The 72,089-nt window shown below is 39.9% G+C and overlaps 1 protein-coding gene across 8 annotated transcripts; it reads right to left on the bottom strand.

The window, feature by feature from the left end:
- Positions 1–25,120: 25,120 nt before the first annotated feature.
- Positions 25,121–55,319, bottom strand: ENTPD4 (ectonucleoside triphosphate diphosphohydrolase 4). Of its 8 annotated transcripts, none has more exons than XM_058287855.2 (13): positions 55,096–55,319; positions 48,646–48,738; positions 47,006–47,203; positions 46,269–46,474; positions 41,629–41,779; positions 40,925–41,028; positions 39,305–39,364; positions 38,892–39,022; positions 36,937–37,103; positions 30,350–30,674; positions 28,571–28,656; positions 27,621–27,782; positions 25,121–26,483 (listed from the first exon to the last, which is right to left on the bottom strand). In XM_058287855.2, exons 2-13 carry the CDS (start codon positions 48,651–48,653, stop codon positions 26,255–26,257), a joined length of 1,827 nt encoding a protein of 608 aa, XP_058143838.1. In that variant the 5' UTR covers positions 48,654–48,738; positions 55,096–55,319; the 3' UTR covers positions 25,121–26,254. The 8 variants fall into 8 exon arrangements, with proteins under 8 accessions (XP_058143838.1, XP_058143837.1, XP_058143839.1 ...); XM_058287854.1 differs by having other exon boundaries at positions 38,868–39,022; positions 55,096–55,312; XM_058287856.1 differs by having other exon boundaries at positions 38,868–39,022; positions 41,629–41,707; positions 55,096–55,290.
- Positions 55,320–72,089: the final 16,770 nt, after the last annotated feature.

Here is a 72,089-nt window from a genome sequence, read left to right as displayed (position 1 = left end):
TATATTTGGAGACCACCATCAAGTCTTCTTCCCATATTCTATCCCTGCCTGTGACTTTCCTTCATCAAGCTGAACACTCCTAACTCCTAAGGAGCATATTTCACTGTTAATGCTGCTCCATGTGCATATTTGTCTGTGTTTGTTCCTACAATTTCCTTTACTCTTTAAGCCAGGACTCAAACTAAGTCAAAACTAATTTGTTTTTTAAACATTCTTTAGAATGGAAATTCATATAAAAACTCCTACCCATTATTCATTCTTTCAGTCAGCAAACACTTCTACATACATCTTGTTGCCAGAAATGCAAAAATGAAAACATGCAACCCCCTGACTTCAAGTACCTTATGGTCCAGTAAAGAGGAAGATGCGTGAACATAGGAAGCAGTGTAAGAGAGGTGTGCATGGTGCAGTGGTGACAGAAAGAAAATGATTAGAGTTGAACTTGGGAATCAGGCAATAGTTGCACAGAGGAAATGGCTCAAACAGGACCTTGAAGAAAGAAGAGGAATTCACAAGAAGAGGGGAAAGGCACCCCGCACAAAAGACAGCCTGAACTCAAATACATGGAAGAGCAATAGGCTACCCAACCTTGGAGAAGTGGGAGTAGTTTGGGATGGCCAGAGAGTAGGCTGCAAGAGAAGGAATGGTGAGCTGAGAAACTCTTCCTAAGGCTCAGGACCTTACCCTTACTAGGAATTGATACCACCTTCTACCACCACCAGCAATTACAGAAGCCATTTATTCAGTTGATGGTCATAAGCCAAATAAAGAGTAAGAGGCTGTTTCAACTGATGGGTGATAATTTTTAATTTGGGGCTCAAGTGAATGTGATACCATTCCATTGTCCCCAAATGCCCCCATGTTCCACCTATTCTTCCCTCTCCCCCAGAACCTCTGGATACCATTGATTTTATATTAGTGTTACAAGTTCTTCCATTACTAGAATAATAAGTCTACTTTAGTCAATAATTGCATTCCTCCTGTATGTTTGTTCATTCCTCAGTCTTTGGATTTGGGAATGGTTATGCCCACTCTGCTTCCATATAACAGGGTATTTAGATCCCATGAGGAATACTAATTATTTTAACAGTACCCAAAATAGCCTGTTCATAATATAGTGCATTCTCCTACCAGCAATGACATTTGTAGATTTTTTTCCCCTTTCTTTAAGAAGGTTCCAAATAATCCCCTTGTTCTCTCTGAGGGCGACCTCTCTTAGAATGGAATAGGTAAGGTCCCTGGAATCAATTCAGGTGACTTTTCTCAGAATGGGAGGCATAGGTACATTGGAGTGTCCCCTTAAAGTAGGGGGTCTTAACCAAGGGTCCAAGATTTCAAGGGGTCTGTGAGCTTGAATTGAAAAAATTCAACTTCTTTATTTTCTCTAACCTATAACTGAAATCTAGCATTTCCTTCACTTATGAATGCATGCAATAAATAAATTATGGTAGTATTCATTTCTTAACCAAGGGTCCAAGATTTCAAGGGGTCTGTGAGCTTGAATTGAAAAAATTCAACTTCTTTATTTTCTCTAACCTATAACTGAAATCTAGCATTTCCTTCACTTATGAATGCATGCAATAAATAAATTATGGTAGTATTCATTTCACCTGACTGGCAGAGGGGTCCGTGGAACAAAAAAAGGCTAAGAACCCCTGCCTTGAAGGTGAGTAAGGATGACCCCCTCCCCTCAGAAGACTGATCTAGGGCCCTGGGAGCCAACGAGAGAAACTTTCCTAGAAGATGGCAGGAAAGTAGCCAGTAGGTGCAGAAAACGCGGGTGCAGTCAGACTTTTTTTTTTTTTTTTTTTGAGAATTTTGAGAATGGAAGAGGAAAAGTTCCTGGCTCTCTCATGGTTTCTGGTCAGTGAGGTAGTAGCATCTGAAGCATGGCTGGGCCTGCGAACCAAAAGAGCTGCAAATTTGGGGCACCTTCTTCTGCGCTGAGCCCTGAAGTATGGGACTGTTCTTGGAAGAAACATGCAGGCTCTGGCAAGAATTTGGGTCCACAATGAGCCTGCATCGCAAGTCAGGTTGTTCGGGATCAGTTTTCAAAAGCGACACCTTGTGGCAGCAAGAAACAAGCAGCAAGCATCTCTTGCTCCGTTCTAGGATGATTTAGAATAAAATGCTGGAAAAGGCAAAGGGAAGCTTGAGAAATTGTAAGAATAACATGAGATGTGGTCCAAGTACATTCCAGTTTTATCCAGTTACAATTCAGTGTAAAAATGGTGTCCTTATGATATAAATCCAAAATGGACAAAATAAATCATAGTTGTAAGTACAGAAGAAGAAACAAGTGCTGACTTTACAGTGGAGAATGCTGGAACAAAACTCAAATTCAAGGTATTCAGAATGAAAACTTTGGAATTAGCTTTACATTGTTGGTAAATCTAAACATGCAGAATTGGTCAATATATATGTAAATATATTGCATTTTTAAAAGTTTTAACATTAATGTTTTCTTTTAAGTGCTGATCTTTTTATTCCATTCTCTACTCAATAATGACACCAATAAATGTGTTTATAAATCCCTTTTTTAAAAAAAGGAATACTTTCACCTTTCTAGATGTTATTTGTTGTTGTATTTAGAAATGTTTTTCCTGTTTTGTCTGACTTCTTAACCTTTGCATTAGTTGGAAAATCTAAGGGTGGTGGTATTGTGGGCTTGTCCCTTGTTTTGTACCTGTGGCAAAGATACTGTGCAAATATTGTTTACATAACAGAGCTCATGAGCTACAAAGTAGAGATCAAGACCCTGCATCCTTTTACTTTCTTTGCACGGAGAGATCATAGAAGCATCAGGAATTCTGGAGAATTTTTGAAATGCAAACTAACCTGTTCTTCAGTCTGTGACTAACACGATCCTTTAGTAGCAGGTTCTTTTTCTTCTCAGCTCCTTCCTCTCCAGCTGTAGCCACTGAGTCAGCAACCACTTGGTATTTACTTTTTCTTTTTTCCTTTTTTTTTTTTTTTTTTTGAGGTACAAAGGCCTGGGATTGAACCCAGGGCCTCATATGTGTGAATCTGGAGCTCAACCACTGAGCTACACTGGCTCCCCAAAGTTGGGTTTTTCATTTGTTTGCTTGTTTGTGTTTTTGTGAACATGCTTGTACTTCAGACCATTCATCTCAGACATTCTAACTTAAGGACTGAGCTCAACTCTAAGAGTTCATCCTGGCTGAGTTCAAGAGCTGCATTAAAGTAAATACCAGGGTAGCAGACTTGGCCCAGTGGTTAGGGCATCTGTCTACCACATGGGAGGTCCGTGGTTCAAACCCTGGGCCTCCTTGACCTGTGTGCAGCTGGCCCACGCACAGTGCTGATGTGCACAAGGAGTGCTGTGCCACGCAGGGGTGCCCCGCGTGTAGGGGAGCCCCACACGCAAGGAGTGCGCCCCATAAGGAGAGCCGGCCAGCACGAAAGAAAGTGCAGCCTGCCCAAGAATGGCGCCGCACACATGGAGAGCTGACACGACAAGATGACGCAACAAAAAGAAACATAGATTCCTGTGCTGCTGACAACAACAGAAGCAGACAAAGAAGAACACACAGCGAATGGACACAGAGAACAGACAACTGGGGTGGAGAGGGAAGAGGAGAGAAATAAAATAAATCTTAAAAAAAAAAAAAAGTAAATACCAGGGAAGCTGACTTGGCCCAGTGGTTAGGGCATCTGTCTACCACATGGGAGGTCCGCGGTTCAAACCCTGGGCCTCCTTGACCAGTGTGCATCTGGCCCATGCGCAGTGCTGATGCATGCGAGGAGTGCCGTGACACGCAGTGGTGTCCCTGCCTAGGGGAGCCCCACTCGCAAGGAGTGTGCCCTGTAAGGAGAGCTGCCCAGCGGGAAGGAAAGTGCAGCCTGCCCAGGAATGGCGCCGCACACAAGGAGAGCTGACACAACAAGATGACGCAACAAAAAAACACAGATTCCCGTGCTGCTGACAACAACAGAAGCGGACAAAGAACACACAGCAAATAGACACAGAAAACAGACAACCGGGGGAGGGGGAAGGGAGAGAAATAAATAAATAAATCTTTTTTTAAAAAAAAAGTAAATACCAGAGAACAAATGTGACTCGAGCAGTTGAGTGCCACCTCCCACATGTTAGGCCTCAGGTTTGGTTCCCGGTGCCTCCTGAAAAAAACAAACAACTAGCAAAACAAACTAACTTGCTTTCTCTGTGTATGGGCTTCAATCTCAGGCTGCTTCCCTCATGGTGGTGAAATGGCTGTGGCAGCCATTCTTGGATTCACATCTGCACGCCACAAGACTAGAGCATATTAAAGGACAATCACGTAAACCTTCCTAGAGATGGTAATATTTGAGCCCAGTCCTTAATGATCAGTAGTATTTCCATAGGCAAGAAATGTAGGGCATAGGGAGACATTCCAGAGGAGAAAGGATAAAACACATTTGGGAGCCAGGAAGTAGCTGAGTCTAACTGTAGCTAAAAGAATGCCTAAAAGGTTTCCACAGGGTGTTAGGATGGAAACAGCTTGTTGGAGACTTTAAATCAGGTCAAAATGTTCGAACTTAGTGAAGTTTTGAGCAGGAGAATGGCTTATCAGAGATGTGCTTTGGGAAGCTGGGAAGACTGGATGCAGAGAGACCAGTTGAGGCTCTTAGATTAGATTAGATTAGATACAGTAAGGATTTGAACAAGGGTCATGGCAGATGCAATGGAAAGGAAGAGATGGCTTAGGAGATTTGAAGGAAGTCTCAATCAGAATTTTCAATAGATTAGATGGGGGGATGTGGGAGAGCTTGAGGGGGCAAATACAACCAGGAAATTTTGCACCTAAGAGAAAGGAGATCTTGTAAACTGAAAAAAGAAATAAATGAGAGAAAAGCGTTTATCTCTTAGGGGAAAGCCATATTTCAATATTGGGGATTATGTTTCTAGTGTTTAATCCAGGTGCAAAATCTAATAGAACATAGAAATGTGGAAATCAAGCCCTAGAAAGGGTTGGGACTGGAGGTCTGTATTTGGTAATCAGCTGCATGAAATTGATTGTCAGATGTCTGGGAGGGAATGTTATTGAGAAGGAGTAGAGGGATGGTGATGCTATAACATAACCTCATAAAAAGGTCACATTTAGGGAACAGAAGAATAAAGAGGAGCCAGGAAAAGGGACAGAAAAGGATTTATAGGAGAAGAAAATAGTACAGTACCATGAAAACCAAGGGAAGAAAGTTTGTTAAGGAGATTGTTAGCTGCTCCTGAGAGGTCAAGGAAAATTAGGTTGAGGAGGGGGTCATTGGATTTGGCTTCTGAGGCTATTCATTGGTAACTGTGATATTCAGCCACTAAGATGGCCCCTGGTGACCTCACATCCTGGTACTCATGCCTCTGTGGAGTGTCCTTCTGTACTTTTAATCGGGGCTGGTCTCTGAGCAAGGAGATTGCTACAGAGGCCATTGTGTGTGACAGCTGAGGCTAGGCTATAACCGGCCATTGAGGCTTTATCTTAGTCACCTAGATCACCTGCGGAGGAGCATACCAGCCTCCCTGTGTGCTGAAGCCAAGCAGCTCTGTGGAAGGGCCCACGTGCAGAGTTGCTGAGGCCTCACCAATGGCCAGCATCAACTTGCCGTCCAGGTGGTGAACACCTTGGAAGCAGATCCTCCAACCCCAGTTAGGATGACCCAAGCTCCAGCTGACACCTGGCTGAACTTCATGTGAAACCCTGAGCCACAACCAGCTAACCTGGTTGTGCCACACCCTCCTTCCTGCCCAGAGACTGAGGGATAATAAACACTTACTGTTTGTTGTTTTACACCAAGAAGTTGGGATAATTTGTTTTATAACAATAGATTACTAAGTGGCGGTGGAGAGATCTGTTTCTGGACAATTACAGGAGAACACATATCATAAAAAGTTAATCAGGGAAACGGACTTTGGCCCAGTGGTTAGGGCGTCCGTCTACCACATGGGAGGTCCGCGGTTCAAGCCCCAGGCCTCCTTGACCCGTGTGGAGCTGGCCCATGCGCAGTGCTGATGCGCGCAAGGAGTGCCCTGCTACACAGCGGTGTCCCCCGCGTAGGGGAGCCCCACGCGCAAGGAATGCACCCATAAGGAGAGCGGCCCAGCGCGAAGGAGGGAGCAGCCTGCCAAGGAATGGCGCTGCCCACACTTCCCGTGCCGCTGACGACAACAGAAGCGGACAAAGAAACAAGACGCAGCAAAAAGACACAGAAAACAGACAACCGGTGGAGGGGAGGGGAATTAAATAAATAAAAAAATAAATCTTTAAAAAAAAAAAAAGTTAATCAGGCGGCAGACTTGGCCCAGTGGTTAGGGCGTCCAACTACCACATGGGAGGTGCGCGGTTCAAACACCGAGCCTCCTTGACCCGTGTGCAGCTGGCCCACGTGCAGTGCTGATGCTCGCAAGGAGTGCCGTGACACACAGGGGTTCCCCCGCATAGGGGAGCCCCACGTGCAAGGAGTGTGCCCTGTAAGGAGAGCTGCCCAGAGAGAAAGAAATTTCAGCCTGCCCAAGAATGGCGCCGCATACACAGAGAGCTGACACAACAAGATGACGCAACAAAAAGAAACATAGATTCCCCTGCCACTGAAAACAACAGAATCGGACAAAGAAGACGCAGTGAATAGACACAGACAACAGACAACAGGGGACGGGGAGGAGGGGAGAGAAATAAATAAATCTTTTTTTTTTAAAAGTTAATCAGTGAGAGAGGGCTGAGAAGATGAAGGCGGAAACTGGAGACCACTCCTTTGAGACAATTTATTTTGGAAAGGAAGAAGAAATATCAGCCATCTTCAGCCTTTCATGTGAATTTTGTCTCATCAATTGTCCCTCTTGTATCAGTCCTTTACTGAATTCTTTTTCTGTGACTACAAACATGTTCAAGGTATTCCTACCTTACAAACAATTTTCCTTTGTGGCAGAACTTTGAACAAATACTTGTGTACTTATATCTGGTAAAATCATTATATGTCCATGGGATATATTATGTGGTTATTAAAATGATTTTAAATTATTTATACTGAATTGGGAAAATGCTCATGTTGTAATATGAAGTGAAAAGAGCACAAGTTATGCTTCCAATTGTATCATGCTGCACTCTCATTCACTTAAAACATATTCCCTTAAACCATTGACTGTTGATTACAAAACCATCTATCAAAATTTTGGTCAATTCAAATGTATTTTTATTCTCTTTACTAAGGATCACCATGTGAGTAAAATTCCTTAATGTCTTTTAAGCTCCTCTAGCTTTATAGTATTTTTTCATCTGATTTACAAATTTATTTTCCTGGGGAAAAAAATCTTACAAAGATATAAAAATAAAGTAGCATTTGATTGATATTTAACAAAATGTATATAAAATTTGGACTATCCTTGGAAAATCCAAAACATATACTCACAGTGGAGTCATAACACATTTTCATTCATTCATTCATTCATTCAGTCAGTCAGTCATTCAATAATCACTTCTTTAACAAATATTTACTGAACACTAGTGATTGCCATTGCCAGATGTGGAGGACATAAAGACTGTGTGACATTGCCCCTGATCTCAACAAGCTGATGGTATGGAATGGGAGTGTGATGTACTGGGAGAGAGTGTAAACTACAATGTAAACTATAATCCATGCTGTGTAGCAGTGCTCCAAAATGTATTCATCAATTTCAATCAATGTACCACCCTAATGAAAGAAGTTGTTGATATGGGGGAAAGTGGGGGGTGGGGGTAGTGGGGCATATGAGAATCCCCTACATTTTATTTTTAATGTAACACTCTGTGTGATCTATGTATCTTTTAAAAATAGATAAAATATATTTTTAAAAATTGTATGAGAAGAACTGTGATAAAAAGTGAACACAGGGTGCTTTGGAAACTCAGGGCAGCAGCATCTAGCCACCTTGGAGGGGTGATTGCTATCCTGTCTAGCTTAATAACATGTTTGAAGATCATGTTGTCTCTACTGCAATTCTTGGTAACAGCCTTTGGCTAAAAGGAATGCAATTCTGATCCTGTAACATTCTAGTTAATGCTTATGAACCCTACTAATTTATTGTCTAATTATCTGGAGGAGTAAAGGAAACCAAGGTTTTCACCAGAATCTGAAAGCTGTCTGCCTGAAGAATGGCGTCTGTGCCTCCAGGACCCTTGCAGAAATAGACTGAATGACCCCATCACTCAGCCTACTTATGACCAAACTGGTTCTGTTTTTGGAGGCATTTTTAGGTAAAGGATTTTTCATCTTCTTCCTTTGTGAACAAACATCTGAATAAAGTTGGGACAGAGTCTCGTCTTTTAGAATTTCTACTTTGAATCTGGAAGAGTAGTTTGCAGTTTGAGGAAAAAAGCCTGGTCTTTGGCAAAACACGAAAGCCTTCTTAGTTTGGTTTATTTAAGGGTTTCCCATGCTGACCTAGAGTAGAGATTGATTCCCATTATTTTTCAAATATCTCAAACATGTAGCAGGGGATAAATTTTCTTAGGGATCTAAGCCCAGGACAGGGTATTTTGGTTGGAGAGAGTGGAGTTAAGCAAACATGTGGTAGTCAGGACTTTCTCTGAATGTGAAAAGGGAAATTGGCTCAATGATGACTCAGTATGTGTTTGACACACTTGAATGCTCACAGATGGGGGGCGGGGGAGGAATAACTTCTTGGTGACCCCCCCTTTCCCTCCTCCCCTAACTTCCAATCCCTTTTTACATCAACAGAAGCAGAATCTCTTACTCTCTAAATGTAGCAGCCTGTTCCCAATGTCCCTTCTTCATCTCTAGCATCTCCTGTGGTCAGTCACCCACTGCTGCTTCATCCATTCTACCTGTACTTGTGTCTTGCTCAGCACCCACATTTTCCACCCCTGCTTTTCTGACAGTTTCTTTATATACATTTTGGATCATGCCATTCTATCTATGTCACCCAACCCCTGTTTAGAAGTCTATAAGATAAATTCCAAATTCCTCAGAGTGTCATTCAAGACATTTCTGCCTCGCTCCAACCTGCCTTTTCCAGTCTTTTCCTGCCCTGTAGCCTCGTATGGGTCCCCTGCTTTAGTCAGCCTGCTGGGAAGGAAAGAGTTACTATGAAGTGCCAGGCTTTGTGCTCAGCGCTTTGCATACATCATATCATGGAATCCTCCCAGTAACCCCATAAAGTGACTTCTGTCTTTTTACATAGAAAGATATGAAATTGGGAGGAATTACTCAACTTTTCCAATGTCACCCAGCTTATAAATAGAGAGCTAGAATTTAAAACCTGTGCTCTCTTCTCTGCAACCTACTGCTTCTTACTCCTGGGATATTCTGAAACTTTGTTCACTATATAGTCCCTGGGGCAAATAACCCTTCCTTCTTTTCACTTCCCTAAATCTTACCTGTCTTTTAAAGTGTAGGTCAAATTCTACCCTTTCAAGTAGAAACAACTGGGCAGTGCAAACTTGATGAATTTTGAAGTTAGATAAAGCCTGGCTCTGCCACTTATTAGCTGTGTATCCTTGGGCTCATCAGTAATCCTCTCTGAACCTCAGTTTTCTCATCTATAAAATGGGGAATATTACATTGATTCATAGGTTTTTTAAATCAAGGGCTTAGGACAGTCACAGTGCCTGGCACATTGCTAACATTTGGTGACTGTTAGAGCTTATCACCCTCCTATTTGCTTAGAAATGTATTCAAGGCTACCAGTTACTGTTTGTTTTAACCCCACAGTATCCACTAATGTCTCAACATTTTGCTCTGCTTTCTTCGGTAGGGCTGGGAGCCCCTCTGGTTCAGCTCTGATGCCTCACATAGTTGTTTTTAAGCATTCATTGCAAGAGAAAATCATGGAAATTGTGATAATAAATGGCTGGAAATATGACAGCTGCAAATTAAGTATCCTAATCCAGGAGGTAAGGGTCTTATAAAATGAAGAAGGTAGCAAAGTGGGTAGTGGCCTTCTCTCCAGAAGGATTTTGGAGTTTGCCTGTTTATCTTGCTGCTTATTCCCCAGGAGTTTCCGGGGTCTGGATATACTCATAGGAGGAGCTATGGCATACAAGCCATAATGGGGTAGGGGAGAGGGACAGGTTGCTACAGAGGAGTGGGACACCCAGGTGAAGTTTCCACTGGAAGGCAACTGACAGTAAATGCTGAGACTGGAATCCTCAAAGAACCCTTAGTTTTACAAAAATTTGAATCAAATTGTAACATTTTCATTAATATCTCCATCATTTTTGCCAGTGATATGAAGTCTCATACAATCACGTTTTTGTTTTTTTTTAGATACTTAGATTACATAAATGTCAAATAAAAAATATGGGGGATTCCCATATGCCCCACTCCCTACCCCTCCCACATTTTCCCACATTAACTACATCATTAGTGTGGTATATGTGTTATAATTGAGGACACATATTGGAGCATTGCCACTAAATGTGGATTATAGTTTACATTATAGTTTAAACTCTCTCCCACACAGTTTTGTAAGTTATGACAAGATATATAATGGCCTTTATCCATCACTGCAACATTATTCATGACAATTCCAATGTCCCAAAAATGCCACCATATTACACCTATTTTTTTTTTTAAAGATACTTAGGTTACATAAATGTTACATAAAAAGTAAAGGGAATTCCCTTGTGCTCTGCTCCTTACTCTTTCCACATTTTCCCACATTAACAACATCCTTCATTAGTGTGGTACATTCATTACAATTGATGAACACATTTTGGAGCATTGCCACTAAGCATGGATTAAAGTTTACACTCTCTCCCACCCAATTCTAAAGGTTATGGCAAGATATATAATGGCCTGTATCTGTTGTTGCAATGTCATTCAGGACAATTCCCACGTCCCAAAAATGCCCCCCTTTTTCACCTGTTTTTCCCTTTCCCTGCCCTCAGAACCTCCAGTGGCCACTGCTTCCACATCAATGACACAATTTCTTCCATTGCTAGAATCACTAAAAGTTTATAGTAGAATACCAGTAAGTCTACTTTAGTCCATAGTTCATTCCCCAGCCCTAGGATTCTAGGATGGTGATGTCCACTCTCTCTCTAATTGAGAGGTCTTTATTTCTTGAACAATCTTGTTAAAGATTTTATTTTATCATCTTTTCAAAGGGAACCAACTTTCAGTTTTGCCAGTCCTCTATTTCTATGCTAATTATTATTTGCTTTTTACTACTTTTTTGTGCTTGTTTACACTGTTGTTCTTTTTCTGCTTAGCACTTTAATTTTTTAATCTTTCGAGCCACATTGGCTCCCCCAAGTTGGCCCCTTTGTTTGCTTGTTGCTTGTTTTTAGGAGGAACCAGGGAGCTATCTTGGGACCTCTCATGTGGGAAGCAGGCGCTCAACTGCTTGAGCCACTTCTGTCCCCCCAACTTCTATTTTTTTTTAAGATTTATTTTATTTATTCCCTCCCCATCTTTGTTTGTGCTCACTGTCTGCTCACTGTCTGATCTCTGTGTCCATACATATTTGCTGTGTGCTTTCTGTCTGCTCATCTTCTCTTTAGCAGATACCAGAAATCAAACCTGGGACCTCCCATATGGGAGAGAGACACTCAATCATTTGAGCCACCTCAGCTCCCTGCTTTGTTGCATCTCTCATTGTCCTTCCTCTTTGTGTCTCCTTGTTACATCATCTTGTAGCATCAGCTCAACGTGCCTGCCTGTTGCACCAGCTTGCTGTCTTGCTCATCTTCTATAGGAGGCACTGGGAACCAAACCTGGGACCTCCTATGTGGTAGGCGGGAGCTCAATCACTTGAAACACATCTGCTCCCCCCCACTCCTAAATTTTTATATGGTTTCTTCTTTGACATGAGTTACTTAGAAATGTCTTAAAATTTCCAAATATTTTGAGTATTTTAAGTTATCTTTTTTTTTAAAGATTTATTTATTTATTTAATTCCCCCCCTCCCCCGGTTGTCTGTTCTCTGTGTCTATTTGCTGCGTCTTGTTTCTTTGTCCACTTCTGTTGTCATCAGTGGCATGGGAAGTGTGGGCGGCGCCATTCCTGGGCAGGCTGCACTTTCTTTCGCGCTGGGCGGCTCTCCTTACAGGGTGCACTCCTTGCGTGTGGGGCTCCCCTACGTGGGGGACACCCCTGAATGGCAGGGCACTGCACATGGGCCAGCTCCACATGGTCAAGGAGGCCTGGGGTTTGAACCACGGACCTCCCATCGACACCCTAACCACTGGGCCAAGTCCGTTTCCCTTTAAGTTATCTTTTGTTATTGATTTTTCTTTTTTCTCCTTTTTTTTTTTTTTAAAGATTTATTTATTTATTTAATCCCCCCCCCCCCCGGTTGTCTGTTCTCTGTGTCTATTTGCTGCGTCTTGTTTCTTTTTCCGCTTCTGTTGTCGTCAGCAGCACGGGAAGTGTGGGCGGCACCATTCCTGGGCAGGCTGCACTTTCTTTCACGCTGGGCTGCTCTCCTTACGGGGCGCACTCCTTGCGCGTGGGGCTCCCCTACGCGGCACGGCACTCCTTGCGCACATCAGCACTGTGCATGGGCCAGCTCCACACGGGTCAAGGAAGCCCGGGGTTTGAACCGCGGACCTCCCGTGTGGTAGACGGATGCCCTAACCACTGGGCCAAGTCCGTTTCCCTGTTATTGATTTTTTAACCTAATGATATTGTGTGGTCAGAAATGTGAACCTAAATGCTTGAGATTTGTTAAGCTCAAAATTTGCAAATGTTCTACATGAGCTTAAAAATATGTGTTCCATATATGTCTATTACATTAAAGCTTGCTTGTTAGGTTATTCAAATGTAGTAGATGAACAAATTTTTTGCTGCTTGATTTGTCAGTAACTGAAAGAAGTATGTTAAATTCTCCTACTCTGATATTGAATTTGTCAATTTCTTACACTAGTTACCTTATATTTGTGAGGGGGATTCCAATAATATACCAGTTAACCATTCTGTCACAAGAATCATTTCTTCTTAGAAGATGATCAATAAAAAAAAAAACCTATTAATTCAATTTATCAATTTGAAGTGAATTTCTCTGCAGCCAACCACTAGCATGTCATAGTCATGGTTAAGACCCATTTGTGTGAGAGTGAGGGATAGGTCTGTCATGATAAACCATTCTGGGAAACACATGCCTTTTTTCCTACCTCAGTTCTCTAGATCTTAAGCCAAACTCTGTTTTTTTTTGTACATAAAGCATTGAAAACAGCCAGGGGAAGGGCCTTGGGAGGCAGACTCAGCTGTTTTATCCAGGGGAAGTAGTTGTCCATATGATCACATATCTCTAGCTCTTCCCTAGTTCAATTGAAGAGAGGGGCAGTGGAAAGCTTTGCATTTGCTACCTCTGTGACTTTGTAAATTCATGTATCATCTCTGTACGTCCACAATAAAATGACTCCTTTCATCGTTTTAGCTGGTGATACACTACAGAGGATATGGTGCCTCTTCAGAGAAGTTGTTTCTTTGGGGGCTGGGGGTGGGGGGGTGAGGCGGCAGGGAGAGAGAAGGGAACAAGCCACTAGGTGGCAGTTTATCTTTCTGTAGCAGTACAGCAGGCTGACCTCCAGCCCCTAGATGTTGCACTTGGGCCCTGGGTCGTGCTCTAAAAGGAAACTATCCAGATATGACGACTGAGGCTGCATCCTGGGCCTTATATCCAAGAAAAATAGATTAGAAAATTTAATTCTGGATTGGGGAAGAATGAATATAACAACGATCTTACTTGTACAACTGTTTATGCCAAAAGCCATAAAGAGCTTTCCTCACACACATTAGCTTATTTGCACTTCTCCAACCTCTCTGTGAGGGAGATATGACAGGAATTTTTATTCTCATTATATGTGAGAATGCTGAAGTCCAGTAAAATGGCTTATTGAAGGCCACACTTAAAATGAGCTAGGGCTCAAACCAAGCCTTCTGACTGAACCAAGCCAGGGCTTTCTGAACAGAAAGCTTCTTTCACTAAAAACTTGCTACAGGGAAGTGGACTTAGCCCAGTGGATAGGGCATCCGCCTACCACATGGGAGGTCCGCAGTTCGAACCCCAGGCCTCCTTGACCCGTGTGGAGCTGTCCCATGTGCAGTGCTGATGCGCACAAGGAGTGCCGTGACACGCAGGGCTGTCCCCCACATAGGGGAGTCCCACGTGCAAGGAGTGTGCCCCATAAGGAGAGCCGCCCAGCATGAAAGAAAGTGCAGCCTGCCCAAGAATGGTGCCACACACACGGAGAACTGACACGGCAAGATGACGCAACAAAAAGAAACACAGATTCCCAGTGCTGTTGATAAGGATAGAAGTGGTCACAGAAGAACACACAGTGAATGGACACAGAGAGCAGACAATTGGGCGGGCGGGGGGAGAGGGAAGGGGAGAGAAATAAATAAAAAATAAATCTTGAAAAAAAACTTGCTACAAATGATGCGTTATGCTAGGTTGTAGGGACACAGGAATAAAGATAACATGTGGTCCCTGATCTTGAAGAGATTATATTCTGGGAATGGGGCAGAGGATGAGGGTGGTGTTAGGCACATCAACAGATGCTGATAATGATAAATACTATGAAAAGATGCCATGGAGCAGAAAGAAAAGTCTGAGCATAGTTAAGGAAGTCTTCCCACAAACAGGTAACACTTGAGCTAAATAGTGAAGTCTGAGTATCTTTATGTGTGGACCATACAAGAAAAACATTCTAGCCAGAGGTAATAGCAAAAGTAAAGGTCCTATAACATGAAAATGCATAGCTCATTCAGGAAGCTAAGTAATTTGGCACAGCTGAACAAAGTTGAGGGAGGATGTGGTTTGGGAGGCAGGTAGGGGACAAGACCACAAAGGGCCAGTGTAAGGTGTTTGGATTTGTCCTGAAGTCCCAGTAGGGACTTAAGTCTTTTACAAAACTCACTCTGGTGGCAGATTAGAAGGAGCTGAAATGGACAGTGTTTGAGAGACGAGTAAGGAAGCTAATGAAACAACGCAGGTGAAAGATAAAACAGATATTAATTTAGTGAAGGAGACAAAGAGATAGGCTTGAGAGAGATTTAGGTGGTAGATCCAATACCAAATAGCAACTGATTAGATGAAGAGCAAGGGGTAATAAAAGAGAAATTATTTAGAATGACTGCCAGGTTTCTGGATGGACTTACCAACTGGCATATAGAGAAAGGAGGTATGGGGGATGAGGAGTTCAAATTTGGATATGATTTTCAGGATCCTATGGGACATCTAGGTGACACCTGGTAGAAAATAGAAATAAAGGTCTAGAACACTGAAGAGGAATATGTAAGGAAATGAAAGGCAAGGGATGCTGTTTTAGATGAAGTTGGGCCAAGCATATTGTAGTGGTCTCGTGTAAGATTATACAAACTACTGCCTGTCAGCCAAATGTGGCCCACCATTTTATTTTTTTTGGAACATACCATACCCATTTATTTACATATTGTCTATGGCTCATTTTGTACTACAAGAACAGCTAAGAACTTGCAGGTAGAAACCATATAGCCCAAAAGAAGAAAGATCTCATCAATAACCTAATTCACACTTGGAGAAACTAGAAAACTAAGAGCAAACTAAATACAAAGTGAGCATATAAGGAAAGAAATAATAAGGATTAAAGTGGAGATAAATGAAATAAAGAACAGAAAAACAATAGAATCAATGCAAACAAAAGTTGGTTCTTTGAAAAGATTAATCATCAAAAACCTTCCAACAAGAAAAGTCCAGAACCAGATGGCTTCACTCATGAATTTTACCAAACTTCAAAGAAGAATTAGTACCCACTTTCTCAAACTACAAACTATAAACTTCAACTTCAAAAAACTGAAGAGAGGGAACTATTCCTAACTCATTCTATGAAGCCAGTGTCACCCTAATACCAAAGCCAGAAAAAGATATCACAAGAAAAGAAGATTACAGACCCAAATCCTTTATGTGTATAGATGTAAAAATCCTCAACAAAATACTAGGAAACCAAATTTAAAAGCACACTGAGCCAGTCCCGCAGCAGCTGAAAAGGACTCTCTTGTAGTCCAGGGCAAGATCCTGAGATGGCCTACTATGAGGAGGTACATGTGTCCATCTTCAAAGAGTTCAACAGGCCATGGAGCAACACAGTGACAAGACAATTTTCACCTACTTTACAGGTTCTAAGGATGCTGGAGGGAAAAACTGGTGCCTGGACGGTGAGCAGGCTGAACCAGTCGTATGAGAGAGCAAGATGATGCAACAAAAAGAAATGCAGTTTCTCAGAGCTGCTGGATAATGCAAGTGGATGCAGAAGAACACACAGCAAATGGACACAGAGAGCAGACAATGGAAGGGGGAAGAGGAGAGAAATAAATAAAAATAAAAAATAAAAAATAAATCTAGGAATAAATTTAACCAAGGATGGAAAGGACTTGTACATGGAAAACTATAAAACATTACTGAAAGAAATGAAGGGAGACTTAAATAAATGGAGACAATTTCTGTGCTCATGGGTTGGAAGGCTTAATATCTTTATAATGTCAATACTACTCAAAGCGATCTACAGATTCAATGCAATCCCAATCAAAATTCGAACAGCCTTTTTGCAGAAATGGAAAAGCCAATCATCAAATTCATATGGAAAGGCAAAAGTCCCCAAATAGGAAAACCATCTTGAAAGAGAAAAGTAAGAGGACTCAACACTTTTCAATTTCAAAACTTACTTTGTAGCTACAGTGATCAAAACATCATGGTACTGGCACAAGGACAGACATATAGGCCAGTGGAATCAAATAGAGAGTTCAGAAATAAATCCTCACATGAAGGTGAACTGATTTTTTTTTTTTAAGATTTACTTTATTTTTATTTATTTATCCCTTCCCTCTCCCAGATGGTTCTCTCATCTGTTTGCTCATTGTTTGCATGCCTTCTCCAGGAACTGAACACGGGACCTCCCACATGAGAGGGGAGTGCCAACGGCCTGAGCCACATCCACTCCCCATGGGCTGCAGCATCTGCTGGCTTGTGGCACCAACTCATTGCGGCATGAGGTGGCATCTAGCTCGGCTCTTTTTACTTATTTATTTTTTTGTCTTTATTCATTTTTTTAATATTACATTCAAAAAACATGAGGTCTACACATACCCCCCACCCCCACCCCCACCTCCTACTACTACCCCCACAGCAACACTCTCCTCCATCATCCTGAGACATCCACTGCACCTGGTGAATACATCTCTGAGCATCACTGCACCCCATGGTCAATGGTCCACACCATAGCCCACACTCTCCCACGTTCCATTCAGTGGGCCATGGGAGGACACACAATGTCTGGCAACCGTCCCTGCAGCACCACCCAGGACAACTCCAAGTCCCGAAAACGCCTCCACTTCTCATCTCTTTCTCCCATTCCCCGCACCCAGCAGCCACCATGGCCACTTTCTCCACATCAATGCCACATTTTTTTTGATTACTAATCACAATAGTTCATGAATAGAATATTCAGTAAGTCCACTCAAATCCATATTCTATTCCTCCATCCTGTGGACCTTGGATTGGTTGTGTCCATTCCACATCTATATCAAGAGGGGGCTTAGATTCCACATGGATGCTGGATGCAATCCTCCTGCTTTCAGTTGTATGCACTCTTGGCTCCATGGTGTGGTGGTTGACATTCTTCAACTCCATGTTAGCTGAGTGGGGTAAGTCCAATAAACCAGAGTGTAGGAGCTGAAGTCTGTTGAGGCTCAGGGCCTGGCTATCATATGGTCAGTCCAGAGATTCAGATCCCCTGGGTATATATTAAACCCCAGCACCAACTGCAATTCTGGTAAAGTAACAGGAAAGGCTTGTGAAAAGAGATCACATCTGAATGCAGCTCCATCACACAGAAACACCAACTCAAAAGAAGGGCCAACTGATATGGCACTGAACTCCATCTGTAGCTTGGCTCTTTTTAGGAGGCACTGGGACCTGAACCCAGGACCTCACATGTGGTAGGTACATGCCCAACTGGTTGAGCTACATCCACATCCCTCAATTGATTTTTGACAAGGGTGCCAAGTACCCCCAATGGGTACTTGAATAGTTTCTTTAACAAATGGTGCTAGGAAACCTGGATAGCCACATGCAAGATAATAAAGTTGGACTCTTACCTCACAGCATATGAAAAAATTAACTCAAAATGAATTAAATATAAGGCCTAAAATAAGAGCTAAACTCTTATAAGAAAACTCTTAGAAGAAAATGTAGGGAAATATTTTCAGTACCATGTATTAGGCAATGGATCTTTAACTTTACACCAAGAACATGAGCAATAAAAGAAAAAATAGATATACTGTAGTTCATCAAATTTAAAAAGCTTTTTGGCATCAAAGGACATTATCGAGAAAGTGAAAAAACAACCAACTGAATCAGAGAAAATATTTGGAAACCACATATCTGATATGGGTTTAATATCCAGAATATATACAGAACCCCTACAACTCAACAACAAAGCAGCCCAATTTAAAAATGGGCAAAAGAGTTGAATAAATATTTCTGTAAAGAAGATATACAAATGGCCAGTGCCTCTCTATTTTAATTTGCACTTCTCTGGCTCCCTTAGTTATCTCTTCTTGTTAATGATTTGGGCTTCCTCTTCTATGAATTACCTATTAATATCCATAGTCCATTTTTCTTTTGGGTTTCCCTTTCTTGCTGATTTGCAAGAAACCTTGAATAATATATATTAACCCCTTTTCAATTTATCATTGACGATACCGTCTCAGCCTGCCATCTGTTGGCTTTGACAAGGATGTCTGTTGAGTAGAAACCCTTACTTTCAAATGTAATAGAAAATTTGAAGCAATGATTAGAATAAGATAAACATACCGGAGTTATTTTCTCTAAGCTGGGCTTCAGAAAATAAAAGTCTTTCTTTGTCTCTGCTTATCACCACCTAGTTCTGGGACTTCTTTTTCCTCTTTTTCAATCCTCAGCAGGTTAAGAAAAAAAAGGAAACCACTTGAAGTAAATTTTGTTTTCTTAAGTTTTTCTAAATAGTTTTAAAATGCAACAATCCCTTAACAAACTTTATGGTATAAAGGAAAAACTGGACAGATGACTGAAAGTGAGAGGCCTGAAAGTCCATTTCACTCATCACACTGTACGTGGTTTTGACATTTTTAAAGCTGTAAAAAATCTCTGCAATCTAGAAAGAATAGAGAAAATAGAGAATAAAAGATTTTCTTAAAGACTTAACAAACTCTGGAAATCTTAAGAGGTAAACTAGGAAACCAGATTTGCACTAGATTTTTTTAATTTTTGGTTTTTTGTTTGTTTGTTTCTCTCCCCTTCTCCTCCCCCACCCCAGTTGTCTGCTCTCTGTGTCCATTCGCTGTGTGTTCTTCTGCGACAGCTTCTATCCTTATCAGCGGCACTGGGAATCTGTGCTTCTTTTTGTTGCGTCATCTTGTTGTGTCAGCTCTCCGTGTGTGCGGCGCCGTTCTTGGGCAGGCTGCACTTTCTTTCGCGCTGGGCGGCTCTCCTTATGGGGCGCACTCCTTGTACATGGGACTCCCCTACGTGGGGTACACCCCTGTGTGGCACAGCACTCCTTGCGTGCATCAGCGCAGTGCATGCGCCAGCTCCACACGGGTCAAGGAGGCCCGGGGTTTGAACCGTGGACTTCCCATGTGGTAGACGGACGCCCTAACCACTGGGCCAAGTCTGTTTCCCTGCACTAGATTTTGATTGCACTACAAATATGTATGGAATATTTATTATATGCTCCAAGGTGCCTTATTGGGTAGGTATAGATCTACTGAAACTAAACACAGGGCCCACTGTGACCCATGTTCAAGGAGGTTCAGGGATGAAACAGGTACATTGATGGATAACAGGATCATGGGAAGGTGGAAATAAATTTTAAAAATATAATTAGCCATTATGAATGGCCAGGAACTTGCAGAAAACACTCTTGTTCTGCTCGTGACCAGAATAAAGGGCTTTACAAGGTAGAACCAATTAAGCATTTAGGTGCCTCAGTCTTTTTGAATCTAAAATCTAGGTAAAGCTTGTGCCAGGTGGAGAAGATGAACTCTTAGGAGAAAGTGGTAGGTCCTTTCCAAAATTGCCTAATTCAAACTGTCATAAAGGCAAAAAAGGGTGAAAGGTGGTATTAAATCTACCAACTATAAACCTGAGAGGAACAGCAATAGTAGCCAGTATGAGTACTTTCTAGAAATAATACAATGAAAGAGTAAGTCTCACACTGGGAGTTAGGCACTCCTTTGTCTTTTCATGACCTTGCCCTTTCTGTCAAACTGGTGACTCACTGAAATCCCAATCCCCAACGAAACAACACAAAGTGCCTGAGATATTTATCTGATGATTGAACAAGCGAGAAAAAAATCTCCTTTTCCTCTAGTTGGTTTATGCATTTAAACAAGGAGCCTGTCTTCTGTGCCCATGACCCTTACGCTTTAATATTCTTCTCAGGGCAGGAATCCTTCTTAAGGCCTGGCTTTCTCGTTTGGGTCTTTTACACACAAGAGTCAGGCTATTGACAGAAATGTTTAAGTGGCCATGAAGTCTGGAGCCAAGGTGCAATTCACCTGCCAAACTGGATGGAGGGTGAAGGGCAAAGATCTAAGGCCAAAGTGCTTCGCTTCCCCTGCGACAGGCCTCAGTTAACCCTAATGGATTCATTAATAGAAGGAGGCAAACTGCATGGGGGTGGGGAGAACTAACCTTGTTAAAACATTGAAAACATCAACAGAAAAACTCCCCTTTTGTTAGGAGGAGGTGGGCTAACAGCCTGGGGCCATCAGGGCTGGCTCGGATGGGGCTGGGTAAGGCCCTTAAAGGGAGAGTGTTTCTTCTGTTACTGAGGCTCCAGGCCAGTGGACAGATCTGCCAAGGTGTGCTTTGGGATTAGAACAGCACTCCTTTGTTTTCTGTTGACTGACCCGACCCGCGGGACAGTCGAACCAGGACCTGAAAGAGGGACTGGGAATTGGAGGGACAAGAGACGAGAAGAATGGAGACAAGACAGGATTCTGATCAAGTCTCGTTTATTGAGGGTTGAACATCAGACTTTATACTGAGGGTAGAATACGTGGCAGGGTATGATTGGCGTGCAAGGCAGGTTTCCATAAAAGGCGATGAAAAGTCGCTAGGCTGCTTGTCATAGGTTGTACATCTTCCGCCGATTGTGGCCCTGGAGTAGTACTACGCAGGCGCGACGCTTTTTGCCCGGGAGATTATAGTGGAAGAAGAACAAGGAAGAGGAAGAAGAGAGGGACGGTCGCCATGTTGACAGGCATGGTCTCTCCGTTAATAAGGCGGGCGGTTTGCCTCGCGCACGCTCGCTGAAATCCCCTGTGGTCCATTACCATGGCTCCCCACAGTTGACCTTGCCAGGAGAAGACAGCCAGACTCCGACAGAGGTCTCCCTCCCAGACCACTATGAGCACCACAAATCCTACTGCACAAACCGGTAGCATTTGAGGATCTTTAAAAAAAGACCCACATTGTACATCCCAAATTTATGAGACACATTGAAATAGATTTTAAAATAACCAAAAAATAGAACCACTGCCTTTCAGATCTGTTAACATGATTAGCTGTTAGAAATAGGCACTTCTCTTCAGTGGAATAAAAATTTAGACATTTTACAGACGGCTTACACACTTTTATGTTTTACCTTTAAGCATTAAGACCTATATTTATTTTACACCTCAAAAATTACTTAAGCAAGTTCTAGTTTCACATCATTATTTTCTTCCTGCTGTCAATGGCTTGAACACTGCATTTTTGTGCCTACTTGCTCTCTGCCTTACCTCCGCTCCTTTTCATGTGTTATTTCTTAGGCTGAAACTCTTCCCTTTGCATCTCTATCACCTATTCTCAGGTTATGGCTCAGGCCCACTTTCCTCCTTCAGGAAAACCTCTATTTACATGTTCTTGAATGGTTGAAAAGAAACCTCTGTTATAATTCTCTAGCACTTATTATTAATATTGATAATGAGACTCATCATTCATTGGAAATAAGCCAAAGGCTTAAGCTCAGATACACTTGCAAAATGGTGAAATACAAATTCAGCATTTGCTTTTACTATGTATATGAGTAAAAACATAAAAGGTGGTTTTCTTTTTCCTATCTATATTTAATATAGTACTATATTAAACAGGTACTTTAAAATGATAACCCTATAAGGAGCTGTCTTAAGGCATTTTGCTTAATGTTACACTTTGGTCACTTTTTCTCCTGGTGGAACATTTGCAGTGTATGCTGGAGTGTGTGGCTTCTGTGCGGCAGGGTGCGTAGATTCCTCTCTCCACAACCCAAAGAGTGCACCATAGCTACATCAAACACCATGGATGCACATGGGACGCGTAGTGGTCAGACAGAAATTTGTTTTACTGAATTTTGATTCACACTCAACAAACCATTCTAACCAGTAATAAGATTCAAACACCAGAGGAAAATTTATTTAAATCACAAGAAAGCAATGTACCCTATGAACAATCTTATAATTTTCATTTTATTGTCTCAACACTCATCCATATACGAGATGGCAACACAAGGATGTGGAAATATAGAAAGTTACATGACACTACAACAGTATCCCAAGATAGTTATTCTTACTTTGGAAAACATTACTTAAAAAAAAAATTAAAGATGTTCCCTTAGTTTGTTTTTTTTAATAATTTCTAATTCTAAAATATAATTTTAGTAACAGAACAAAGAATTGTCCTTGCTTGGTCACATTATTCATTACTGAAAGGGAAATCAATATCACACGAGACAAAACACTGAAATAACTAACTACAAAATTCACTTAAAGGTAGTTTTGCTACATTGCACAGTACCACATAAAATTCTAAAGCTGAGGTAAGAGCTTGGAAAATACATTGCCTTTTTAGTTTCTTGCTAAATGATTCATGCTCCTTATAACAAAAACTATTTTTTGTAGGCCTGAGTTTAAAATTTAGACATTTGTTAATGGAGAGGGTGCCAATCCAAGTGCACAAGTGTGGACAATGGTGAGAGGTCAGTCCCCTGGGAGCCTGCAGGTACTACCAGCAGCCTCTTCAGGATGACCCCAAGTTGGCAAGCGCTGCCTCAGCAGCAGTGTGAGGGAGAATGTATGCAAAAAGCACTGATAGAGATCAATGTGTCCATACCTTCAGGAGGTCTGAAAAGGAGAAACACACATATGGCTATAAAACATAAGCATTTACGTAGGAGTATTTCTATCAAAATTTAACACAAAACTTTTGTTTTTTTGACAAGGCATTTAGCATGTTCCAGATCTGATTTTTTTTTTTTCTTTCTATTACAAGTGTACAGGGTTTACCCCCTTTTTTGGAGGGTTCTTAACTGTCATTAATCCTCCTCCTCCTGAATTAAGCTCCTCCCTTATCTGCCTCTCACCCCAGCCCTGCACTATTTGGAACAAAAGCCTGTCTTCTCTTCTTTGGTCTAGTGGTATAGAATGGTGAGAAATTACATGAGATCTTCACTGGAACACAATTTGTTGTGGCTGCAGATATTTCAACATAACATTATGGTCCCTCCTAAAGAGCATTTTGCGGGGGGCGGGGGGGATGGGGGGTGTTGGCATGTTTCTTGTTTTGTTGGAAAACTGGTCTTGAAAATAATCTAGAAAAAAGATAAGTGAAATTCCAAAGCATAAATAAAAATTAAGATTGAAGTTTGATCACTTCTCTTGGTCATCTTTTTAGGCCTATGCATGACAACTGCCTTCCTGAATTAGAAATATGATAATCTGTATAATTATAACCTTTCTTGAATAGGATTGTTCTCACAGAGGTCAGCAAACTTTTTCTACAAAGGGCCAGATAGTAAATATTTTAGTCTTTCCAAGACACATACAGTCTCTGCTGCATAATTTTTTTTCTTACAAACCTTTAAAAATGTAGAATAGTCTTATGTTTAAAAAACAAACAAAACAAACATAACAAAAACCCAGGCCATAAGCCAGATTTGGCCTACTGGCAATAGTTTGCCAAACCCTGCTCCAGAGAATTTTGTCTGGGAAACACGGACACTTACCTGTACCAAGCATAAGGTTGTTCGGGTCTTGGAACCCTAGTTTGGGGATTTGTTTAGGAGAGTGAAGGCTGCAGGGAGCCTTACACTAGGCTTAAAGAAGACCTCCTCTGTGTTTGTCTCTACTCTGCCCCTGAAAATTACAGAGCTGGACCAAATTGACATCCTTTGTTTAAAAGGTGTAGGAAGTTTTGAGGCTTAATTAAATCTACCTATGCTGGCTTGTCCTCTTTTTGATTTTAAAGGCAAAATTACAGAGTTGAGGCATTTAAAATTTTTCATTCTACAGGGTAGGGATTTACCACCCAAATGGCTGATGGTAGAAAAGCTAAAGTGTTAACCAATAATACTACCCACAACCTACAGGGGCAAACCCTACTAAGAATTCAAGGAGAAGCATGCCAGCTCACTCCATTTCTGGAGTTATCTATGACCCAGCTCGTATATGGCTGGATCTTGATAAGGAGGAGTGTTTGCAAGGGACCAAGGATTTAAACAGCTGGACACAGAGAGCAGACAACTGGGGGGAAGGGGAGAGAAATAAATAAAAAAACTGAAAAAAATTAAATAAAAATAATCTTTAAATAGCTGGAGACCAGTAAATCAGAAGATGGTTTCTAAGCCCAAGAGGACATATATTTCCATGCTTTCTGGAACAAGACTCTATACATTAAATGTTGTAACACCATTCAGTTCCTCCAACCTTCACGATGTCTGAGATGCAATCATTCTGCCAATATTTTTTCATTGCTAAAATATTCATTTTGAAGAGAATAACATAATTTGCATGTTTCATAAGTTTGCAACATTTACGTCAATAGTATATATTATGTCATGTTATTAAGCAAATAAGATAAATCCCAACATTTTTTTTCCCCTGAGTTAAGGGTTTTGGACTGAATTCTTTCTCTAGTTAATGATTTTTTTTAAAAAGCTGCTGATGGGTTTCAGAATACACATTTGTTACCACTGACATGAATTTATTCTGGAATTTAAAAAGTAACACACACACACACGAACAAAAAGAACTTCACCTTAAAACTAAATGAGAATTCCTAAAGCCTCTAAACTAAAATAATATGTGAAAAACAACCATCATCACATGTCAATCCAGTTGTCTTTAGGTTTTTGATTAAAACGTCAAATTTGTTTTCTTCAAATTGTGAGTTTATTTCTTATATTCAATTCAGATCCCTTAGTCTGGATTTAACAGTGGCATTATCAACACAGCCTCAACTACAGCAGTAATACCATTTTTCAAGCTATGTGTGGGTTTACAGAATAAAAATGCTGAGACTACTTTTAATTAAGGGGGGAAATACCAACTTGAAATTGGATGAAACTGGCGCACAAACAAGCAAAAACATACTCTCAAGAATTACTGAAGTGCCTGTAAATGGGTCCCAGATCTAGTTTTATTAACACTGAACATTTATGAATTTTCTAATTCATTAAAAAATAAAAGGTTCTAAAGCTGATGAAATGTGGAATAAAGAAAGGAAATCTGTAGTCACAAGAAGATAATGTAATTGGGGATTATTTTAAATAAAATGCAATGAGACAGTAAGGTCTAAAGAGTATGTTTTTAAAAGAGCACTGCATTCCCTCCTCCTGTTTCGTTAGCATTTTTTCACATGCACATACACAAAGCTCTAGTCAATATTTCACTTCTTTTACAGGTCTCTTTATGATCAGTTTTAAAAATGGTTACCTCCTGGGACTTACGGCTATCTATTTTGGATATAAATGGTTTTGAAGTTTTAAATCTCCCATGAAAACACATACAGAGGCAGACTTGAACAATAAATAAATTCTTTTTTAAACATTACCCTCTTTTAGGATAGAATTTTCAAAATGAAGAAAAAGAAGATTATAATTACAGTCAATATGGTTTTTTTGGTTCCATTAAAGTATCACTCCTACATCCTATCTCTACTGGTAGAAAGTGTCTTTTCCATTTTCCTCCAATATCAAAGTGCATTTGATTAAAAGCTAACAGACCTTAAAGAAAAAAACAAAACCTGAGAATTTGGGGCAGACAGCCTATGCAGCAAAAATGAAGTGAATTTCCCTTTTCTCTACTCTTCAATTTAAAGCTGTATCCAAAATGGCTAAATGCAATAATTTTAGGACAGCAGGGCTTAAAACCAATGGATTTTGGTTTTGTTTTAAGGAACCAAAAGGGAAAGGAAAAATATATGATAATAAAGAGGAGGAACCCTGAGGCAAAAATGGCTTTTCCTTTAGAAAGTCTTCCTGGAGCTCTCCAGCCCCTGGGTTCATAAGGTGCCAGCAATCTTCTGGGCTGGAAGCCCTTCCTCCATCCAGAGTGTGGCGGCCAGGCCTGGCCGGAGTGTTCGTTGATGAATGTGCCGGAGCCGCAGCAGGTAGAGAAGGATGGACAGCAGGACCACCAGGAAGCAGCCAGAGAACAGGTAGTGATTGTAGACAAAGGAAAAGCCCCGCCAGTGAGTGTGGCTGGCCCGGAAAATCTCCTGCTGGATATCTCTGTCCACATAGAAACAAAAAACAAACAAAAGAGATACAAGAAAACAGATCGGAGAACAAATCAGACAAGGAGTGTGCTGTTAGAACAGTGCACAGGACCCAGATTAGAGGACCTGGTTTAGGACTCCACTCTGCAGACAAGGCTGTAACTTTAGTTTCTGTGTCTCAGTTTCCTTTCCCTAACCTTGAAAATGTAGGATAACATGGCTTCTAAATGTAGGGTAGTTTTAAGTATTACACGAGACAACGTGAAAGTGTACCCAAGAGTCTGTAGCTGTTAGCATCATTTTCATTTGGGTAACAAAACCAGAGAAATTTTAGAACTGTGAGTAAGGTTTTCACCAATGCACTGAAGCTAGTGTGAAATCAAACCACATATTTGTGATCAGTAATATCCACTGCTCACAATCTTTGCAACTAACCAAGCTTAAAGTATTGCTGGGAGATGTCCAATTAAATGGGGGGAAAATGAAAGTGAGTATCTCATTTGCCAGTTAACTAGGGCTCTTAACATAGGGTCAAGAGATGTTAAGCTGGGTCTGTGAATGTAAACGAGGAAAAATTTACATCTTTATTTTCACCAATCTGACTGAAATTTAGTATTTCCTTCAACCATGGAGGTAGGCAACAAACCACCGTGGTATTATTAGCAGGACCTGTGGCTTTGTTCTAGTGAATCACAGGTATCTGATGTCACTTCAGTGTTGCAGAGGTCTCAAAATATCATTGGCACTCATCACTACATTGAAATTATAGAAATTACTAGCTTTGCTGTCAGACACTGTTAATGTGTTAACAAAGAAGCACATATATTACTACATTACAAATATATTTCCTGTAATATTTTAAATAAATGCATTTCAATATAATGGTTTCTCCTATAATCCTATGCAGCTAGATTATGCATTTAAAAAGAGTATTCTGAGGAGAGGTCCAAGGCCATAAAGGTTTAAAAAAACCCACAACAACCCCTTTGCAAGGGGTTAATAATAAAACAGCACAGCGACATGAAAGTGCTGTGTATTATGGGATCTCCAGGCCACAGGAGGCTGACCTATGTGGAATACTGTCTCCATGACACATGATAGCCACAGAAGAGCCTCTTCTGGATTCTTGTTACCAAGTTCACAGTCATACCTTAAGGGTAAAAAGCGGGTCCTGTACAGGATTGCTCCTAGGGTCCACTGAACTTCCTTGTCATAAACTTGCAAGGCAGTCTTTAAATTTTTATAATTGACAGGAAATGAAAAGCCCCTATGAAACACCTCAAACATCCAGGCAGATTTGAAGCACTGATACCTACAAATACAAGGCACAAGCATAAATCAGAATGATTCCCTTGCTGTAAAGAGATGGTCTTTCACGCTCTAACCATCATTGAAGCAAAAGCTTCATCGGGCCAGCTCTCTCATCAGCCAAGCCAATTTTATGTATTTCAAGTTGATTTACTGAGCTTATGCCACTTGCCCTATACCATGAAACAGTTCAACTGTCAAAATCAATTAGCTCATGAAACTCAGTCTCTGTATAATTTAATACACTCCACAACAAGTTTCTCCTTATTATGCATTTCTTCATTTACTTACTGAATAAATACTGAGCAAGTTCCAACCTCTGTGACCTGAGTTTCTTGATTTATAAAATGATTTATAAGGTCATTTTCCACTCTAGTATTCTAAGACTATATATTTATTAGAGGCTTAAACAGCATATGAGAAATGCCATTAGAGTGGCATAATTTGTGCTAGAGAAATTCAAAGAGAGAGGATGGCTGGTTGAGTAGACACAGAAGACTTGAAGTGTCAGCACCTGACCTGACTTTGAAGTCTGGGGACAACTTTAACAAGCAAAGGTATGAACAGGGGAATTTCAGGTAGAAGGAAGAACAAAACTGAGTAAGGCAAGATAGCATCTGTTTGCAAACAAGTATTTGTCCAGTTTGAAAGGATCCCCAGGGTATATGAAAAGGAGTAGAGATTAACAAGGATAAAAAGGCAGATTAGGGTCTGGGTGAGGCAAGTCAACAAGTCCAATACTGAACCAATGCTTTAAAAACACCCTGGCTTGACCAATCACCCACTACTTACTTTAGCCGATGGAGGTCAGCGTGAGAGGCATAGAGTCGTCGGTCAAAGCGTTCTTGTAAGATCGACCACTTTGTTCCACAATAATCCTGAAAAAAATTTTACCCAAAATAAAACATGAGTAAAGGTTTATTCAAACTAGTTTTAGTTTTTAAAATCTTTTACCAAATTCATATTCATGACAAGCATATCCTTCCAATTAGGAAACACAAGCTTAAAGTATATGTGTGTGCAATGAATGCAAGATACACAAACACTCAGTAAATACTTACTGATGAACAAATACAATAGTTGTTCTCTGTCTTAAAATTATGCCACATCTATTGTTAAAAAGAACTTCACTGCCCACAACCAACCTCTCTGTGATTACATGTTACAGGCACAAAATTTTGGGAAAGTGAAGCAAATGTTTTAGTTAGTTCAAATTGAGAATTTCAGCCTGTGCCAGACACAACACAAGGTACTGGGAATACAAAGATGATCACAAAAGGCTTTGTCCGTAAGAGACATGAAAGAGGTACCACCTTTTATTGAAGTTACTTATCTGTAATATTAATAGCTAACATTTCTTAAGCCTGTGCCAGAACCCGTGTTAAATGCTTTTTCTGAACTCAGTACTTAAAACAATTTCTCGATATAGTACAATTAAAACCCCTACTTAAAGGATGAAGACCTTGAGGCCCAGAGAGGTGATGAAATTTGCCTGGAGTATGCAGTAGGGAGCACAAGGGAAAAGCCCGGGGCCTGGGGTGAGAGGGAGAGGACAGAGGCACTTCAGGCAGAAGAACCATCATGACAAGGACCAAATGAGAATAGCCTGGAGCATGGAAGGTAGCAGTTGTTTGATGTGATTGAAGTATAAGTGTTAGGGGGCAGAAGAGGCTACAGAGGTGGGTATGACATGCTAAGGCATTTGAAATTTATTCCAGATAGGGGAGATCCATCAGGAGGCTCCTGCAAGACTACAGGTGGCAGACAAAAGGCCTGGACCAGGAAAATGACAGTGGAAAGAAAGTAGGAATGGGTTTGAGAAGTATTTATGGAATAAAATATGATGCTTAATGAATGATTATATGAGGGTATACAGGGAGGGAGGACTGAGTGATATGAAGAAATCTAACTTCTGGGATTCAGGGAGGAGGCAAGTTGGTGATGCCATTAATCAAGATAGGTCAGCAGGAAAGGAAACAGAATGGGGAGGAAATGGTAGATTTTATTTGAGTTGTGAAATCTAACAAGCACCTGGACAGAGATGAGGATTGGAGCCTCTTTGTGAGAGGCAGCAGGAAACAAGGAGCATGAAGGAAACCATCCAAGAACCTGAAGGTCAGAGAGCCAAGGGTGGAACTCTGGGTCAAAGGATCTGAAGAGGGGAAACCCCGGAAAGAAACTGAGAAGAGAATTTAAGAAAGGCAGGGGAGAACCAAGGACTAGGCGTCTTCTGGCTGCTAAGGGAATAGGAAGCCTGGAAGGAGTATTGTCAGATGTAGCAGAAAAGAGACAAGAGAAAAGATTATAATTTGGAGGTCAATGATGACCAGAGTAGGTAACAGTGTAGCGGGCGGAAGTCGGCTTACAGTGCCCTTCTGCCTTCTGCTATGACTATTTCCCTATCACAACCAAAAGGAACAGGATTTCCAACACACTGCACTTAAACCTTCCATACTCCATCTTTCTCTTCTCTTGACACAGGCCTCCAAATGTGAAGAGAGGACATAAACTGTCATTGTTCACAGCAGTCTCTCAAAAGCATGCAGGAAGTGATGGTTTTTCGAAGGTTACCTTTGCAGCTTTAGTAAATTTAGCAGCATTGTAGTCTCCCCCCATTCGTAATACATCCTCAGTGCAATAGTAGAATTCAGAAAAGCCATAGAATTCACTGTTCTGGAAGTGAATTGGGGGCTGGTAGACACCATTTAGGGAAGTCTGTGTCTCATTTGTTCTATTCATGAAAGGTTGGATAGTCTCTCGACACAGGTCAAAGTCTCCTGTTCCCCGCAGGTACATGGTCTGTCCATTTTGTTGGATTTCATCTTTAATGTCTAGGGGTAAGCAGGGGTCCAGGTATGGAGTATCAGGAGTCAAACCAGTCTGTTTATCCAGGAGTCTACGGGACAAAAAGAAACTTTATAATAGAACCTAGAGAAATTTGTATTTTAGAGAAGAAGCCATAGGTCAATGTTTCTCAAAATATGCTCTGTGTAACATGAGTCTGGAAGTTAGGAAATTCATACTTGATTCCCTCTTGGAGATTCATGATACCCATCAATACACAGCATACTCTTTAACAGAGTCCAGTTAAAACAACTCATCAGCTTACCAAATGCTTCCCATTCCTTTGTAACACACACTGACGCTCACAGCATGAATGCTCACAGTCAGCTCCTCTCTAGGCCATTCACTATAGCTGAATGCATACCAAATGTGTTGTTTGTAAACTCATTTTGTCACTGTGCTTATTTTAATTATGTATAAACAGATGAATTGTGATTGTGAAAAGAAGGTAATTGGTTCTGTGAAAACTAGGTTGGGTGCTTTAGAAAAATATGATAAAGGAAAGTTACCAGAAAACAGTTGTCAAATTAGAGGTGGTAGATTACACACTTTGGATGGAATAGCCAGAAACACCAACTATGTGCACTGGGGAGCATACAGAGATCGTGAGGTGAGGAATTTTCTTGTTGAAATAATTTCTTTTATTATTCTTATTGAATTAATGAAAATGCTCTAATAATGACTAAAGTGATGAATGTACCACTATGTGACTATACATAATACCACTGATTGCACACTTTGAAAAAAAATTAGACATGGGCAAGATTTTTTTAAAAAAGCAAAACTGGTAAAAATTAGAAGGATTTGATATTAGATTGCTTTACAAATGTTTTTAAGTTTCTAGTATTCTTTAAAGAAACCTTAAAGTATTTTAAAGAAACTTTAGTATTCTTTAAACAAGCAGACATTGAGAGAAGTGCATACAATGCATGTAGGAGAAATAATGGAAAACTCCAATCAGTGAAAGTATCCTAAGAAGAGACTTTAGTTTGGAGCAAAACATAGGCAAATTTGTGTATAACTATAGGTCAGAATAAAAATGTTTAAGATTGAGTCTATTTGTATGATTCTGTTTTAGTTCTTCAGTTGTATTTTGGTAAATTAATCAAATATTGGTCCCAACTGCAGCAGAAAACAGAGTTTCTATTGTACTACAGGCTCTGAGGAGTACTATAAAAAGAAATCTTAACTTCATTTAATATGTGTTTCACAAGTGAAATGCACTGGGCTTACTACTTCCCAACTAAATTTCTGGGTGTTAAGATCTGTTGCCATTATATGAATTCACAAATAAGCAAATGAGAAACAGAGAAGAGCTTATGGAAACTAAAATTATGTTGGTGTTTGATACCATAAAATCACATGGACCAAAAAGGTGTTTAACTATTAGATGAGTACCTGAGTTCAACTTTCAGTCATAGACAGTAATGCAGGTTTTACTTTCCATTCAGTTGAAAAGTTGGGTATTCCTAACATCAGGCAACTGAAAAGCACTTAAATGTAATAAATTAAAGTCTCTGCCATTAAAAATATTAAATTAATTTCTCAAAATATCAACTGCCACTACATCCATTTCAAGGCTCAAGACATATAAGAAAAATTATAAGTAACATTCACAATTCATATAAAAGTCCAAGTCAAGTCAAATGTATACCTCATACAACTATCTTTAGACACTTACATCTAAATTAAGAAGTACCATTAAAATTGTTTATTATATCAAAGTTCTTGAAATTAAAACCAATTTTACTAAAAATTAGGGTTCCAGAAGAAAGTATTCAGTGATTCTGCAAAAAACGTGGTTCAGATGTCATTTATAAAATATTTCTATCTTAAGACTATTATAAATACATATATACCACAATGAGCATGCTATGTAACAATCTTTTTACAAAATGATGGGACGACCAATCTCTTAACACTATCCAATTAACTTCTGAAGTAGATACAGGAAAAGTAATCCTACGTAGATATAAGAATTTCTGGTAAATGTGGTAGTGACTAGTTCTTACTTGACCTTTTTAAAATTTAGGGCTTCATACATTTGTTATGATTGATCAAAAGGCATGCTACTATTCATCTCTATAAATTATTTTTTTCCTCTCAAAATTATTCTATCAAAACAAACAAGCTGTAAATACTTACATTAAAAAAGAAGAAAAGATCTCAAATCAGTAACCTAACCTTATCTCTGGAAGAAACAGAAAAAGAAGAGCAAACTAAACCCAATGTGAGTAGAATGAAGGAAATAATAAGGATTAGAGTGGAGACAAATGAAATAAAGAAGAGAAAAACGAGAGAATCAAAGGAACCAAAAACTGTTTCTTTGAAAATTTCAATAAAATTGACCATCTTTTAGCTAGACTGACAAAGAAAAAAGACAGAGAACTCAAATAACAAAAATCAGAAATGAAAGGGAGGACATTACTACATACCTTACAGAAACAAAAACGAGTAAAGAGGATACTATGAACAACTGTACACCAACAAATTAGATAACCTAGATGAAAGGGACAAATTCTAAGAAACACACAAATGACTTAAACAGAGTAAAGAAGAAATAGAAGATCTCAATAAACTAATAACAAGAGACTGAATCAGTAATTAAAAACCTCCCAAAAAAGAAAAGCCCAGGACCAGATGACTTCACTGGTGAGTTTTACCAAATATTCAAGAAGAATTAACACTAATCCTTCCCACTCCAAAAAAACTGAAGAGAAGAGAATACTTCCTCATTCTATGAGGCCAGCATTACCCTAAAAAAAAGCCAGAAAGACACCATAAGAAGAAAAAATTACATACCAATAGCCTTTATGAATATAACTGCAAAAATCCTCAACAAAATATTAGTAAACCAAATCCAACAGTGTATTAAGAGGATCATACATCATAATCAAATGGGATTCAAATCAGAAATGCAGTGGTAGTTCAACATAAGAAAAATCAGGTAATGTAATATAATACAGTAGTAGAATGAAGTAAAAAAAGTCACATGATCATCTTAATTGATGCTGAAAAAAGCACTGGGAAACATGTACCGCTCCTTGCTAAAAACACTCAGAAAACTAGGAATAGACAGGAACTTCCTCAATCTGATGAAAAGCATGTATGAAAAACCCAAAGATAACATACTCAGTGAATGAAAGCTTTCCCCCTAAGATCAGGAACAAGACAAGGATGCCAGCTCTTACTACTGCTATTCAACAATGTACTAGCAGTTCTAGTCCAAGTAATTAGACAAGAAAAAGAAAGACATCCAAATTAGATAGGGGGAAGTAAAACTATCCTTATTTACAGATGACATGATCCTACATATAGAAAATCCTGAAGAATCTCCAAGAAAGCCACTAAAGTTAGTAAATGAATTCAGCAAAGTGGCAGGTACAAGAGCAACACACAAAATCAGTGGTGTTTCTATATGCCAGTAATGAACCATGCAAAAAGAAAACCCCAAAAATAATTCCATTTACAATTCTTACTGTATACTTAGGAATATATATAACCAAGGATATAAAGGATTCGTATACAGAAAACTACAAAAAATGCTGAAAGAAATTAAAGAAGGCCTAAATAAATAGGACGAGATCCCATGTTCATGGATTGGGAGACTTAACAATGTTAAGATATCAATACTATCCAAAGCAATTTACAGATTCAGCACAATCCCAATTAAAATTCCAACAGCCTTATTGTAGAAATGGAAAAGCCAATCATCAAATTCATATGGAGGAGAACAGATGTGGCTCAACCCATTGAGAACCTGTGAGGTCCTGGGTTCATTCCCTGGCCCCTGGTACCTAAAAAAAATAAAAAATAAAAAAATTCATATGGAGGGGCAAAGGGCCCTGACTAGCCAAACCATCTTGGAAAAGAAGAATGATGGAGGACTCATACTTCCTGGTTTCAAAACTTATTACAAAGCTACAGTAATCCAAACAGAGTGATACTGGAACGAGGACAGATATATAGACTAAAGGAATCAAACTGAGAGTTCAGAAATAAACCTTCATATGTATTGGCCAACTGATTGTTGACATGGGTGCAAAGTCCACTTAAATGGGGAAAGAAAAGTATCTTAAACAAATGATGCTGGGAAAACTGGATATACACATGCAAGATAATGAAGCTGAACCCCTACCTCACATCATATACAAAAATTAACTCAAAATGTACCAAAGACCTAAATGTAAGAACTAAAACTGTAACACTCTTAGAAGAAATCACTGGGGAAAACCTTCACGATTTTGTATTAGGCAATGGATTTTTAGACTTTATACAAAAAGCAAAAGCAACAAAAGAAAAAATAGGTAAGTTGTACTTTATGAAAATTAAACGCTTTTGTGCATCGAAGGGCATTATCAAGAAAGTGGAAAGACAACCCACAGAACAGAAGAAAATATTTGGAAGCCATACATCCAATAAGAGTTTAATGTCCAAAATATATGAAGAATTCCTACAAATGAATAAAAATGGACAGAGGACTTGAAATAGGCATATTGCCTAAGAAGTTTCACAAATGGCCAAGAAGCACATGAAAAGATGTTCTATATCATTAGACATTAGGGAAATGCAAGTCAAAACCACAATGAGATACCACCTTACACCCAGTAGAATGGCTATTATTTAAAAAACAGAAAGTACCATGTGTTGACAAGGATATGGAAAATAGTAGCCCTCTACCACGTTGGTAGAAATGTATAGTAGTGCAGTCACTGTGTAAAACAGTTTGGTGGCTCCTCAAAAAGTTAAAGAATTACCATATGATTCGGCAATTCCACTTCTCAGTATATACCCCAAAGAAGTGAAAGCAGGGACTTAAACAGTTATTTGTGCACCAATTTCATAGTAGCCTTATTTGCACAGCCAAAAAATAGAATGTCCATCAAAATAATGTGGTATATACATACAATGGGACACTATTCAGCCATAAAAAGGAATGAAATTCTGATACATCCCAATATGGATGAACCTTGAAGACATCATTTTAAGTGAAATAAACCAGACACAACAGACATAAAAGGACAAATACTGTTTGATTTCACTTATAAGAAATGCAGAAAATATGCAAATATATAGAGACAGAAAGCAGATTACAGGTTACCAGCAGCAGTAGCAGGTGCAGGAATGAATGGGGGGGTGTAATGTTTAATGGGTACAATTCCTGTTTGGGTTAACACAAAAATTTTGGTAATGGATGGTGATAATAGCACAACTTTGTGAATATAATTACTACTACTGAATTGGATACTTACTCATTAAAATGATTAATTTTATGTTGTACGCATTACAATAAAAATCTAAAACAGGCTCTTTCCGCCTAGAGGAGCCCACACCAAATCTTGGTGTGTATTTTCGCCCTTCTCTCCCATTTCTCAGCAATAAATTATTTTTAATGGTCTAATTTTTAAAATCTAAAACAAAAAACCAACAAAACACAGAAATTAATACAATATTTTACTCCAGATATCAGATTTTTCTATTTACCTAAATAGCCTTTCTATTCCTATGAACTAATTTAAAATAAATAATTGCCATATTCTTAAACTCACAAAATAAATTTAAGCCTGACTGGGCTCCCATCTACCATATGGGAGGACCTGGGTTCACTTTCCAGGGCCTCCTTGTGAAGGTTAGCTGGCCTGCATCTGCTGAAAGTGGATGGCCCATGCCTGGGGAGAGCTGACAGCTCGCACCTGTGGAGAGCTGGTGCAGCAAGATTATGCAACAAAGGGAGACAAGCAGACACAGAAGAATGTGCAGTGAATGGATACAGAGAGCAGACAGGGAGTAAGCAGCAAGGGGGGATAAATAAATAAATGTTAAAAAAAAAAAAAAGCAATGATAGGAAGTGTATGTGGCTCAAGCAATTCAGCTCCCCACTACCACAGGGGAGATCCCACGTTCTGTTCCCAGTGCCTCCTAAAGAAGACGAGCACGACAGTGAGCTAACACAATGGGCAGGCATGGCAAGCTGATGCAAAAACATGACACAACAAGAGACACAAGGAAAACATAATGAAAAACACAACAAAGCAGGGAGTGGAGGTGGTGCAAGCGATTAGGTGCCTCCCTCCCAGTTGGAGGTCCTGGGTTTGGTTACCTGTGCCTCCTAAAAAGAAAACCAGCACCCAACAGAGCAAGTGGAAACAATGAGGGGGTGGGGAGAAATAAATAAATTAAATAAATCTTAAAAAAAAAAAAGCTAACAGTGCTAATATACTTTTGTCAATTTGAGTTCTCCATATTTGCTTGTATTATGTTTTATGAGTGGTCTAGGTTTGAAAATGACTGCTGAGTAGTGGAAAGAGCTTTACCTGTTCTTTTGAACTGTGCTGGCAAATATTCTGTCTTCATATCTCTGTCGAGCAGCATTGCCACCAAACCCAAGAAATGTGGCCACATAGACTCTGTATACATGCTCAGTTTGGTGAACATCACATCCCAAGTTAAATTCGGCTAACAAATTTTTAGCTACTTCCTCCTGCAGACATAGAGATGACAAATTTTTAATATTTAAGTAATAAAAAACAACTACCTCCTAAAAAATGCAATCCTTTAAAAAGGATCTAAAAATATTCTCATCTGAGAGAGGCAAAAAATCTGCTTTTGCTTTCCCCAAATTCCTTCTAAGCATCCTTCACAATTCGACAATTCTGTCTCAAGAAATTTCAGATGCTTCGCACATTTGTGATATTATTAGGATTCTTTATAAAAGAAAGCTTAGCAATATAGTTCATACCCTCATACCTAGTAAATCTGTTTATGGAACTCTATTCTTTGGAAATAATCCTAAACATAGGAAAGTTTCTATACACAAAGGTACCCACTACAGTTCTATGATAGAACAAGCTGGGTACCATTCAGATATATAACATCAAGGAAGGGTTTAGTAATTATGGCATATCAGTAGTTTATGGTACTTAAAGAGTATTACAAAAACTATATAATAAAAGAAAATATGTAATTTTAAATAAAGGACATGAAACTATAAACAGTATGACTATAACAATGGCATTTTAAAAAAACTATAAATCTAAAAAGAAAAAGTGAACAGAAAATACCAAAATGCTAATAATGATTTTTTTTTTTTGCTTTTTTCCTGAATGATGAGTCCATGGAAAATTTTTAATCTTGATTTTTCAATATTTTCCAAGCTTTCTTTATACACATTTTATTTTACATTGAGGGAAAAAAAATAAAAACATGGTTTTTAAAAAAATACTATGACTGCTTCTAGGGGCATGTCTGGAATACAAAGTAGAAAAGACAAATTGTAATAATTGAATATTCACAAAGCATTTTTCCAAGAAGCTCAAACATTTATAGACCACATTAAAAAAATATATTAGCTGACATTTACTGAGACATACTAGGTGCCTATAATAGGTGCATTATGCCATTTAATCCTTAAATATGCTGTTGGTGCTTTTACAGATAAAGAAACCAGTTCAGAGAAGTTAAGGCACTCCATAAGGTCACATAACTAGTAAGGAACAGGCTGTTGATGAAACCTAGGCATGTCCACGTCTACAGCCTTCACTTTTAACCACACACTATGCTGCATCCCTCCCTTCTGGTGGAAAATGTAGGAAACCAGGCTTTGGTATTAATTTACAGTTATGTAGAAACAGAATAATAAAGACATGTAAAAATTCAGCAACACAACTGGAAACCCAAAGGCTGGCTTCATTCTGGTGTTCCCTATACAAGGCCATCTAGCCTACTGAGAAATTTATAGGCAGTGACTGACAGACAGCACTAAAGGGTAATGGAGAAAAGATAGAGTAAACCGTAAGTTCAGAAATATGGACATACTGGACACAAACCTGCAGCCTTTCCTGAAAAGTTCAAAAGCTGTCTGAGCCATGAAGAAAAAAAAAAGCTTTTTCCCCCAATTACAACCTAAGAAATCTGATGCTAGTATTTAAACAAATCCTGTGAGAAAGAAAGCCATTGAGTGAAAATAAAAGAAAAACAAAAACTCAAGTGTATAACTGACATATATACCAAAAAGAACTCTTAAGGAAGTTCAGAAAACAAACCAGGTGATTTCAATGAACAAATACACTCGTCTTAGCAGAGTTTGCCTTGTTTTCCTCCTGTCTCCTTTCTCCTGGGTTGAGAAGGTGGTGCCTCAGCAAACACACTAAAGATGTTTTCAGACTCAGAAAACAAAACAAAAATGGATGGAGACATGTTAAATGAAAACCAAAGCAAACAGAAGGAAATTTGTACAGATAATAACCTGCTGTGAGGAGGCAAAGCTTACAGTTTTGGGGACTTCATATGCTATCTGAGTTGACACGCCTCCCATGTCGAGAATACCCGCTGTTCTTTTACGGGTAATGGCTTCGCTGCTTTCACTACCAGGAACGTTAACTTCCACAACTGCCTCATCATCTGGAAAGAACAAAAAACATTCATCGAAACAGAACAAATCCAGAGAACTTTGTCTTTTCAAGCTAGTCATCTTGTTTTCGTGGTAAATTTCAAGCATATTTAGGCAAACCCAGCCTACTCTTCTCAACTAAAATGCAGTATAATTGTGTTAAACAGCAGCTTCTCTGATTACTCCTACATGCTTTGCTGTGCCACAAAATTTAACTCCTTTTTTATTCTTTGAATTAAACAGAAAAACTATAATTTTCAGTTACATTCATTACTTGGAAACATGATACTTACCATCTTCAATATGCTCAAATCGTCCAAGGACAAAATTAATGCCAATCCAAGCATACACACCTATATACATTTCACGGAGTAAAGATAAGAAGAAATAAAGTTTTAAAACGTCTTGTGTAACTCTTACGAATGCAGTCAATGCAAACATTTCATTTACTTCATTCCCTGATTAACTGTGAAAACATCATATGAAGTAACACATTTCTATTATTTACATTTTCCTAATAGTTTTCCAAGAACTTTCAGCTTTAATACTTAGTTTTATATATATTTATGTATGTTGAAAATACAATTCGCCAAGGTGCTAGTATTCCTTTGAAGTTTTTGGGTTCTTTCAAAATAATGGAGTTTTTCTTTTTATGATATTTAACCAATCAACTCCAAGGTTTTAAAAACTCAAGTCATCTTTTATTTTCCCTCCTGTTTTACCCCTCACATTCATTCAGTTGCCAAGTCTGACTGATCCTACCTTTACATTTCCTATACCCAACCTCTACCCATCTTCACTGTCACCTTTATTTAAGCTGTTACAGAGAGAGGACCATTTAATCAATCTACCCTACTCTTCCTCTCCAGCCCATTCTGCACTCTGCTGCTGGACTGATTTATAGAATGAAGTCCAAATTCCTTAGCTTGATAATTCAAGATCTTCATGATCTGACCATAACCTACCTGTCCAACATTTAACATTACCACTACTTCTTGAAAGGGCCATAATCCATTCAAACTAAAAAAAAAGGTTTTTTTGTTCCTCCACCCAGAATGCATCTTCTTTACTTACGTTTCTTACTCAAATCATTTCTTCTGCCTGGTATTTACATTCTATGCCTTCCTTAGAGTCCTACCTTTACCATGTTCTAGTATTTTCTATTTATAACTTCCCTTGAGGCACAGCTCAGATGTGATGTTCTCCATGATGCTCTCACTGGAAGAAAAACTTTTCCCTCTTTTGAGTTCCCATGATACTTATCTTATTCAAGACACCTAAAACTCCCTCATATAGCCATTAAGTGTATACCTCACACGTGTGTAAGCAGCTCAATGGCAATAGCTGAATTTCATCCAATTTTCTTTTTTCTACAGTGCCTTTCACATAGGAGGTATTTGCAGAAATGATTTTTAAAATAAATGCTCTTTGAACTTCATTTCTAGGAAGCTATTCCCAATAATTTCACTGATTTGTCATTTCACTCTCAAGTAAGATCATTTCTTTGAAAATAGAACAAATATGTTCTCAGTGTTTCCAAGTCAAGAATTTTCCCTTCCTACTAAATAAATCAGTAGAAGGATCCAGGAGATCAATAATTATAATTCCAGAAAATAGAAAAGGTTTGTATTCCTTGCTAAGTTATATAATTTAGCAAGGATTACAAACCTTTTCTATCAAATGGAGTACAAAAGATGTTCCTTAATTGTAGAAAAGACAAATTAAGTTATTTTTTAAGTGGCTCCATTTTTGGGTAATAAAGACCATTCATGGAAGAAACTTAATTGGTCATTTAAAAAGTTTAATATTTCAAGGCTACAGTTTCCCAAATTTTAAGATATTAAGAGTATTTTAAAAGTAGTTCACTGGGAAGACAGCTTCCCAAATTTTAAGTTACAGACCAACATACCAACCTTCTTGCTTCCCTGAAATTACTTCTGCATGAGAGTCAGAAAAGAGAAAGTCAAAGTGCACAGGGATATCTGTCAGAAGGTCTTCCAGGATGGCTTTCTGCTGGCTATAAGGCAAACCAAACATTTACCTATCAAAATATTACAACCTGAATTTTTCTGTTTTGAAAAGGAAACAAAACAAACAAAACAAAATTCTTGCTCAGGGATTTCCATATCAAAGAGTTAATTTGAAAATCAAAGCAGTCTGTTGAAAAGACTATATTTTAGGAAAGAATTTTCAAAAGGATCAAGCTTTTTGAATTAGTGATTCCTAGATGTGAAACCATAAAGGCAAATGTTTCTTAAACTAATGAAATAGATCAGTCTTTTTAAATGACAACTTTATAGTTCACTATGTGTAGTCATAAATGAATACATTAAAAGACATCTGTGGGGAGTGGGGCATATAGGAATTCCCTGTATAGTCTCTGTAACATTTATGTAATCAAAGCATCTTTTAAAAAATAAAAAAAGTGGGAAAAAAAAAAAAAGGTATCTGGTGGGTTCTGGCTAAGGTAACAGTTCTGGTTCCATTCCCCAAATTTGAAGAAAGAATGTTAAATGTCTTCCTTTTCAAATAAAGGAGGAGGACGACGATGACGATGACAACTACAACGATGACAACAACAACAACAACATAGGCCTGCCCTCACGTGGAGGATCACCTTTCAGGAAGAATTCTCATCCCAGCTGTACAGAGAATGTAGAGAGGGGTCTCTTTGTGCTTTGCTCGTGGTACATGCTCTGCAGCAAAGTTCAAAAGTGGAAAAATGTAATCACTGACTTTCTCTGGAGAGGTAGCAAATTCTGAAATGCCTAAGAAAAAAGGATACTTCAGTTAACAAGGAGCAATTTTAGCTCACAAGGCATATTTCTTCATGTTGCTAATCTGAGAGAAATACAAGTTATATACCATACTCCCTTAGTGTGTTTCCCTGTCCCTCTGGCAACTATTTCTATAATCTCTTCCTTAAATGTTGATGGTACTATAACCAAGGGTTAAGTATTAACAAATAGTTATGATTACAAAATTATATAGATGCCTATATGTTATAAAATAGTAAAAGGTTAATATCTGAAAATGCGGAAACTGGCTGAAGTTAGCCTAGACCTGCTATTGTGATGGTCATTTTAAACAGGACTCACCCGTTTATGGTTACTCTAGACTTAGGCTCACCCTTGTGTACACTTACTATTGTGATGATAACCACACCACCCTCCTGTTTAATATTCATATGAAAAACCTTGTGACTGACCCCTACTTTGTACTTTCCTATCCAAAAACCTTGATCTCTGATGTTTCTAACTTTGCAACTCGCCCTGGCTTGGGGCTCATCCCCATCCTGTTCAGTCCCTTAATGTTCATTAATGAAGGAACCTGTGTCCAGCTCCACACCCCAATTATTCATTAGCACACCAATGTTTTAAAATATTAGAATTTCTGCAGATCTGGGAGGCATTTTGGGCCATTAGGCCACTGAGCTCCTTGTTTGCACAATCAATAAAACTTTCTCTCTTTCAAACCCCAGTGTCTCAAGAATTGGCTATTAAGGCACATCAGGAGAAAAGAATTTGTTTTTGCTTGGTATCAGTACTAAGTATTCAGTCCTATGCCCTCTTCTTCTCAGACATCAAAAAGCTCAGAACTGACTAAGCATCTAAAGGGACAGGAACTTGGGATCGACTGCAAATAAGGTCACGCCCCCCCCCACACACACAGGAAGCAGACTTGGCTCAACAGAGTGTCTGGCTACCACATGGGAGGTCCACAGTTCAAACCCAGGACCTCCTTGACCCATGCGGAGCTGGTCCATGCGCAGTGCTGATGCACGCAGTGCCATGCAGAGGTGCCCCCCACATAGGGGAGCCCCACGCACAAGGAGTGCGCCTCGTAAGGAGAGCCACCCAGCGGGAAAGAAAGTCCAGTCTGCCCAGGAGTGGCGCCGCACACACGGAGAGCTGATGCAGCAAGATGATGCAACAAAAGGAGACATAGATTCCTGTGCCGCTGACAAGAATAGAAGTGGACACAGAAGAACACACAGCGAATGGACAAAGAGAGCAGACAACTGGGGGAGGGGGCTGGGAAGGGGAGAGAAATAAAAAAATTAAAAAAAAAAAAAGATCACCCCCGACCTCATGAAACATAGTTCCACTTCCTTTAGACAAGTTCACTCACTTCCACAGCTGCCATCACCACGTATATGTATATGCTCTCGAAATCTTACAAGGAACCACCCAGATCTCTTTCCCAACTTCCATATCAGTACGTGGTTAACTGTCACCTGCCATGTGGTTGTTCTCACAGGCACCCCAAACTCAACATACTTAAATCTGAACTCAACTTCCACTAGCAACTTGCTCTTACTCGGTACCTACTTAAGTAACCACCATCATTAGCCCCCGATTGCCCACATGAGTATCCTCGATAAAAATTCCTCTCCCTCACACAGAGAAGTTCTGGGTTGCAAAGATTACCTTTTCTTGGTTCACTTGTCATCCCTACTGGATACCACCATCTTCTGCCAGACTTCTGCAACACCTCCCAGCCTCCAATTACGGTCATCCCCTACTCTTCCTACCTAATGGCATCTCTTCCCAGTTTAAAATCCTTTGGTGGCTCTTCAAGGCCTTCTGGAGAAAGTTCAACTCTAGATTAGTAGACCTTGCTGCACACCCACCTCAATCTAATCTCTTCCCATGCTCCTCCCATCCAGTCTTAGGCTATACTGAACTAACATTCCTGTACTGCATTTCTAACTGCCTTAGGACCTTTGCACCTCTGCCAGGAATCATTTTCTCTTTGTCTACCTCCCTATCCAATCTCAGCCCCTTTCACTTGGCTCATTCCTGTTCATCTTTTGGGCTACTTCCTCCATAGAAATCTTCTCTAATGGAACCATGAAGATGATTTAAGTACTTCTCGTAAGTGTTCATCACATTCCATGCATACCTCTACCCTCTAGTTTTAACACTCATTATATCACATCTAAATTACCTATTCAACTTGACTGTTGAATTGCATCTGGAAGTTTCTGGAAGGCACAAACTGCATCTTTTTCAGATTTATATTTCCAGCACCTAACAGTGTCTAAAAACAGTAGTGCTTAATAAATATTTGTTGAATGAATATATAATGAGTGAATACTTCCAGCTATCACTTAGCTTAGCAAGACATATAATATCAAAAACAAAGGGGGCTTTAGAAGTTAAAAATTGGGAAGCGGACTTAGCCCAGTGGTTGGGGCGTCCGTCCATCACATGGGAGGTCCGCGGTTTGAACATGGGGCCTCCTTGACCTGTGTGGAGCTGGCCCATGCGCGGTGCTGATGAGCGCAAGTGCCCTGCCACCCACGTAAGGGAACCCCATGCGCGGGGAGTGCGCCCTGTGGGGAGAGCCACCCAGTGGGAGAGAAGGTGCAGCCTGCCTAAGAATGGTGCCGCCCACACGGAGGGCTGACACAACAAGATGACGCAACAGAAAAGAGACACAGATTCCCGGTGCCACTGATAAGGATAGAAGCGGTCACAGAAGAACATACAGCAAATGGACACAAAGAGCAGACAACTGGGGGGGTGGGGAGGTGAGAGAAATAAATAAAAAATAAATCTTAAAAAAAAAAAAAAAAGTAAAAAATTCCTTATTTCATTGATTAGGAAATTGTGACCCAGAAAGATAAAGTGATTTGTCAAAGAAATCACCAGAAAATGGACTAAAATTCAGGTCTTTTGACTTCACATACAGTGCTATTTCAGTGGATACAATGGCCTAAGCTAGCTAATACCTGTTCAGTAGGGAAATTCCTGGAGCCTTCCTGTAATGCCCTACAACAGAGTCCATCGTTCAGAACAGAAAATGCTATAAAAAAGGTCTTTTTTATTTCCATTTCAAACACTTCATGTAGAGTCAGAGAGACCCATGTGTCCCACTATGTTAAGTCTGATTTTAATGAGATTTTGGTATATGCAGTGGGATAATGCTGTGGCTGTGCTTTGTTTTTAAAAGTACAACTCTGAGACATCTGGTAGTGAAACCACAGCACATGAAATACAAAGGTCCAGAATTTTCTGAATGCTTTAGAGTGCTCTTTAGTTTCATTTTTTAGTATTTTGGTAATTTATTTGATAAAAATTACTTTAAAATTTAAAATGTTTGTAGGTTAGAGATACATAAAAATACTTAAAAATTAAAGGGGTAGGAAAATAACTAAAAATCAAAAGTCATTCACTAAGACATAAAAAACCAATTTTCATCTATGGAAATAAATTCTACTATCAAAATAATGTTTGTACAAAGACTTAGATTAGATTCCCTCTCTTTAATCTGAAAAATGAGCTAGAGATTTTGATATTCCTGAGTAATATGTTGCACAAACATCAAAGAATAATCAACTTGCTGATTAAGGAATCAGGGCTTTAATCATTCAATGAGGAATGAGTAAGACTCTAATGGTGGGATGTTGTTAGGAACGCTTTTATGAGCAAAGGTATTTTAACATGTTAAAACTGAATATCTTTCTTACTTACATTTTTGAAATGGGGATAATAAAAGTGCTATATCTCTATGAAGATCTATAATCCACTGTTATAAATCAGTGAGTATCAATTATTAAGACATACAGGGCCTGTTTCAAGGTACTTCTGACATTTTACATTCCTAATGCTCCTGAAAGGAGCAAGCTGCCCATGGAAAGAGTGCAGACACAGAAAAAGACTGAGAACCACTGTCTAATGTGGAAGGCAAATTCCAATTTTTACATATTACATGGCTTACAAACTGTGGTATCTTTAAAACCTGGACATAATTATACCAGCTCTTCTAGTTCTATAGTCACCCTTAATAAATAACTTAGATGATTAGAAATATATTTGAGCAGCAATTTTTAAAAATGACAACCATATCAATGTAATAGAGTATAGATTTTCAAGAATTATTGGAAATTACTTTGTCATTAAGAATAGAGACCAATGGCTACCAAATAGGAAAACAAAACAAAACAAAACAAAAAACCTTCATAATTAATGGCAAATCCAAGTGGATATCATAAGTAAGGCACTTTGATTAAATGCTGTAGGAGGCAAAAAGAAAGACAATAGTTTTTGGATGTTTTATGAAGGTTTTAGTAATCTTGTGGAAGATGGGCAGACAAGGGAAAAAGAAAGTGAAGCAAGGAGACCCATTAGGTCCTAGGATAAGCTTTGGGTTGGGGTGATGGCGTGAGAAGAAAAAATGAAATATGTGAAAGATATCAGAGAATAAAAGCACAGAATGTGGCTACCAAACAGATAGCTATCATTCACATACCAGGTTTTATTTTCATAACCACTGGCTTTCGGTTTTTATCCCTCATTTGTCTAATATCCAACAAATCATGAGGATTGCCATTATGCCTTGGCCAGCAATAGACAAATATTCGAGACCCACTGCTACCACAGTCCACCACAATACCGTAGTTCACACTGGGATTATTGGTGTCCGTGGCTTCTATGTCAGTAACTCGTGCCAAGTACCTTGTTTAGAAAAACAAACACTTTTATTTAGACAGAATATATCCTAAACTAACAGAGAATATATAATAAACAAACACCATGTCAGTGATTTCTAAGCTGTGCAATAACATCCACTATAACATTTTTACAATTGTCAAATAGAGTCAGAAAACAAAACAAGCCATGATAAATTCTAAATCAGATACACACTAATTATTTCTCTAAAAAAGTTGAAACAAGTTCTGAAAAGCAAAACTCTGTATGTATTTCCAAACTAACAATATTAACTCAAAAATCAGTTTAAAAGGAATTACAGGAGAAACTATGTTTAAATAATTATTTCAGGGTCTTTCATGATGTGGATTTGGTGGTTGGCAGTTAGCCAGTTTTAGAGTTTAATTTTGCATGCCACACTGCACTCAGTACAGAACAGTAGAACACATCTCCTACATCAACATGCTCCTTAAATTCAACCCTAACCCCAAATGTCTTGAAGCCATTAAATGGAGGTGTACATCCCTTCTGGAAAACATTTTTTTTTTTACCTCTTACCTTTGAAATTTCTTGTCTCTGGATAACCACCCATATTTATTTCGGATTATAATAACAGAAAAGTACAAAAGTGAAACAGTGGTAGCCAGGATGCTGATGACAATAATTTGGCGTAGATTGGTATTCAGAATTCGAGGACACCCCAATGGAGAGATGCTAAAATGCCAGGAAGCAGGAAAAAGACAGGAGAGGCTGATCCTGAAATGCCAAAAAAGAGAGATTTTAAAGCAATCTGCTCCAAAGAAGTCCCTCACCTAAAGTGACCCCATAGTAAGATATTCTGCTTGAGCTACCATTTTTTTCCCTGCCTATAGGTATCTGTATACCAGCGTCTTCCACATTTCTATTTTGCTACAGGAGCAATTATTATAAAGTTCTATGAATGAGAATCGAGTCCCGATGGTTTAGAACACATATGTGTTTTCCCTTTTTGTGAGAGCACTATGTAGATTTTTTTCATGTGATAAAACTTTTTTTTAAAAAGAGAATTCATACAGCCATCGATTATATCGAATCACTTCAGTATGCTTTTCTTTCTGCTTAAACTGGAATACACCATGATGAGGATGATAATGCCAAATAAGATTGTTGGCTCATCATTGAGGGTACAGATATATATGAAACCATTCGACAGTTTACTGAATGCAAAGCAAGATAAAGCGTCTTTGCCTTCATTGCACAAAATGAAGCAGAAGCCCATGGAGGTGCAGATTTTTATTTGTACCCTTCTTTGTTCCAAAAATGATTAGAGATAGTTTACAAGAGTACATTCAATAAGGTAAGTATATAACTCCATAACGCAATCAAGTTTAAGTATGATGAAACCAAAAGGAAATTTAGTGCATTATCCTGCAAATCTGGCTAAGTTTCCTTGTGGCCAAAATTCTTTAGATTAGAACCAGATTAATAATTCAGGAAGAGTAAGATTTTCTTAACACTCACTTCCAAAGCTAATTTCTCCCAGATGACCATTCCAAATAATGGGAGAAAACAGGATCTTCTACAATATCTCCAAATCAAAGTCAATTAATGAACTTTGTACATCCAGGGTTTTAGAAATAATTCTATGATACATTTTTGAAAGTAAACAGGAACTTTTCTTCTCAATTTTTGTGAGGAATGAAAGCCTCATTCTGGAACTATTAGGTTTAAGTAAGCTTCACTGCATATAGATTGGATCACATTATTTTACAGTTAATTTCGAAACTCCGCCCTTTCAAGAAAGACTAAAATACCTCATTGAAGGGGGAGGTATCCTACTGTCCCAACAGAAATTTCCAATTATAGTTTCTAGTCTCCTTTTGGGTTTCTGGACCACTCTATGGAATTCAGCATCCCCTGCCCCACACCTCCAAGGTTTACAGACAGTTACCATGTGCTTACTCAAACCCCCTCTCAGACCTCTGCATACATGCTCTTTACCATAAACTCCATGAATCCCTGTAAAATCCACCTTGCATTACCACTTTCTGCAACAGGAGCCCCATTGGGCCCTGGAAGAATAAAACAGTTAAACAGTGTGGCACAACTTTTAAAACTTTTTCCTTGGGATTTAGACTGTTTTTTTATTCTCAAAGCCTGTTTCTACAGTGCCAAAATCTCAGGTTTTACAGTGCCAGGGATTGTGCACCGTCACTCACCTTCCCATACTGACAGGTCAGTAAATGTTCTGGAAGTCAGTTCTTCTCACACAATTACAGAAACAATGAGGTCCTCATAGAGTTAGAGCCCTCCTATTCCAGGAAGTGAGAAAAATAAAAAACATGACACAATCAAAGAAAACTACGTTCTTGTTCAAATGCTTACTTAAATCCAACAACACATAATCAGGCATATGATCCTGGCACTGAAACTGTTGGGTTTACAGTGAGTAACATACTCCAAAGTTAATTTCATGCTATTAGAGATAAAGGACTAAAGCAAAAGAGATGGTAATAGTCTGGCACTAGTTAATGCTCACTACCTTAAAATATCTCAGTGACCCCAAAATATCAGGTCATCAAAAAAGTCTTAAATATGTTATGGTACTGAATGTTAAGGAAGATGTGAGATGGCCATGGGAAACAGGCAGAATGACTAAGTGAATGGGAACTTAAAATATCCATTCATTTGATAAATATCTACTGGACTTCCCTTTTGCAAACAAAGTACCTTGCAAGGGACTATGTCCCTAGTTATTTGTCTGTTGCTTTTACCATTATTGTCCTCCTCCAGCCCACAGATCTCAAATCTCAGAGAAGACCCGGGTTATGGGGGCTGGATGAGGGGTAGGGCTATAGTCAGGCCTTCCTTCCAATCTGCTAGATTCAAAGGACGTCTTTTAGCCTTTATCTTTCTTGATCTCCTGGTACTTCTTCACCTCTTCCAGGCTTCTAAAGGCAGCTGTTGTCTTGGCTAGTCTGCTTCTTAGCTCTTAAACAACAGCTTCTCAGAATCCTTCAAGTCTCATTCTTCTCTGCCGAACACTTCTATATTTATCTTCCCCAGGGTTTTTTCTGTCTTGGTTCCATTCTCTTTAACTCTACTCACTCTTCTTGATCAATCTCTTTTACTGCTTCAATGATCAGATAATTTTCTTTTTCCACCATAGGCTTTACTTCTGAGATATTGATACATTATCTTCAATTGCCTACTAGTTATCTCCATCTGAACATCTCACAGAACCACACAAAATTTTCTAAAACTGAACTCTTAAACTGCATCTCTTACTTCTTTTTCTCGCTAGTAGTCCCTATCTCTATTCCACCACTCTGCTGGAGCCAGAAACCAGGGTAATAGGCCTGGTCCTTATCTCCTCTATCAGCTTCCATCTCTAATCTCTTACCCATTCCTTCTAACTCTTTGTCCTTAACTGATCTAAAATTCCATCTCTTCTTTATCACTTCTGCCTGGGAACAGGTTCTTATCTCTTGCTTAGTCTGTCAGAACAGAAGTCAAACTGGTATCCTCCTGCAATTTCAATCCAGTGGCTCTCCAATTCTTCACCCACCACACTTAGGCACAGATTCATTTTCTGTCAAGAATCACAGGACATATTTGAAGTTGCTATATTGTCCCTTCCCCCCAGTCCTGGGTCCAAGGCCATGTCACTCTTGTACTCAAAACATCCCAATGGCTCCCATCTCCCTTAAAGCAAAGATCAAACTCCTTTCTATGACCTAGGAAGTCCTACAGAATCTGGTCACCAGTTTCCACTCAGACCTCACCCTCTATTACTCTCCTCTTTTTCACTCCATTCCAGCCACACTGGTAGCCTGTCTTCAAACTTGCCAGACACTTTCTAGTGCTTGCTCCCTCTGCTTGGAAATAATCTGAATGGCTTACTTTCTCATTTCCTTCAGGTCTTTACTGCAATGTCACCTCAGCAAGCCCTTTCCTGGCCACCAATCTATAATTACAAGCGCTCTCCACTACCCATCTCCCTTCCCTGATATGTTTTCTTAGCATCTATTCATTTAATAAATACTTATATACAAGCACTTTACAAATATTCATCTATTTCTCATAAAAACCTATGAGGTAGATCCTATTACCATACCATTTTAGAGATGAGGCAGAGAGGTTAAATAACTTGCCCAAGGTCACACAGCTAAGAAAACACAGAGCTGGGATTCAAAACTACAGTCCAGCTTCAGAATCCACATTCTTAGTCATGATGCTATGCTGCCCTTGTCCTCTAACATATTGTGTGCATGTGCTTGCATTTCCCTTATTATTTGTCTCCTCCCCAGAATGCAAACCCCACCAGCAGCTTAAGTGTATCTCTTTAGCTGGCTGTCGCAGGCCCAGTGGCACAGCACCAGAACAGTGTCTGGCAAGAAGTCATGTTCCAGAGTTCTGAACCCCCCAAAAAATCTCTACATTAGGGGGATCTTTCCAAAACAAACAGGAATCATGACTCCACCCTCACCCCCACTCTCAACTTTTCTCTCTCACTCAGGATACAGGAGTTCCCTCGTGATGTAGTCCTGTACTGTTAATAGGGTGGCTACTTGCCACTTGTGACAATTTAAAATTACTTAAAATGAAATAAAAAATTCCATTCCTCAGCTGCACTAGCCATATTTCAAGTGATTTAAAGGTCTAAAACACTGACATATATATACTATAAAACGTACAATGCACTTCAAGATATGAAACATTGATATCATGGCAGAAAGTTCCTTTTGGGCAGCACTGATCTAGTCCCTGGTCTCTCTGTCTGGTCTCACCCTCTGACAGAACTCTGCGTTCCCTGGGTTCCAGCCACACTAAACACAAGCTGCAGAACACTGACACGCCCCATGTTCCTCTGTATGTTTCTAATGAACTCTCTCTTGTGTGTCCCTCTGTGGGCATTCTTACATGTTCTTCAAGGCACAAGTCAAACATGATTCTTCTATAAGGACTTCCTTAATTGTCCTATCCCCAGAATATCTGCTCATCATAGTGGTGGGCTATACTCTTCACAATCAAGAAATCCATCCCTTGGGAATATTAAAGTAAATTTCCTAAAAAATGTAAAAGGATATTCATCATAGTATTATTTATAAATAGTAAGACACTGTTGCCAAACTAAATGTCCATTATAGGGGGTGGGTTAAATTAAATATGATACATTCATGCAATGGAATACAATGTAACTGATGATGCAGATCTGCATTTACAGACATGGAAAGATATCCAAGATATATTAAGGAAAAAATTTCACATGCATTGGGGAAAAAAAGATGGAAAGATACCAAACGTTAACAGTGATTAGTTTTCTTTGGGAAGTTAGATTATGGATAATATTTATTTTCTTCACTAGGTTCGCCCATATTTTTCAAAGGGTATATATTAATTTTATCATCAGAACAAACAACAGAACTATTTTTAACAAGCTACCTTTGAGGATAGCTTGTTTCCAGTACCAAAACCTCTTCTTGATACACTGACAAAGCCTATCTTAAAAACTCATGACATAGGAATCCCGATCTGAACATTTAAAAAAAAAACAATGATAATTATGTGATAGCTGACCAAGAATAAAGAGAAATGAAAGTTTTACTTAATAGCTTACAGTCACAGTTAAAGGTAAATTATATCCTTAGTGGAAGAAAAGTCCTTAATGATTCAATGATCAGTACTATGCAAGGTGATATGAGGGTTACAGGAAGAGTAAGAACACCTGACTCCATATTTCAAAGACTTTGCAGTTTGCTGGAGGGAAAATACTAATATCCAGGAAGTAATCAAGAAGGTCAGAAAGACCATATATATAAATAATGTTTATTTAATCTGGTGTTTGTCTTAGGACTTTTCTCTTTGAGATATGTGAGGACTTCTATAAAAATAGATATCTTAGTAAGTTATAAAATTTGTGTTTAAAAGCAGAGAGAAAGAACAGCTTAAAAACTGCTGAAGTAATTGCTTTCATTTAGGACAAAAGTATGGCCGATTATTGCCCAGCAGTCAACAATATGGTAATTTGATCTCAAATATAAACTCCAATTACACCGCTAAGAATCTTGGCACTAGCACTTAGGAAGGCAAACTCTTGGTACTACTATAAAATCACAACTGATCAGACTCAAAGAGCTAGAACTTTGATTAAGAAAAAGTTAGATGACATGAAAGGTGCTTCAAAAGTGAATGATAGGAATATCAAAGGATTACAAGAGGACCTTGAAAAGTTTAAGAAGCCCACTAACATTTAGGCAAAATTTGTAAAAAGTAATTCCTTTTATGAGAGTGAGTCCAACGTGAAGTGAAGGATTCTCTGTGGCAGTATCACTCAGCTGTGAAAACAAGTTATTTTAAAACATACCTGAGTCATTCTTGTTTTAAGAATGCATTGAGTTGCATTTATGATCTCTCTTTTCTTCAGTATTTACTTTTAAATTCTACTTTTTTTTTTTTGAGGTACCAGGGTAGAGGATTGAACCCCAGATTTTGTATGTGAGAAGCCAGTGCTCAACCACTGAGCCATATGGGCTCCCAAGTTAGGTTTTCATTTGTTTCCTTGATGTTTTTTGTTTGTTTGTTTTTAGCAGGCACCAGGGACCAAAGCTAGGACGTCACATGTGAGAAGCCGGAACTCAATTGCTTGAGCCACATCTGCTCCCAAATTTTACTTTTCAATATCAAGTTCTAATCAAATCTCTTCTTACCTCTTGCTATTCATTTGCAAAATTCTGGTTACCATTTTAAGTAGTCTTTTTTTTTGGTTACATATTTCCTACATCACTTCTGCCATCTCCCAAATCTGTCTGTGACTCTGACCTTAGCCTTTCCTCAAGGTCCAGCTCCACCTCCTGCACTTACTGAAACCCTGTCACTGCAAATTCAAGATCTAAATCTGGGGTCATGATCTTTTAACTCATTTATCACTATCCAAATTCTCCACATCTAAGAAAGGTATCACCATTGGTCAGGTTTGTCTCATTCTCAACTTTGAGCCCCACTTTCCTTTCCCTTCCCACATTCTATCACTCACCAAGTCCTGTCAATTCTTCCAAAATCTAAGAGTGACTGCAGCAGCCATCACCTCAAGACAGATGTCTCGGTAGGTATTCCACCTTCTGTCTTCATTAGGGTCAACACCAACTTCCCTGCGTGGTACCTGAAACTTTCCCTCATTGGTCCCACCTTATCTCACCAGCCTGTTCTCTCACCACTCCTAGACAACGTCCAGCCTGCTCTAAAGAAGCAGGTCTCCCTCCCTCCCACACAAGCTGTTCTCACTCGTGCTTTGTTTAATCTTTACTGATGCCACTTCCTCCTAAACTAAAAATATCCTGCTCTCAATATTGTACTTCTTTCCAGGTAAAGGTCAATATTTTTCTTTGCCAAGACTTAACTTAGTCTACATCTTAATGTTTTCCCACACTCTGAATTTTCTCCTTATCTGTGTGCAGTGTCTTCTAAATAAACACAATGAATAAATATGTGGAGAATATAAATCCTTAGATCAACTTTCAGTTTTTTTCCTTTTTTCTATATATTCAAGGGCAGAGATCATACATTTCCTGTTAGGGACAGAAAATGAAGTCACTGATTCAATATGCAACAAAGGGTGTAAATCACTGTTTAAGTAAACACAGAAATAAACTACGTATACAAATTAGTATGCCATTTATAATTCTGATAAAGTGTCAAGAGGATTAACAAACCTGATATAAAGACAAGGTCGTATCATATATATGATAACCCAAAGAATCTGATTCTTTTAGCCCTCTCCAAGGCTGGACAATTAGGTATTTCATTATACAAAGTAGAACACACTAAAGACTGCAATGTGAAATTAAACTGGGGATTTGCAACTTTAAGAATTATTTAATTATCTCCAGTTCACCTTGTAGCATATTAGTTCCTGAGTTAAAAAGCAGGTCTTTTCTTTCCTAGACAGTGACAAATGTCATTCTCGGAAAATGCTCTGCACCAGGTTCATCTAACTGGGGCTTGGGAACCTCTGCTGCTCTGGAACATGTTCTCGAGAATGAAAGAACTGTTCCTTTAAAAGGAATCCATACATAATTCAAGTTTGAGAAACACTTCTTTGCGCTGTCACGTTATTGCACAATTTGCTTCACTTTTCCAGGGAGAAATCTAAGGTAAGCAACTTGGTAAAATCAGACCAAAGTAAACATGACGCTGAACGTGTATAAATGATGAGAGAGCAGGCGAGACTCACTGGGTCCTCGGTGCAGCATCCCCTCTCCCTTGCCAGGTCCCCTTCCTAGTATACCACACTTGTGAGTGGTCACCAAAGGGCCACAGCATGACTGCCAAGGTTTCTCCTGCAGCGGGCTGGGGGAGAGCACCTGCCAGGCCGGGTCACTGTGGCTGACTGCGGGGGCGCCCGGACTTGCCCGCGCCACTGCAGCCAACTCCTGCGGTCGGGGTGGTGAGCCGGGCGCAGCGGCGCGGCACGACCACGCGGGAACGCCGCCCCAGACTCGGGGAAGGGTTCCCGGGTGAATCCTCGGCGCCCAGAGCCGAGGGGGCTCGTCCCACGGCCGGCTCCTCGCCCCGCCGCGCCCCCAGCCCACAACTCCAACCGTCCCCGCCGAGGCCGGCCGTTTCGGCAGCTCGCCCCTCCCCTCCTTGGCGCCGGGGGCCAGCCTCACCTGCTCGGCTGCGCCCCGCTCGGCGGCCGAGGCTCCAGGGAGCTGAGGCCCGCGTACCGGGGGCATCCCGGCCCCCGCGGCTGGGCAGCGGAGGCGGCGGCGCGGGCCGAGCTTCCGGACTCTCGACTCCTTTCCGAGAGCCGCACCTCCGCCCGGCCCCCGCGGCTGTCGCGTCACCGTCCGCGCCCGGAGCGCGCACGCTGCCCGGCGGGAGGGTGCACGTTGGCACGGGGCGGGGCCTGGGCCGCGTAGATAGGCGTGCCTAGCGCGGGGCTTGGGCGCGTAGCCTCCCCCCACCCCCGCTCTCTGGACCGCTCTGGGCTGGGAATGTGGAATGTAAAAAGAGGTTCCCCGGGAGTACTTCTTAAGGTGGTGTGGTTACCGCCCATCGCCCATCTACCCTGTCTGGTGGTTGGCCTGATGTTGGTAACTGTACTCAATCTGCCTTTGACACCGCAGTTTATCGTGCCTTTGTGCTTCTAAGAATTATGGAAACAGCCCTGGAACATTTTTGCTCAAATCTTGAAATTTGACAATTTTATTTTACAATTTTGTCCGTAGCTGTCCGTGTTTCCCCGATGGGGAAGCTAAGGCTCAAATTCATTCAGTGATTCTCAAGAGCCACACAGTGTACCTAAGTAAAAGGTAGAGCCAGGATTTAGTCCTTGCCAAAATTTGCATCTATTAAAGCTTATTGTGAGAAGATATTTCCCCCCACCCTCAATATATCAACGCTTATGAGAAGAAATAGTAATAGCTGAAGAGTACACTCCTTGGGATTGACCCCATGACCTAAGTGTGGCTCAAGGCCGACCTCTAGATTAGCAATAAACTGCTTTGAAGACAGAGCTTTAGCCTGTGAGAGCTGGGAAAGACCTTGGGAATTGGATTTCATTCTTTTTTCCTTCTTACACTATGGTCCAGAGATAGGAAGTGATTAGCCAACCTAGCCACCTTAGAACGTTTTTAAAAATGAAAGCCTTTAGGAGGAAATTTCAATTTATAATAGTAACTGAAACAATCAAAATTTAAGAATAAACCTAACCAAGGACGTAAAAGATCAGTAATCAGAAAACTATAAAACATTACTAAAGGAAATTAGAAAACATGTATTTTAATGGAAAGACATTCCATGTTCACAGATGAGGAGACAAAATATTGTTAAGATGTCAATTTTACCCAAATTCATTTACAGATTCAGTGCAATCCCAATCAAAATTCCAACAGCCTACTTTGCAGAAATGGAAAAGTCAATAACCAAATTTATTTGGAATGGTACCAATTAGTCAAAAACATCTTGAAAAAAGAAGAATGAAGTTGGAGGACTCTCATACGATACTTTAAAGCTTATTTTAAAGCTACAGGGGTAAAAACAGCATGTACTGGCATATAAATAGATATATTGACCAATGGAATTAATTGAGAGTTAAAAAATAGACCTTGACATCTATGGTCAGTTTTTGTTTATTTTTAAGGAGGTACCAGAGATGGAACCTGGGGCCTCATATATGGGACACAGGCACTCAAACCACTGAGCTATACCTGCTCCCCAGGTTAATTGATTTTTGATAAGGCTGTTAAGTCCACCCAGCTGGGACAGAAGGGTCTCTTCAACAAATGGTACTGGGACAACTGGATTTCTGTCTTAGTTTGCTGACAGGCTGCAGATGGAAAGTACCAGAAATGGGTTGGCTTTTATAATGTGAATTTATTTAGGGGGAAATCTTACTGTTTCTGAGGCCACAAAATGTCCAAATCAAGGCATCAGCAGAGATGCTTTTTCACCAAAGATTGTCTGCTGGCAGTCCTACATGTGGTGAGGCAAGATGGTGATGGTTTGCTGGGCTCTTTCTTCTTTCTCCTGGAGCTCAGCTGTGAGCAATCAGGCATCTGCCCTGGGCCTCATCTTCTTGGCCTCTCAGGGGTTCTCTGTCTTTCTCCAGCTGTAGGTGAACCTGGAGTCATCTCCTTCACATGGCTGGGTCAAAAGGGCAGAGCTCCCTTATCCATGTCTCTCTCTGTGTGTCTCTGTTTATATCAGACCCAGCAAGAGGGCGGAGACTCAATCTGAGTCATGTCTTAGTGACAAAGGCCAATCAAAAGGGTCTCACACCCACAGGAATGGGTTAGTTCAAAAACACAATCTTCCTTTTTTTGGGATTCATAAAAGAATTTCAAACTGTCACAATATCCATATCCAAATGAAAGAAAGAGGACCCCTATCTCTACCTTATACAAAAATTAACTCAAAATGGAACAAAAATCTAAATATAAAAGCCAGAGCCATAAAACTAGAAAAATTGTAGGGAAATACCTTCAAGATCTTGTATTTTCTTAAACCTTACACCCAAAGCACAGGCAATGAAACAAAAAAAAAAGATAAATGGAACCTGTTCAAAATTGAAAGCTTTATGCATCACAGACTTTGTCAAGAAGGCAAAAAAACCCAGCCTACTCTATGGGAGAAAACATTTGGAAATCACATATCCAGTAAGGGTTTAATATCCAGGATATAAAGAGATCCAATGATAAAAAGATAAACAACCCAATTTAATAACCAGCAAAGGACTTGAATAGATGTTTTTCCAAAGAGAAAATACAAATGGCTAAAAATGTGTTCATCATCCCTAGCTGTTAGGAAAATGCAAATCAAAACTACAATGAGATATGATTTCACAACTTATAGAATGGCAGCTATTTTTAAAAAAGAGAGAGAGAAAACTACTCCTTGACTGTTGATGAGACTGTAGAATGGTACAGCTGCTGTGGAAGATAGTTTGGCAGTTGCTCAGGAAGCTAAATATAAAACTGTCATATGATCTGGCAATCCTTCTGCTAGGTATATATTCAGAAGAACTGAAAGCAGAAATGCAAACAGACACTTTCCCACTGATGTTCACAGTGGCATTATTCACAGAATAAAAGGATGGAAACAACCCAAGTATCTATCAACCCATCGATGAATGGATAAAAAGATGTGTTGTATGCATATGATGGAATATTATTTAGCTGCAGGAAGGAGTGAAGTCTTGATGCATGCAACAACATGGGTGAACCTTGAGGACATTATGTTGAGTGAAACAAACCAGACACAAAAGGACAAATGTTGTATGGTCTCGCTAATGTGAACTAATTTTTAATACAATGAGTAAACTCATGGAGTTAAAATCTAGTGTATAGATTACCAGGATATTGAATGAGGGTTGAGAATGGGGAGCTGATGCTTAATGTCTGTAGAATTTTTAATAAGGTTGATTGTAAATGTTTGAAAATGGATAGAGGTGATGGTAACTCATTACTGTGAGCATAATTAACAGCACTGATTTATGGATGTGATTGTGGTCAAAGGAGATGTTTAGTGTCTTATGCATCAATAGAATGAAAACTAGAGGATTAACTTGGGACTGTATGACACAATGAATCTGGTTGTGGATGATGTCAGTGGTTAACAGTACCTAAAGGAACTTCTTGGAAGATGGTGGGCTAGAAAGACATGGGACTTGCTTCTCTTCCAGAAAAATAGCTAGAGGACAAACTGAAATAGTCTAGAAAAAAATCTTGTAAGGCTTAGAACACCAGGCAAAGGCTGAACACCACCCAGAGAGGGACAAAGAAGGGAAAGATGTTAATCTTACCCAAACTGATTTATAGATTCAATGCTATACCAATCAAAATCCCAACAGCTTACTTTACAGAATTAGAAAAGGCAATTACCAAGTTCATTTGGAAGGGAAAGTGCACCCGAATAGCCAAAAGCATTATAAAAAAGAGGAGCGACACAGGAGGAATTTCACTGCCTGATCTTGAAATATAGCTACTGTGGTCAAAACATTATGGTAATGGCATAAAGATAGACAAAATGATCAGTGGAACAGAACTGAGAACTCAGAAATAAACCCTCACCTATACTGTTAACTGTGGTTTTTTAAAAAGATTTATTTATTTATTTATTTATTTATTTATTTATTTATTTATTTATTTATTTCTCTCCCCTTCCCCCCCCCACCCTGGTTGTCTGTTCTCTGTGTCTATTTGCTGTGTCTTCTTTGTCTGCTTCTGTTGTTGTCAGCGGCACGGGAATCTGTGTTTCTTTTGATTGCGTCATCTTGTTGTGTCAGCTCTCCATGTGTGCGGCACCATTCCTGGGCAGGCTGCGCTTTCTTTTGTGCTGGGCAGCTCTCCTTACGGGGTGTACTCCTTGTGTGCATGGGGCTCTCCTATGCGGGGGACACCCCTGCGTGGCACGGCACTCCTTGTGTGTATCAGCACTACACGTGGGCCAACTCCACACGGGTCAAGGAGGCCCGGGGTTTGAACCACGGACCTCCCATGTGGTAGATGGACACCCTAACCACTGGGCCAAGTCTGCCCCCCAAAATCCTTACCTTTTGAGATTATGGCTTAGTTTACAGTAGTCTCTCTTCAGGAAGCATCTATTAAAATGCTAGACTAGTATACATATTACACTCTCATATTTCATGATAATTAATATAAAATTATTATCTGAGACAACCAGCAAGATGGTGGTGGAGTAAGGAGCTCTTAGAATCAGCTCCTGCTACAGGGCAGTTAGTAGACACCCAGAGCCTTCTGGAGCTAGCTGAAGCACCTGTTTGGGGGCTCAGGAGGCCAGGAGAGCACCCTGCAGCATCCTTGATGGAATGGAGAAGGAGATTGCCCGTCTGCAGAGAAGACTCATAAGTACAACGCTCCACACCATGGAGGTAGGTGCCCATCCTCCACTGGAGGCACAAGCCACCTTGGGAGCTGTTCTGAGGCTGGAATTGAAAACTCCACATCCCAAAAACAGGGAAGGAAGAGAAGGTTGGGCACCAACTTTAGCTACTGATGAGTAAATTCAGCATGCTAAAGTATAATCCCAAGAACAGCTAAAGTTTGAGCCTGTTCAAGCCAGAGAGAGGGTGGTGGCCTGGCATGAGGGGAAGTGGAGAGGACTGAAAATCACAGTGTTGATGGGGACTGGCTTCTTTCTATCCAGATCAGATTGCAGCTCTAGCCTACGCCCCAGGGCCACCTTCAGCAGAGAGGAAGATGCGGGAACCTGTACCATCCTCTCCAGGAAATTACCAGCCAAGCCTTGGAGACCAAAGATTATCCTACTTCAGCAGCACAAGCTGCCCCAGGAGCTATTCTGTGGCTGAAATTGGAAGCTCCATTTCCCAAAAACAGGGGAGGAGGAGAAAGTTGACTGTTGATTTTGGCCGTGGATTGGTAGACTCGGCTGGCTAAGATATAACCCAGGGAATAGCTGGGGTGTGAATCTGCCCAAGTTGGAAAGATGCTGTTAGCTGCCATTTTGACTCCACCCCCAGCCTGAGGGGAAGCCGGGCTGACGGAAAATAACAGTGATGGTAGGAACTGGTTTCTTTCACCCAGAATGGCCTGCAGCCCTAGACTAAGCTTCAGCCCTGCCTCTGGCAGGGAGGAGGCTGGCAGGCCCTGCACCAGCCTATACAGGTAACTGCAGGTACCTTTGGCTGGCACAGACTGAAAATCGGAATTCTACCTGGGCAAATGCAGTCATCTTGGACCCGCACTGCATAGATTGCTGCCCACAATAGCAGCTCCATCCCTGCCTCAGGCAGGGGAGAAAGGGGCATGAAGCTTCATCAGTCTCTATGGGCAACTACGGTCTAGACCTGCATGACTTGGATTATTCCACACAGCTGTGATGCTTTTCCTACCCCTAGAAAAGGAGAAAGTTGGAGGAAGCTTCATTGGTCCCTGGTGTAATGAGGGCAGCTTGAGCCTCCACAGCTTATAGCACCAACTATATGCTTGGCTCCTACTGCAAAACCAGGAAGGGAGAAATGATAGGAAGCCTTAAACTAAAGAGAAAAACTGCACCCAGAATAAATACTCTAGTAAGCCAGATGCAAAGACACCACCAAGAAAATTACAATCCACACCAAGAAACAAGAAGCTATGGCCCAGTTAAAGGAACAAGATAAGCCTCCAGATGACATAAAGGAGTTGAGACAACTAATTATAGATGTTCAAACAAATCTTAATAAATTCAATGAGATGGCTAAAGAGATTAAGGATATTAGGAAGACACTGGATGCGTACAAAGAAGAATTTGAAAGCATACATAGAAAAATAATAGACCTTATGGGAATGAAAGGTGCAGTAAATGAAATTACAAAAACATTGGAATCATAAAATAGCTGATTTGAGGAGGCAGAAGAAAGGATTGGTGAGCTTGAAGAAATGGCCTCTGAAAGAGAACATACAAAAGAACAGATAAAGAAAAGAATAGAAAAGATTGAACAAGACCTCAGGGAGCTAAATGACAGCAAAAGGCATGTAAACATGCATGTCCTGGGTTTCCCAGAAGAAGAGAAGGGAAAAGGAGCAGAAGGAATATTTGAAGAAATAATGGTAGAAATTTCCCAACCCTATTGAAGGACATAGATATCCATGTCCAAGAAGCACGACATACTCTCATCTGAAAAAATCTGAATAGACCAACTTTGAGACACATACTATTCAGAATGTCAAATGCCAAGACAAAGAGAGAATTCTGAGAACAGCAAAAGAAAAGTGATGCATAACATATAAGGGATACCCAATAAGATTAAGTGCTGATTTCTCACCAGAAACCATGGAGGCAAAAAAGACAGTGGTCTGATATATTTAAGATACTACAAGAGAAAAATTTCCAGCCAAGAATCTTATATCCAGCAAGACTGTCTTTCAAAAATGAGGGTGAAATTAGAATAATCACAGATAAACAGAAACTGGGAGAATTTCTAAGAGACCAGATTTTCAGGAAATATTAAAGGGTGTGCTAGAGCCTGAAAAAAAAAAAGACAGGAAAGAGAGGCCTGGAGCAGAGTCTAGGAATGAAGATTATATCAATAAAAGCAACTAAAAGTGTCAAAAGAGTGGTGAAAATAAAATATGACAGATAAAATTCAAATAGTTAAGAATAAACTTAACCAACGATGTAAAGCACTTATATTCAGGAAACTGCAACTCAATGTTAAAAGAAATTAAAAAAGGCCTGAATAGGAAAGCGGACTTGGCCCAATGGATAGGGCATCTGCCTACCCTATGGGAGTTCAAACCCTGGGCCTCCCTGACCCGTATGGAGCTGGCCCACACGCAGTGCTGATGCGTGCAAGGAGTGCTGTGCCACACGGTGGTGTCCCCCGCGTAGGGGAGCTCCACGCACAAGGAGTGTGCCCCATAAGAAGAGGTGCCCAGCGTGAAAGAAAGTGCAGCCTGCCCAAGAATGGCGCCACACACACGGAGAACTGACACAACAAGATGACACAACAAAAAGAAACACAGATTCCCAGTGCTGCTTATAATGATAGAAGTGGTCACAGAAGAACACACAGCGAATGGACACAGAGAGTGGACAACTGGGTGGGGGAGGGGAGAGAAATAAATAAATAAATCTTTTTAAAAAAATGGTCTGAATAACTGGAAGAACATTCCATGATCATGGATTGGAAGACTAAATATCATTAAGATGTTAATTATACTCAAATTGATATATAGATACAATGCAATCCCAATAAAAATTCCACCAGCATTAAAAAAAAATGAAAACGTGATCGTCAAATTTATTTGGAAGGGTAAAGTGTCCTAAATAACCAGAAACATCATAAAAAGGAAAAGCGAACCCTCATCTCCACAACAATGCAAGGTGTTGGTGGAGGGTTGATATTTGGGACCCCTCTATGATGTTATGCATGTTTGCTTTGTAAGTTCACAAATTTTACTGTACACTTAATTGTTTATGTATGTTCATATATAAATGATATAAAGATAATAATAGGGTTATTTGGGGGAAAATACTTTTGTAGGTAGTAATATTTTGACAATGCTCTTTAATCATTAGTTAAAAAGGCTTAAAGACAATGCAAGTTACTGGTGCTAGGGTAAGTTATGAGAGTTCTGTATGATGTTATATATGTTTATTTTACAAGTTTACAACTATTATTATACACTTATTGTTTATATATGTTTAAGTAAGAGTGATATACTTCAATATATCAATTTTTAAAAATCTTTTAAAAGAAAATTACCTGAGAGTCTCCAGGAAAAAAAAAATAGAACAGGATGAAAACATGTAATGTGGGAATGACCTCATGTGGGGAGTCAGGGACAGCTTCTTTGAGATACTGGTGTTGATGTCACACTTGCTGGATGATTAGGAATTGGTAGATAAAGGATGAGGTCTGGATCTTTGGGAAGTGGCATTTGTGGTACTGAAAGCTCTGAAGGGGGAAGCAGCAGAGCTGCAAAAGGGGTCTTTCAGCTTATTCTCAATGATGACAAGAGAAACAAAATGAATTTAATAGGAGGTAATTCTTACTGAGCACCTACTTTACATCAAGCTGTATTATATATGGCTTTGCATTTTTTTCCCACAGCCCTTTCAGTTCTTTCCCCTTCTAATCCCAGCAGCATTCCATTTCTTATTAGTTTCATAACAAGCCTTGGAAAATAACTGTTTCTGAGCTCATGACTGATAAAGTACACTTAGACTTCTCTCTTGGAAACTCTAAGAATAATCTGATGTGTGAACTGCTTGACCACATTTGTAGCAATAGATCCTTTAGTAATTATTATAGAGATGTAACTTCAGTCCTACTGACAAGCATTGTAAATGCTCATTTTAAGTAGTTATTGTGGAAGTGTGACTTCTGACCTGCTGGGAAACACTGTGAATATCCATTCCTTGATTACCCGTCCTGAGCATTGCACTTTTTATTCGTGCTCCCCCCTTATGTGCCCTCCCCATTTGCACATAGACATGTGTAATAAAAGACCCCTCTTGCTTTATCGCAAGTGTGGCTTGAGCCTCAGAAACTCCATACTCTCTGCTCACAGCCTAGGATAAGGATTTAGGCAATGACCAGGTTTGGACTCTCCAAGAGAGGACTCCCCTCTGGACCATCGAGGGTGAGGCCCCACATAAGCCCCCTATTAAATGCTCTTTGCTTGCCAAGCTGGACTTGTCTGAGTCTTTCTTTGTTCTGACATATCCCTCTCAGTTTGGTGGGAAGCTTTCATTTTCCATGGCTCCCTGTTATACTGGGAACACAAACAAAGTTCTAAGAGCATTAGAAAACATTTCAAACAGAATGATAATAACAATATAATACATCCAAATTGGCAAAATGCAGCTAAAGTAGTATATAAAGAGAAATTGATAGCTTTAAAGGTTTATTTATTAAAGATTTATATTATATATTTCTCTCCCCTTCCCCCCAGTTGTCTGCTCAGCATTCCTAAGACAGAAAATAGGCCAATGGAATTCTTATTTTATGGTGTTTTGTGGTGGAGAGAGAGCACTTGCAATCCAGAAAGAGCAAGTGACTTCAAAGTAGTGTCAAAACAAAGGGATTCCTTGAAGAACTAAAGTTAATGGTACAATTATAAAAAATGTTCTTTCATGAATTGTAACAAATATACCATACTAATGCAAGGTGTTAATAATATGGTGGCATATGGAAACTCTGTATTTTATGCATGATTTCTCTGTAAACCTACAATTTCTCTAATAAAGAAATAAAAATAAAACAAGGAATTTAAAAAAATTTAACAGTGAATTGAAAGTGATGAGGTTGGAAGGGTGAAATTCCCCTGTGAGCTTACATACAAGAAGAGAATAAACTTCTACCTGTCTCAAAGGAGGGATGAGTCAAGCAAGTTGTAAAGTGAAAAATGGTTGGGAAGAAAAAAATTGAGGGTTTCCATCACCTTTTTTCATCCTAGTAGAGTGAGCAAACTGTACCATAAAGGGTCATTAAACACACAAATACACACACACACACACACACACACAAGTAGGTAGTAGATGTTGCTTTTGCTGCTTGAGACACATTTCCTCCATTTGGGTAATAGTACCTACCTCAGATTTCCTTAGGATTATGCCTACCCTACACTCCAGTCTATTTGGTACAGAAAATACGATCCTGTTCTGGGCAAGCAGAATAATTTTGCCTCCTGGTCAATATGATTGATTCTTGATGGGCTTGAATTCACATCATCAGATACAAGCCACATTCTGAAATATCAGCTTCATCTGCAATTAAGATGGTATTTTGGTTTTCATCTAGGTTTGTATCATTTCTCAAAGGATCTGGACCAGGACAGGAAAAAGCAGGCTATTTATTGGTCCCCTTGAATGTCAACATGCCTGTGTTCTTTCCTCACCCCAGCTATCATGCCACTCTTGTCCGCATCATTCACGAACTCCCCATCTCCTTTAGGATGAAGTTGAAATTCCTGTCAAATCAGCTCTATGATTCAATGGGTTGGTTAGATGTAATTGACAGATTAGCCTCACACCCACCAAGTTAGCCTGACACCCCAAAGCTATGACTGACAGCCTCCCAACTCTTCAAGCCTCATGTCCTAACATTTCCCCATATCTTCCTCATGTTCTAACATGCCTAACCAATTGCTTGCTCCCCGACTGCCTTATTTTCATGCCTTGTGACTTTATACATGTATCCTATGGCTGGAAAAGTTTCCTCTCTCTTGGCTACCTAGAAATCTCTTACTCATCCTTCAATTTGGTCCTCAGAAATTGTATTATCATGTAGTTGTCCCTAACCTCACCTGACAGAGAAAGTTTCTCTCCTTGATCACTCTCAACACCATTTGCTCTGCTATGGGACTCTGCTACCCTTGTATTCCTCTGTGTATTCCTAATCTGGAGCAAACATAAGTTCAGTTCAACAAATAAATTGTGTGTTCCCTGAATGTTTTCTTTCTATGACCTGCGAAACTAAGACTAGCTACTTTGCCTCCTATAGACAGCAATAAATTTCTTTCCCAATGGGAGGGAACTCCCTTCCCTCCTGCTGGATCACTTCTACTTTTGCACTATCTACAAACTCCTCCCTGTTCGAAATCAATGTATTGGTTTTTTTTAGAGTAGGCACTCAGTAATGCCTATTTGAATTTATTTGAACTATATTTCCTCTTGTTCAAGTCAGGCAAACAGTTTTATATATCAGAATCCGGAAATTTACTGGCAATGCAAATTCCCCACCCTATCCTAGACCTACTAAATTAGCTACTCTGGGGATGTGTTTTAAGCACTCCAGGTATTCTGATGCATGCCCAAGTTTGAGAACCAGTGTCCTAGAGTATAGTAGAATAGACTAGAAGAGGGCTATACAGGGTAAGGTGAGGGTGAGTGGGACTGGAACAGAAGCGAATGTCAAATGAGGGGCTGAGAGGAGGAAACAAGAGTAAGGCACATCATCTGGGTAGCAGTTTTGCAGATCATACTGAACACAAAATATAGTTAGATGGGAGATTGGAGGCTTTGGATTGGAGATGGGGCAGTGGAGAGGGCAGAGTAGCCTGTTTCATTTGCTGGTTTTGGAGGAACTAGTGAAATTAGTCAGACACAAAGTTCCAATTGCAATGATAATGTATGGGCACAGTATCCTTAAATAATTACTGGACTATTTATTATTTATGAGAACTTGAGCAAATCAACAAACTTTTAAACTCTCATTTTCTCAACGATAAAACAATAAAATATTACCCACCTATTTGGGTTACTTTGATGATTAAATTAATTAATCCAAGCAAAGTGCTAAGCAAAGAGTCTGGCCTATAATAAGAGTTGATAAACTTTATCTCTTTATTATTATAATTAAAAACCAACTGTGGAAAGCAGTATGGTTGCTCCTCACAGTTACATATAAAATTACCACATGACCTAGCAATTCTACTCCTAGGTATATACACAAAGATATCGAAAACAGGGACTAGAATAAATATTTGCACACTGATACTCATAGTGGCCTTATTCGCAATTGCCAAAAGGTGGAAGTAACCCATGTGTCCATCAACAGACCAATGTATAAACAATATGTGGTATATACATACAATGAAATGTTAATTTAGCCATGAAAAGTAATGAAGTTCTGATACATGCGACAATATGGGTGAAACTTGCAAACATTATGCTGAATGAAATAAGCAAGATACAGAAGTATAAATATTGTATGATTTCATTTGAATGAAATGTCTAGAAATAGCAAATTCATAGAGGCAGAAAATAGATTACAGATTACAAAGGGATGGGAGAGGGGAAAGAGGAGTTATTGCTTGATAGGTACAGAGTGTAAATTTTGAAGTAAAATTTAAAAAGAGAATAGGTGGAGGGTGTGTTCATCATCCTGGGCTCAGGTGAGAGCTCTCTGTTCAATCCAGATCACAAGTGGGAACATATTACATGGATGTTGATGGGTCACCCTGCGTAGGATGCCAGCTATCCCAGTTTGCCTGGGACTTTCAGTGCTAAAATGGAGAAAGTTCCAGGCAAATCGGGATGAGTCAGTCACTCTATCCACAAGCTTCAATTTGGGCACACATTGCCATTTGAAAGGTGTCCTTTTCAATGGTGATTTCAGAAAAGAAATTCATCAGTTTGGACCAAACATGGTTAAGGAAGGAAAATTATATTTGCTCAATCACAATTCCTCTGTTCATCTTTTCCACTAGGAAGAGACTAGGTATAGCTATAGTGGTGAAGAGTCTATAAGCAGGATAATGGGTTCAAATCCTTGCTCCCCCTTCTAAAAGGGAATGCTCATTAATCATCCTCACATATAAGGAAATGAATGGGGGTTGGGGAGCAACTCATATTTGGCGGTGGAAGTAAGTTCAGGGAGGAGAACAGAGCTCTAGAAATGCTTTTCCTAATCACACACTAACCTACACAGACTTGTTGGACAATTAGAGTTATTGCTAATCAATCTCTCCTTCACCTTCCTCATTTTCTCAACAGTTGCTCAACATTGTCTAAATGTTCTTCACCGTCTGCAACATCTTAAAAGTGTCTTCAGATTATAAACAGGTGGGCAGAGGCTGTGCCTCACTTGGTCTAGAGCCCAGCAAAGCTCCCATAGCTTCAGTCTTTAAAAGACACCTTAGATATTGCCCAGTCCAAATTTTCCTTGGTCACACAAAGAAACTGAGGCTCAGAGCATGTGCCTTGCCCCACACAGACAGGAGCATAAAGATAATGAGAAATGCAGTGCATATGATTTCAGTTACTTCTCAGCAGCCCCTGGAGACAGGTAGAGACAGGTGCTGTTGCCCCACAGGGCCTTGCTTAGTCCATTGAAAGTTCTCCAAATACACAGAGGGTGTCAGTTCAGATCCAAATGTGGCCTCCCAAGGACATCCCACCCGGGAAGGACCTGTGTGTACAGCTGGATTCCTACTCCCCTACTGTGGAAGGGGCTGACCTCCTGACCTGCCAGGCTGTTTTTTGTTGTTTTTCTAAACAGGACATTCAGGCCCTGTTTCCTCAGCCATGAATCTACTGCCCCTTCTGCTCTGCATCTTGACATAGGTTTAAGTTTCTTCCTGCTCTATCCATTAATATAATTTTTACAATAAAAAGATAATATAAGAAGATTAACTTGAACACTTGCCAGGCCACATTGAAACAATTTGCTTCATTTTTTGAAGCAAAAAAATGAAGTGTCCTGAGATCATTTCACATTTTGGCAATCATGGCACACCTCATTCCCCAAGGGCAGCAAGTTTGTCTCCTCTGGCTTCTCTTAATTGCCTGGTGCTTGGCACAAACCCAGCACAGAGTATGTGCTCAATAAGTGATATTGAATTAATGCATTTTATAATATGCTATTTTTCAATTAACAGAATAAGAACATTTCTGTATGTATCTTAGTGTTGATAATTCATCATTTCTGATGGTTCCACAATGGTGCTGAATCAATTTATCAAGGACTTCCTTATATTGGAATTTAGAACATTTCTGTTGTTGCCTTCACTCTTACAGAGGGTGTTATAAACATTTTCCCATCTCATTTTGCTTCTTTGGATTCACCTTATCAGGATAAATTACCAGAAATGGAACTCCTGGGTTAATGGGGCATGAACAACTTTATGGTCGTGAACAACCTTATGGAGCAGAGACAAAGCAAGCTGTGCCCTCGGTGCAGCGCACACTCCGCTCTGGCCCTAATCACGTCTCCAGGTCCCTGACAAGGCAGGGAAGCCACCTCCAAGAGCCTGAAGACCTTTGCAGAGGTCAGGAGTACCAGCAACCAACCCCAAAGGTGGCACCGAGTAGACATTTTGGTTTTTGAAGTGAATGTTATCTGAGTACTAATGTAGATTATTAGCAGAAATGATGTCTTTCCTCCCAGTCCTGAACAAAATCCAAAACCATGGCCCCTGTGAGAACGCAAAGCCTCCAAGCAGCCCCATATCTCCTGCTGCTTGGCTGGAATATCAAAGCAGTAGCAAGAGCTGCTCTGATACCGAATGAGACATGGAGATCTCAGTGCCTGAAGGAGGCCTGTGTTGGTTTTCTGTTGCTGCTGTGACACTGAACCGCAAACCTGGTTTGCGTGTAGGTTTGTATCATACAGCTCTGCAGAGGTCTGACCTGGGTCTTACTGCTCTAAAATCAAGGTGTGGTCAGGGCTGCATTCTCTTTTGGGGCTTTAGGGGAGAATCTACTTCCTTGTCTTTTCCAGTTTCTAGAGGCCTGTCACATTCCCTGGCTCATCTTCAAAGTCAGCAACATCAAATCTCTCTCTGGTCCTTCTTCATAACCACATCTCCTTTTAACCACAGTGGAACAAGGTTCTCTGATTTAAATGATGCCTGTGATTTGGTTAGACCAAGGTGGGCAATCCAAGATAATCTCCCCCACGCAAGGTCCTTAATTTAATCATGCCTATAAAGTTCCTTTTGTCATGTAAGATGATGCATTCACAGGTTCTGGGGATTAGGAATGGATATTTAAAGGGAGAGCAGTATGGGCTTTATTCTGCCTCCCACGAGACCTAGATTGGAAAATAATTTTAATTTAAAAAATATGTACATTCACCGAATTTCATTCACTTATATAATGAATGACTACTGGAATGAATCAATTACAAAATTCAGTTTATGCTCAGGGAACTCTGCATCATTCAGTGATATTTGGAGAAGACTGTCTGGGATGCCATGTGGGCTCTCCGCAACCTCTGACACCAAGGCTGGGCTCGCATCATCTGGACAGCTGAAATGGCCTGCCGTGCTTCCTGTTCAGGTCCAACCGCTACATAGGTGACTGCCATTGTTGGAAGGTGGGGGTGAGGCAGGGGACCTATGCAGCACCATGCAAAAGAGAGTGAGGAGAGGGGGGGAAGGCTCACGGGGGGGACTTGCACATCCTGAGGTCGCAGAGGATGCCCTGGTTTGCTAAACCCTCTTTACTGGGGTTCCTCCTACAGGGACAGCACTTTTCTTCCTGGTGGTCTTCATCCCTTTGCCTCTCCAGGCTGCTGGGTTTTGCCCCCCACATCTTGTGTTTAGGAAAAGTCCCCTGGAGAGACTCTGTGATGAATGAACCAGCCAACAGGTGGTGTGTGTGTGTGTGTGTGTGTGTTGGAACTGTGAGACTAGATTAGCTGAGCTCTTCCCCACCCCACCCCCATTCACGATTAAAATGAAGAAAATACAAAGGAGAGAGAGGTCACAGATTTTGGAGATATAGATCTGATGGTGCAGTAAATGAATTTCTTTTGTGATGCCACATTGGGTTCTGGGCCTGGCATTCAGGACCCATTATAGCTGACTCAGAATCTTAGCTATACACAGAGCATAAAGTCAGGTTGGTGCCAGAACCTTTTTTGAGCTCGACAATGTAGGCTTCTGACACACCACTAGATGGCAGCTGAGCTTGTGACTCTCTCAGCAATGCCTCAGGGTGGTAGGAAGCTTGTCCAGCAGTGGCATCTCTGTGGGGTTGGTCCTATCACACATCTGGATAAGAACACTCACAGAGATCTACAGGATAAGACACGGCACCACTGTCCCTGGTTTTGCTTAATTCCGTTTGGGTTTCCACCAGGACTAATCCGACTAATCTAGGGGGATTTTGGTCTATTCTCTGAATCCAAGGGTAAAATGTGGTCCTTCCGTTCCTGGGGACCCCTGAAAAGAAATGTCTTCTTCCGTGAAAGCTAACATATTTTGTGATTGTATTGTGTTCATTTGTTTATGGGTAGTGTGGAGTCAGACTGACATGGATTTCAATTTTGACTCTCACTTTCTTGGCCAAAACCTCTCTGGGCTTCATTCTTCATATTTAGAAAATGAATCTAATAACCCTTGCCTTATGGTGTTATAGCACAGTGCCCGGCATTTCATTAGCATTGTTTGTCTCACCTCTCCAGATGCAGCAGGGCTCTGCCTTATTCAGCTTTGTACTCATTCGGCTATCACACTTCCTGGCAACTGACAGTCCTCCATACATTTTTTGAACAAATGAACTAATTTGTGGATCGTTGATAGAGCTTGCTCAAATTGACTTTAATCTTCTAATCTCTTCTTACCTAATTACTAAGTTTTGTGGAGGATTAGAAGATTTTACTACACAACTCCTTGCCCACAGGTTACAACAATCTGATTGGAAGCACCAAGATTAATTGAAGCATATTGACAAATTGGAAGAACCAAGATTAAAGTGTATTGATAAATTAAAGCATATATGACAGAATTTAAGGAATGAAAAGTGATAAAAAATACTTGGCATATATTCTAAGTTTACAGTTCCTCAAACTGGGCTCAGTTCCTAAAATTCTGATATTCTCAGTGTTAGTTCACATCTATATTGTTTGTTAACAGTAAACTGTTTTTCAGATCCTGGAAATTTCGATGGGGAAGAAAGGGACTAGTTTTGCAGCAGGCACTTTGTAACTAGAAGATGTGTCTAGATGGGGATACAATAGGTTTCATGAAAGCATCAAACTCCTAACAATATGATAGAGGTACCTGCAGGCAGGAAAAGAAAGTTTAAAAAGGGAAGTGAAAGGGCACTGAAAACATATAGCTATGAACATTTTGCTGATATTTTCTTCTTCCTTCTGGGTTTGAGTAAAATCATAGAATTTAGATCTGGAAGCTATCTTAAAAGTATTCTGTGTTGGCTGGTTGACCTCGATGACAGCATAAGATGC

Source organism: Dasypus novemcinctus, chromosome 25, assembly GCF_030445035.2.
Source record: "Dasypus novemcinctus isolate mDasNov1 chromosome 25, mDasNov1.1.hap2, whole genome shotgun sequence".
Lineage (NCBI taxonomy): Eukaryota > Metazoa > Chordata > Mammalia > Cingulata > Dasypodidae > Dasypus > Dasypus novemcinctus.
The sequence above is the reverse complement of the archived record's forward strand: the minus strand, read 5'-3'. Positions and strand labels throughout refer to the sequence as shown.

Bases quoted from the DNA above. Each gene is read 5' to 3' on its own strand.
- ENTPD4 (XM_058287854.1), bottom strand. The intron at 28,657-30,349 runs GTAACCTTCGAA...AATTTTTTTCAG, and splicing joins AATTTACTAAAGCTGCAAAG to GATTATTGTGGAACAAAGTG. The intron at 26,484-27,620 runs GTATGACTGTGA...CTATGTGGACAG, and splicing joins ACCCGCTTTTTACCCTTAAG to AGATATCCAGCAGGAGATTT.